The 72,089-nt window shown below is 35.4% G+C and overlaps 1 protein-coding gene across 1 annotated transcript; it reads right to left on the bottom strand.

Moving 5' to 3' along the window:
* Nucleotides 1–28,790: 28,790 nt before the first annotated feature.
* On the bottom strand, nucleotides 28,791–70,038 carry SLC6A14 (solute carrier family 6 member 14). Its single transcript, XM_058535102.1, has 15 exons — nucleotides 69,736–70,038; nucleotides 63,422–63,472; nucleotides 50,784–50,946; nucleotides 47,327–47,458; nucleotides 45,908–46,069; nucleotides 44,964–45,099; nucleotides 43,668–43,800; nucleotides 41,908–42,048; nucleotides 36,686–36,914; nucleotides 34,731–34,856; nucleotides 33,389–33,507; nucleotides 32,790–32,889; nucleotides 32,456–32,565; nucleotides 30,088–30,255; nucleotides 28,791–29,053 (listed from the first exon to the last, which is right to left on the bottom strand). The coding sequence occupies exons 1-15, from the start codon at nucleotides 70,036–70,038 to the stop codon at nucleotides 28,901–28,903; spliced, it is 2,226 nt and encodes a 741-aa protein (XP_058391085.1). The 3' UTR covers nucleotides 28,791–28,900.
* Between the last annotated feature and the right edge of the window lie 2,051 nt (nucleotides 70,039–72,089).

Raw genomic sequence — 72,089 nt, 5'->3', positions numbered from 1 at the left:
CTGAGTCTTGAAAGAAGTAATGGAAACGTAAGAGGCGATGGTGAAAAAAGAAATGGGTATCTATGTGAGTTAAGCTTATCCGGCACTGCTTGTAAAACTTATACTACAGTGAACACTTTGGGGGAGTTTATAAACAAGGGGGACTTCCACTTCTAGGAAGATGGAGATGTATTTTCCCTATTCTTTCTCTAAGTACAACTGAAAGTGCTGGACATTATATGTAAAAAGACTCTGCAAGAGAAGAAAGCAAATCAACTATGGACTTTTGGAACCAAGGAATGATACATTGGTGAGTTCCCTGATATATATATATATCCATCTCATGAACACCAATGGGAGAAGACAAAAAGAGTTTCAACAAAACTAGTTCTCTCTAGCCAAAGGACCAGGAAAGGGAGAGCTTAATAAGACAAAAAGCTTTCAGACAAAACCAGTCTACTTCACTCAAACACCACAAAAAAAACTGTGGCCTGACCCCACCCCTAATAGCAAAGGCCAAGTGGAGAACCTAGACATCCACTCTTGCAAAACTGTAACAAGGCTCTCCAACACCCCTGATTAGGGGGTCCAGAGGAAGCCAGACTGAAAGCAGGGACTTTCATCCCCACTCCCTGGTAACAAATTTCACCCCCATGGTGTCAATGGATACCACATGGGGAGCCTGAGCTTATTCCCCACCCACCATTAATGAGGTGTTGCACTCCCTCCCTGCTGGGGTTGTGTCAGAAAAGGCCTAGTGGAGAGTCAGGACTTTTACCATTACATAGAGGTAATGAAGTAACTCCCACCATGGTGTCAGTGGAGACCACATAGGAAGCTGGAAGTCTATTCCTAACCAGCATAAATGAGTGCACTCTCTTCCAACACTCAGGTGTCAATGAAAGTTGGGAACCTTTACATCTACTCCATCTGACAGTAATAAGGCAGCTCCTCCTTTTCCTCTGCCAGAGCAGTGTCAGACAAAAGAGAAAGTCAGCAAAAAACTGAAGGTTACAATAAGATCCAGAAGATCATAACAGAATATGAAAATGTCCAGCTTTCAAAGGAAAATCACTCATCACACTAAAAGCCAGGATGATTTCAAACGGAATGAGAAAAGCCAATCAGAAGATGCCAAGGCCAAGATCATAGACATGTTAGAATTATCTAAAAGAAAAAAAAGTGGCAACCCCATAAATGTGTACCCAGCAAAAATACCCTTTAGGAATAAAGGGATAATCAAGACATTCTCAGATGAAAGAAAAACTAAGAGAATTTCTTGCCAACAAACATACTCTAAAAGAATAGCTTAAAGAACTTCTTTAAACAGAAAGAAAATGATAAAAGAAAGAACCTTGGAACATCAGGAAGAAAGAAAGAACATGGCAAGCAAAAATATGGGTAATTACAATAGGCTTTTCTTCTGAGTGTTCTAAATTACCTTTGATGGTTGAAAAAAATTATAACACTGTCTGACGTGGTTTTAAATGTATGTAGAAGAAATATTTAAGATAACTACGCTATATGAGGCAGAGGGAAAAAGGACATAAAGGGGTGTAAGATTTCTACACTTCACTCAGAATGGTAAAATAAGGACACCAGTAGAAACTCCAACTGAGGGACATTCTACAAAATACCTGACAACCTAGAAGAGCCTAAGGAGACATGATGGCTAAATGGATTGTGATTTCCTGGATGGGATCCTGGAATAGAAAAGGGCATTAGATTTAAAAAAAAAAAAAAAAAAACTGAGGCAATCTGAATAAAGTATAGACTTTAGTTCAAAATAATATACTAATATTAGCTCATGAGTTGTGGCAGATTAACCATACATATTACATAACCATAATGTAAGATGTTAATAATAGGGGTATGGATATATGGGAACTCTCTGTACTACCTATGCAACTTTTTTGTAAATGGATAGCTATTCTAAAATTAAAAGTTTCCTTTAAAAATTGCTAGGCCATAAAGAAAATTTATGCTAAATGACTGATTTCATTCAGACCACATTCTCTGAACACAATGGAGTGATAGAACAATAGGAAAAAGACTATAAATATCTAAAATGATTATAGAGATTATAAAAAATAAATGAAAACCATGATGAAAGCACAAAATATCATTAAAAAGCAGATTTGTAAAAATAACAAAATAAATGGATTTAATTGCTTTTCTTAACCGATGGTTCAAAGAAGAAATCATAAAGGAAATGGCTATATATTTGTAATTGAATAATCAGGAAAATACTAGAGATAGGAATTTACTATACAGCTATAGTAATTAAAACAATGTGATATTAGCAAAGTGGAGCGATTAGACTAATTAAACTGAATGGAGCCCAATGTATATACACACATTTGTACAGAGAGGAAAATTTAGCGTATAACAGAGATGACATTAAAATTAGTGAGAAGAGTACTGTACAAGCTTTCCAATAAATGATGTTGGATCAATTGAGTACATATGAAGAAAAATAAAATTAGATCCCTACATCACATAATAATAAAAATCAATTCTGGATGGATTTAAAAACCTAAATATGAAAAAAACCTTTTAGAAAAAACATAGGGGAATATCTTTATGATTTGGTCGTGTCAATGGCTTTCTAATACAAGATCCCAAAGCTAAAACTATAAAGTAAAAGATCAAAATTTGAGTATGTCATGATTTAAATTTTTCCGTATGACAAAAGACAAGGTTAAATTAGAAGATACAACTGAAAAAAGACATTTCCAACATGTATAACCAAAAGCAAGTTAGGGATCAAGAATCCATAAATAACTTTTATACATTTGTTTTTCAAAAAACTTGTTAAAAGATAATCAAAGACTAGGGACAAACAATTCACAGACGAAGAATATGAACAGTCAATAAGTATATGAAGGGATGTTCAATCTCAATAATATTCACAGAAATACAAATTTAAACAAATATCCTTCACGCTCAACAGATTGCCAAAACTTTAAATCTGATAACATAAGTTCAGGCCAGCATGTAGAGAAATAGATTCTCTCAAATATTCCTTGGGGTGTAGTTGTTAAAAAAATTTTGGAAAGAACTTTGCACAATGGAATTCTCTTTAACAGTAAAATAAACGAACAAGGTCAATATGGATACATCTCAAAACAAAATGAATGATAAAACAAGTTACAAAAGAATTTATATATATGGTAAAATGTAAATTTTGAAAAGCACACAACACAGTAATACACTGTAAATGGTTTATGGAAATATGTTGCTGTATTAATATAAAATGGGACATGGAGGAAACTAACTTTAGTGGTTATTCCAGGAAGAGAAGAGCATATTGGGATACGTTCAGGGTAAAAAGTCAATTTCAACTGTATCTATAAGTATTATTCTCTAAAAAATGCTCAAGCAAATATGGCAAAATCTTAGTATCTGTTAAAGTGGATGGTGGATTCTTAGGGTCCAGATTATTAGAAAGAACATAAAATCTCTCCTAATCCCATCATCCAGAGTTTACCATTGTCAAACTTGTGATGCATGTCTTTCAGTGTCTCTGTGCTTCTTCCTTGTGTTCTATCGTGTGTGTGTGTGTGTGTGTGTGTGTGTGTAGTAAATTGGGATCATGAAGTTTTATATACTAATTTCTTCATGTAACATCGTATAGTAAGCATTTGAGTATTTGATATATAGCCATTTCAATACATTCCAGTTTTTCACTATTTAAATAAACAAGAAATCGCCATTTTCTGATGTACATCTTTGGCCCCATTTCTGAATAGTTTCTTAGGATAGATTTCTGGTATGGAATTAGGATATGAATATTTTAAGGCTTTTGATATATATTTTGCTGTATTGCTTTTGAGAACATTTGGGCTAATTTGCATTCTTATTAGTAGAATGAGTATCCACACTCATCATCACTGAGGATTAGTGTCTTAAAAATATTAGTCAAATATGTATACCTCATTTCAATTTTCATTTCTTTGATTGCTAATTAGGTTGGGCAATATTATTATTATAATATTTTTTCTCAGTTGTTTTACTTCTTTTTATGTCCTTACTAATTTCCTGTTAGAATATTCATCTTTGTTTTGAGTTTTCCAGTCTCTTTCCTTGTATACATATTCCTGCTCTAACACCACATTGTTTGAAAAAGTGTTTCTTTAATACATTTTTTGTAAGCAAGTAACCTCTCTTTATATTTGTTGTTCAAAAATTCCTTGGCTGTCTCATTTTTTAAAACTTCCAGATGAATGTTAAAATCATTTTCTCAAGTTTCAAAAATCCTCTTGGGATTTTGATCTGAATTACAGCAAACTTACATCTGAATTTTAGAAAACTTGGCATGTTTATATTGTTTAGTCTTCCTATCCAGGAACACGTTATTCTTCTACATTTATGTAAATCCTGTATCTCTCCCAGTAAAGTTTTGTAATTTTCTTCAGCCAGTTTTTTATTGTTTGTTTCTGGATATTTTGTATATCACATTGCTGTTGTAAGTGGTCTTGTTTTCCTACTATATTTTCTAACTACTTATTATCTATTATTATTATTTAGACTGTTCATTGACTTTGTATCCAGGCACTTTACTAAACTATCTCATTAGTTCTGAGATTCTTTATGTAGTATCTTTTAGATTTTCTATGTGGATATTTTTTATTGCGTTCACTGGAATTTCTATACCATTATTATATAATTGTAGTGATGGAGCATGCTTATCTTGTTCTTGATTTTGATTATAATGTCTCTAGTGTGTCACTGCTGCAGATGATGTTGTGATGTTGGTTATTGTTTTCATCTGAATATTATAATATTAAGGACCTATTCTTTAATGCAGCCAGCCCTGGTGGTCTAGTGGTTAAGCTTCAGTGTTCTCATCACCGCGACCTGGGTTCGTCTCCAGGTCAGGGAATCACCCCACTCCTCTGTCGGTTGGTTGTCATACTGTGTGGCTGCATGTTGCTGTGATGCTGAAAGCTATGCCACCGGTATTTCAATACCAGCAGGGTCACCCATGGTCACCATGTTGGACAAATTTCAGCAGAGCTTCCAGGCTAAGAAGAAGGACCTGGGCACCCACTTCTGGAAAAAATGGTCATGAAAACCCTATAAATAGCAGTGGAGCATTGCCTGATGAAGTGCTGGAGGGTGAGAGGATGGCACAAAAAGACCGGGCAGGGTTCGGCTGTACTGTACACAGAGTCACTAGGAGTCAGAATCAACTCCACAGCACTAACAACAACAAATTCTTTAATGCCTAGGCTTTTAAAAAATTAATGCTTAGTTTTGTTAATTCAGAAATGGGTGTTGAAATTTAGCAAATGCTCTTTTGGACATCTATTGAGATAGTCTTATAACTTAGTTTTCTTTTGACCTATGGATAGATATGGTATACTAAGAGATTTCCTACTGTCGTCCTGACATTCAGAAATAAATTATATTTGATGATATTATTTTCTTTTTAATATTGTCCATATTTTATTTCCTTAGTGCTTTATGTTAGATTTTTGTTTTCATTTTGAGTGATCAGTCTTTAAATTTTTTTGTGCTATAGTTGGCAAGATTTTATATTAGGGTTATGTTAGCTTCAAAAAATGCATTAGAGTGCCTTCCCTCTTTTCCCATAATCTGATTTTTTAAATTACTGGCTAATTACATATTCCAATAAATCTAGAAAAAACCCATAAATAAGTAGTCTGGGAATTTGAATATAGCTTCCCAATAGAAGATAAGCTGCAAGGAGGATTTTTGTCTGTTTTGTTCACTACGGTATCCCTACTGTCTAGAACAGTGCCTGGCACAGAGTAGGTAGTATTCAGTAAATATTTGTTGAATGAATGTAAAGTAATGAATAGTTTCCCCAGACCTTTTGTAGAGTTGTTTGGCAAGTTTCTTTTTTTCTGATTTATCCCATGTTTTGCTCTATAAAGCTTTTTTAGGGTATCACACATGCACACACACACACATCTAAAAAAACTAGTTTATTTTATACAACTCTAGTATAGATGTTACTAGAAAAACCATGTATTGTACTTAAATTTTCCACCAATATTAAGAACAATTATTAAAGTTTTCCAGTATTTTTCATTATTACAAGTTATAAAAAGGCTTGAAATTATATTTTAAGAAAATTTTCAAGTTGGCATTTTAAAGTTTCAGTGATAGACATAACTGCTAAAGTCTCAGTGTGAGATGGACATGTAGCTCATTCTATTAGTAAAAAAGCTAGAAGTAATTTCTCTTCCAAGTCCGTTAATACTTTCCGGACCATGTTATAGATCTAAAGGTTTCTCAAAATAAGCTTTAAATGTCACTTAAAGTAAAACAATGTCACTGAAAATAAAATACCAGATTTAAGCATCATCACTCAGATTATATAATTTTTTTATTTTGCCTATATTACAACATTAGGGGTGAAATGGGGGTAGAGGAGCAAAACATGTCTCAGGTTAAGGTTGATCATAGTATATATAGTCTTTATCCCTTTTAAAACAAAGAAAAAAAATACGGTCTAGTAGTTTTAACTCAATATGATTAATTTTAAAGAGCATGTCCTCAGTAAAATACTATGGTAATTTATATGTAGTGACTTCTGCATTGTGGTGTCATAGATCAATGATCTGTGGTATATTTCACAAATGTAACATACTACTTATTTATTTGACCCTGGATAATATGGTGCAATTCCAAGTGAAAGGAAGCTATAGCTTGAAAGTACAGCACAACCAAAACATGAAATAAACCTACAATGCCCCCTGTTGATGAAATGTGTGACTAGAGAATGTGTGATCAGAAAGACAAAAATTCAACATACGTTTCTTAGTTAATTTTTGTTTGTTTAAATTAGTTTCTCTAAAATATGTCCTAACTATTTAAGTTCATAAAAATTAATATTATTCTGTTTTTATAGCAGTCAGCTCAAAATTATGTAATTTTAAAGGAAAAAATAGCAAAATATAAATGGTTAATGCAGTAGTTCCAGACACACGGCCTTAAATAGGTATGATCTAGTCTGGCCTTGTCTAGGAAAATAGCAGTAGTGAGGGAAGAACCATTTTTAGACAAATTCAATTAAGGCCAGGTGGAAGAGGTAGATGGGTGGTATTCTGAACAAGCCAGACCGCTGTCCTCCCCTTCATTTTCCCTAATCTTCAAATATGAACCAAGTCCTCACAAATAATGGAGTTCGTTTGTGGCGTATAGGCACAAGGATGGGCTGGTATCCTGAGACAAAATCTAAATCCCTTCCTCTAGAAGGTTTTACAGCGATTGAGAGACATTCTTCACTAACTCTTTTTCCTCTCCTTCTTTTTTTTTTTTTTTAAAGATTTTATTTATTTATTTATTTTTCCCCCGCAAAGCCCCAGTAGATAGTTGTATGTCATAGCTGCACATCCTTCTAGTTGCTGTATGTGGGACACGGCCTCAGCACGGCTGGAGAAGCGGTGCGTCGGTGCGCGCCCGGGGTTCTGAACCCGGGCCGCCAGCAGCGGAGCACACGCACTTAACCGCTAAGCCATGGGGCCGGCCCATTCCTCTCCTTCTTAGTAGCATAACCATAAATTTTGGTTGAGCACATGGGTACCCAGAATTAATACTATATTTCTCAGCCTCCTCTGCAGCTAGGTTTGGCCATGTATCTACATTCTGGCCAGTAAAATGAAAGTGGTAGTATGTATGACTTTTGGGAAATGTCCTTAAAAGAGAGGAGGCACATCCTTCTTCAGCTTTTCCACCACCCTGGTAACTGAGAGCAGCCTGGAAACGGGTCAACATCTTGGACCGTGAGGTGAAAGATGTATGTTGAAGATTAGAAAGCAACAGAGTATAACAAACTTGCATTCCCAATACATTTATGATCTCCCCTATCCATGCTGGACTGCCTGTCTCCTAATCAACTTTTGTTTTGTTTTGTTTAAGTAATTTTTGTTTTGGATCTCAGCTACAGCTGAATCTAAGCCTAAATGAAACAGAAGGAATATTAGGGTAAAAATTTTCAAAGAGACTATGACTTGTGTGCTATCAAACAGCATATGAGTAGGCAATAAAACAACCACCCAAGCTTCCTATCTATTTCCTGTACCTGTAGAACCGAAAAGTACAAAAGAGGAAAACAATGACAATATCAAGCATTAAGACATTGTAAGTTACTTGCATTTACACAACCCTTACTGCATTAATCAAATACACTTGAATTGAATTTTTATTGAGTGTGTTAAAGATATGTTCTATAAACATTAGGGTAAATTTTATTATTATAGAATGAAAAATTTGGTAGACCTTTCCCATTGTAATACTTTCTGGATACCAATTACTTCTGTGGTTATGTTGACTGGTTTGTTAAGGAGAGTTTTCTTGATGATTCAGGTTGAAGATAGGGTGTCCTTTTATGTGCAAATGATTATTTTCAGGACACTAAGGTTTTCACTCTACACTTATACTTTTTTCCTTCAAAATCAAATGGAAATGGGTCCACATCTTCCAGACACCAGCAGCTATTGCACTTTAAGCTTAAGATGTATGACATGGTTACAGATGTGGTTAAATATGATAGCATATCCAAGAGAAATTCCTGATCAATGGCAGAATCTCCAACTAAAAAAGGGCAAACACTTCAGCCACACAAAAATATCTTAATGTCATTTGATATTCCTTCTGTCAGTTTTACAACTAGAGAGATGATGAGTTATCTGTCTATAAACCTGATGGAAAACACACTGAAAGATTTAATATGTATGTAAAATACTGCCAAGATATCTCCATTTATTCACTTTTTCAACACAGGAACAGAAAATTAATACCATAGAATATCTAACTTGTGATTCTTCTCTATTCGAGGATAAACATATGGAGGCAGTATGATGCGAGGACCCAGAATCAGGAAATCAAGTTCCTAGTTAACTAATTCTGAGACCTTAAGCAAAGCAATTTAAATTACACCAATTTCCTCCACTGTAAAATGGGAATTATACCTGTCCCACCTACCACAGAGGGTTGTTGGGAAGATTGAATGAAATCATGTAAATAAAGATGCTTTGAAAACCATGGAAATGATAAACAAATGTAAGGGCATTAACCTGCTATCCAGATTACTAAAGACAGCAAACTGTTACCATAAATAAATTTACCACGTAACAAAATACATTTATCTAACTCCTATCACCATAAAAAGCACTGTCAATAATCTAACTATAAAGTGAAAATCACATATATTCAAACACCAGTCTTGGAAACATTCACCAAGTTGTCCACAAATATTTGATAATGCTATCCAAATGACTGAGGAATCTGTATTGTAAATTCAGTATCGCATGATGTATATTTCAAGTCTTGGGAAAAACTGTGGAGTGGTGATAAAATTTATACTTGATGTCCTCAGCATCTTTTTTTTTCTTGTCTCTATCCTACTCCCTACCCTCACATCCTCCATTAAATCTGTTTTCTCATTTTACACCATCCTATGGGCAAAAACCATCAGATAACTAATGTAATCCGGGTATTAAAAAAAAAACTATTGGAAAATTGGTGTTATATACACCTTAGTATAAATTAGAATCTCAGGAGTAAGAAGTATTTTAAGTCTTATCTCTAAAACGTGGAGTAAACAAAAGCTTTTATAACCTCCCAGGAATTTCAGTTCGGCAGTAGGAGGAGGCAATCTTTTCCTGTGTAAGAATGAAGTGGCAAGGGACACACACAAGGCCTCTAAAACCACGTTCTGTAAGCATATGAGATAAGTCTGATTCTGATGGGAAATCAAAGTGAAAATAAACTTTTTCCTTAATCCCCCAACAATAAGATAGTCCTTTGTAATTGCTGTCTGGACTACGTAGGTTAACAAAATAAAGAGAGCCTCTAAGACTGTACCAGTTTAGCTTGTTAATGGCAATTCAATAAGAAGCAGCTATTGGGGTTTGTTTCCCATCTTTCCTTTCTTCTGGACGATTTGAGTGCTCTCTCTCATTCTCTCTCTCTCTCTCTCTCTCTCTCCCCCCCACACACACACACACATAACTTAAACTCTCACCTCTCAAACATCCTTCTAAGCCACTATTATTTGACTTGTTCCCTCCTACTGCTTTTAATCTTTCCTCCTGCTCCAAGAGGCAGTTATCCTATTACGGAAATTGTATATGTATACTGGATCTCTATCAATGCCAACAACTTGCCTGTGTCTAATGCCTACCATCACAGTCTATAATATCAAACATATCCTCTCTGAGATATCTTTAAAATTAATATTTCAAAAATTTCAATAATCTTTCAAATTTCATAAGATTCAACAAATCAATAATATTTCACATTCACAAACTTGCTAATAGTCACAGTACTTAAACAATAACCAAAAGGATGAGATCTTCATTGACTACACTGAGTTATAAAGGAGTGGGTACTTGTGAAAACATATGTTCCACACAGTATCTTTAAGTTGAACTCATATTGTTAGAGACCCAGAGAAGAAATAGTCATTAGAAGAGGGAAAGACCTGGAAAGCACATTTCCTTTCTGTTTGTTATACGACGGAATACCTTCTCTGTACATGTAAACAAGAAAAGGTACTACCAGGCAAATGCAAATTTTTCTTTGCATCCACAGTTGTTCACAAAGATAACACATTTGTCAGAAACATCCTTTCATAGCACAAACCAAGATTTCTTGGAAAAAAGAGTGGATATTTTTTTTTAATTTTTTATTTATTGCAGTAACATTGGTTTATAACATTGTATAAATTTCAGGTGTACTTTATTTTATGCTAATACCATAAATAAAATCCTTAAGAGGGGAAGGAAGTAGTAAAGAAATATAAAAAAAAAATGGTCATTAAATTAAATAAATTTGCAGCAGAGACAATTGAAACAGTATTTTATAATTCAATAAACGCGTTCCTGCCAAGGACCAAGATGTACAAATTTTGAAATACTTACAGCTAATATTTTGAAAACATATCAATAAGCAACAATGATTGTTAGGAACTTAACTTTTTTCCAAAAATAAGAAACATTTTTAAAGGTGATTTAAATATATGCCAGAAGTACAGATTCAATACTTCAATAATAAAAAGTAACCTGTTTTCTGTGTACAGAATAAGTTGGTCTTTGAACAGAAAGAAAACTCAAATTCTGATTTTATTTTCTGTACACAATTCATGTAATAATTTCCAATAAAGAATTAATAAGACACCTTTATTTTTAACCTTAACATAGCTTTATATTTATGTGTTTGGACACATATCAATGTACAATTATGTGATAATGTGAAGCTTTCCATCTTATTTTTAAAATATAATTAACTTTATAAGCATATTAAATAAAACAACGTATATGTTATGTTGAATTTATCATCTTAATAAAAGTGTAATCATTCCTCCAATAAACAAAAATATAAATTATATTCTTTATCTTATATATGTTCATTTCGCTCTAAAACTATCGTACCTAGTCTAAACTCAACCACTTATCTTTACCAGAAACAACCAAACAATTAAAATGTGTTTCCTTACAGAGCAAACTAGAAGCCAGGAAATCACGAACTGTCTAGCTTATTTTCTCCACCACCACACATTTCATACTACTTATAAAATTTTAAAGTAACAATAAACATGTATATTAATACTATCCAAAGGCTTTATTCATCCTATTAATTTATAGTTATTATATAAATAAGGAACAAAGGTAAATGAAAACTATGTGTAGTTACCAATGCTTTGAACAAGTTTCTTGCTTAGAAATTGTCCAAGAATATTCACTAATTAACTCAATTTAATGACATAGTTAACTAAGGATGTGGAACTTACAATTTAAGTAAACACAGTAAGTCTTTATGATTTGTAACATTATAAAAATTCACAAGACAAAACTCTTTAAAATATATCAATTATTGCAGATTTATTTAGTTCAACAAAACTTTATATTTTAGTAATTTAAAACTATTTGTGGAAACAATAATGACAATTTACTTGACCTATAAAACAAAGTAGGAAATTTAAATATTTTAAACTTTTATAAATTAAACTCAAGTCTTGTGCTAACTAGAATATTGTATCTTTATTATTTTCACAGAGAGAAGACAAAAAATTGTTATTATACTAAAATTAAATCACTCTGATCTGTCCCAAGTACCATCTATTTATTTGGAATATTACATGAACTATTTTCTAATACAATTCATAAAACTCGTTACTCTTGAAATCATCCGCAAAACTCTGAGTCTCTCATTTTTCTGCTTAGTTTGTTACCTACTAACTTAGGCCATTGCTTGAAGTCACAGTTAAATTTTTTCATCTGAGTTACAGTTTTAGTGATAAAAAAACTTTGCAAGCCAACATATTTAATACCACAAAGCACATATAGTTAAATTTCTTTTTTATTTAGAAGTTCTTGACTGTTTATCTGGAATAAACAAATTCCTAGAGTTTTCACATAATGACAAAATAATTTTTGATCAATTAAACATTAACATTTCCCAAAAGAGACAAAGAGGAAGAAAAAAAAGGGAGAAGAGAGCAAAAGCCAACCCCAGATATGTGTAAAATTATCACAGTAAAAAGCTAACTATATTTCCTCTGCAATTTTGGGAGATGGTATAGAGCCAGAAAACCTCATTTTGACACATACATACCAAAAGGGACTATAGCTGGTTTAAACAGTAAGTCAGATGAGTGACAGTTCTAAGGCCATATCTTAGAAAGATACTTATTATTCCCTGAAGTGTGGAAACAAAGGAGGAAGTTTTCAAGTTACAAATAACAAATGGAAAAGAAAAGAAAAGAAAAGAAAAGAAAAATTGGCATCTAATTAACAGGAGGTAACAAAATTGAAAGTTAATCATATGTGTGACATCCATTCCATTATTTATTCATTTATTTTAGTTTCTTACAGATTGGAAGATGCTATACTTTCAATTATTTCTACCAGTTGTTATATTTTAAAAATCAATGGTTAGTCATTGATGTCAACAAGATGGTAGACCAGGAAATGCCAGACCCCATGGAAATATCAAATAAACAACTACAGATTGACTGAAAACATTATAAGAGTTCTATAAACCAGTCAAAGATCTACAGCAACCCAGTGATCACCCAATAAAGAAAAAGCCACATTAAAAGCAGTAGGGGTGCTGGCCCCATGGCTTATCGATTAAGTGCGTGTGCTCCACTACTGGCAGCCCAGGTTCAGATCCCGGGCATGTACCAATGCACTGCTTGTCAGGCCATGCTGAGGCAGCGTCACACATACAGCAACTAGAAGGATGTGCAACTATGACATACAACTGTGTACTGGGGCTTTGGGGAGAAAAAGGGAAAAAAAGGAGGAGGATTGGCAATAGATGTTAGCTCAGGGCTGGTCTTCCTCAGCAAATAAAAAAGAGAGGAGGATTGGCATGGATGTTAGCTCAGGGCTGATCTTCCTCACACACACACAAAAAAAAACAGTAGGAAATTTTGTGGCCTTTTCGCTCATCCTTGCCTCACCTCCTCCCTGGTGGGGCCACAGTTGGAAAGTAGCAGCCCAATTCCAGGTTTGATCCATTGGGAAGAAGCATCAGAGTGAAATTGCGTACAAGGATTTGATCTGCCCATGGGCTGCTTGAGTGACTGGTTTCTGTCTTGCATGACTCACAGCTCAGTTTAGGAACAGCAGAAAACTTTGGATCTCAATCTGGAAGTCATGGAAGGCAATGGAGAGTGTCATGGCATGTAAAAACTGCAAGGGGATTGCAGACCTGTGGATGCCTGGGGCCAAGAGATTACAAGTGGAGGAATACAGTAGAATTTCTATGGCCCCAAGAAGAAGTTAGGGTAAGACTTTTTGGGAAATTAAGACATTTAAAAGCAACTGTGGAGATAAAAAGGAAAAAATAAAAAAAGCACAACCACAGACCCAAAGAGGACACATGCCCAGAAAAGACCTGAGAAGACCTCAAGCTTTCACCCTGGGCTGATCCCAAGGCTCAGGGGCCCTCTAACTAGCAAAGATCTTCCGTGTCAGTCTGCAAAGACAGGGAAAGGTGGTTGTTTTTTCAAATGCCCAATTTTCAATAAAGTATTAAAAAGCATAGAAAGAAACAAGGATACGTGGCCCATTCAAAGGAACAAAATAAATCTCCAGTAATCATTCCTGAAGGAACACATGCATCAAATGCACTGGACAAAGACTTTAAAAGAACTGTCTTAAATATGCTCAAAGAGTTAAAGGGAAACATGGACAAAGAACTAAAGGAATTAAGGAAAATGATATACGAACAAAATGAGAATATCAACAAAGAGATAGAAATAATAAGAATCAAAGAAATTCTAGATCTGAAAAATACAATAACTGAATTGAAAAATTCACTAAAGGTGTTCAAAAGAAGACTCAAACAAGGATGAGAAAGAATTAGTAAAGTTGAAGACATTGGAAATTATAGAATCTGAGCAGTAATAAGAAAAAAGACTGAAGAAAAGTAAACAGGGCCTAAAGGACTTGTGGGACACCATCAAGTGGACCAATATATGTATTATGCAAGTCCCAAAAGAAGAGAGAGAGAAAGAGGGAGAAAGATTGTGTGAAGAAATAATGACAGAGGGGCTGGCCCCGTGGCTTAGCGGTTAAGTGCGCCCGCTCTGCTACCGGTGGCCCGGGTTCGGATCCCGGGCGCACACTGATGCACCGCTTGTCCGGTCATGCTGAGGTGGTGTCCCACATACAGCAACTAGCAGGATGTGCAACTACAACATACAACTATCTACTTGGGCTTTGGGGAGAAAAAAGGAGGAGGATTGGCAATAGATGTTAGCTCAGGGCCAGTCTTCCTCAGCAAAAAGAGGAGGATTGGCATGGATGTTAGCTCAGCACTGATCTTCCTCACAAAACAAACAAACAAACAAACAAACAACAAAAAAGAAAGAATGACAGAAAACTTCTCAAATTTAAGGTAATACATGAATATACAAATCTAAGAAGCTCAATGACTCCACTTAGGCTAAACTCTAAAAGACCTACAGCAAGACACATTATAAGCAAACTGTTGAAAGCCATAGACAAAGAAGGAATAATAATAACATTAAGAGAAAAGTTACTCATGATGTACAAAGAATCCCCAATAAGATTATGGGTGGATTTCCCAGCATAAACCTTGCAGGCCAGTAGGCAGTGGGATGATATATTTAAAGTGCTGAAAGAAATAAACCATCAACTGAGAATTCTATATCCAGCAAATATGTAAGTCAATAATAAATGAGAAATTAAGACATTTCCAGACAAACACATCTGAAGGAGTTCATTACCAATAGACCTTGAAAAAAGGAAATGCTAAAGGGAATCCTTCAAGTTGGTAATAACTCAAAGTAGGAAACAGTAACTCAAAGCCATAGAAAAATATAAAGATTTCTGGTAAAAGTAAATACACGGGCAAATGTAAAAAATATGGTATTGTAGTAATTTTGGTTTGTAACTTCACTTGCTAGTTTCTATAGAATTTAAATGACAAAACCATAAAAAATTATAAATCTATGTAATTGGGTACACAATATGTAAAGATGTAATTTATGACATCAATAAAATGAGGGAGAGCAGAGTTGTAAAGGAATAGAGTTTATGCATGCAATTGAACTTAATTTAGTATCAACTTAAGGTAGATGATCAGAACTTTAGGATGTATATGTAATCCCCATGGTAATCACAAAATAGCTATAGAATATACACAAAAGGAAATAAAAAATAATCAAAATGTATCACTGTGAAAAATCAACTGAAGACAAAGGAAGTCATTAATGGAGAAAATGAGATACAAAAAAGCTATAAGAAGTGCAGAAAACAACAAGTGAAGTGGCAAAAGTAAGTGCTTCCCTACCAATAATTACTTCAAATGTAAGTGGATTAAACACCCCAATCAAAAGGCATAGATTGGCAGAATGGATTAAAAAACAGAATCCAAGTATATGTTGTCTAAAAAAGAGTAATTTTAGATAGAAGGACACACAGAGGTTGGCAGTAAAAGGATGCAATAAGATATTCCATGCAAATAATAATCAAAAGGGATCAGCTTTGGCTATATTAATATCAGATAAAAGAGATTTTAAGTCAAAAATTGTTAGAAGAGACAAAGAAGGACATTACATAATGATAAAGGGTCAATACACCAAGAAGATATATACAGCAAACACTAGAGTTCCTAAATATATGAAGCAATCATTGACGGAATTAAAAGTGGAAAGAGATAGCTCTGCAAATAGTAGGAGACTTCAATAACTCCCTTTCAAAAATCGAACAACCAGACAGGAAATCAATAAGGAAATAGAGAACTTGAACAACACTGTAGACTAATTGGACCTAACAAACACATACAGAACACTCTGCTCAACCACAGCTGAATGCACATTGTTCTCAAGTGCACATGAAATATTCTCCAGGATAGACAATAGGTTAGGCCACAAAATAAGTCTTAATAAATATAAAAAGACTGAATCATACAAAGTATCTTTTCCAATCACAATGTATAAAACTAGAAATCAACAGCAGAAGGAAAAATTGGTGCATTCACAAACATGTGGCAATGAAACAACATACTCTTAATCAGCCAACCAATGGGTCAAAGATTTAAAAATCTTTGGATTTTTCACAAAAGAAATTAGAAAATATCATGAGGCAAATAAAAATGAGACTACCACCTACCAAAATTTATGGGATGCAGCAAAATCAGGGCTGAGTGGGAAATTTATAGGTTTAAATGCTTTCTTTATCTAAAAAAAAAAAAAAAGAAGGAAGGTCTGAAATCAACAACCTAACTTTATACCTTAAGGAGCTAGAAAAAGAACAAATTAAACCCAATGTTAGCTAGAGAAAGACAGAAATAACAAATATTAGGACAGAAATAAAGGAAATAGAGAATACCAAAACAAAGGAAAAAACCAAGAGCTGGTAATTCAAAGAGGTCAACAAAATTGACAAATATTTAGCTAGAACTGACTAAGAAAAATGAGATAAGATACAAATAACAAATATCAGAAAGGAAATAGTGGCTGTTACTCCTGATTTTACAGAAAAAAAGGATTATAAGAAGGTACTATGAACAACTGTACACCAATAAATTGGATAACCTAGATGAAACGGAAAATTTTCTAGAAACACTCAACCTACAAAGGCTGAATCATGAATAAATATAAAATATGAATATAACTATAACTAGCAAGGAGGTTGAATCAGTATTCAAAAACCTCCCAACAAAGAAATGTCCAGGACCAAATGGCTACACTGGTTAATTCTACCAAATATTTAAAGAAGAATTAACATCAATCTTTCTCAAACTCTTTCAAAATTTGAAGAGGATGAAAGACTTCCTAATGTCTTCTATGAAGCCAGCATGACCCTGATACTAAAGCCAGACAAAGGGACTATAAAAAAAGAAAACTACTTTGTGAATATTGATGCAAAAATCTTTGACAAAATGCTAGCAAACTGAAACTTTTTGAGACCTCTGGTGTCCAGTCTATCATGTAAGAAGCTTGGAAGTTGCCACTCCATCCTTACAACAAGTAAAGGCTGAACAAACTTAAAAATCAACAACTCTTCTTAAATCCATAAGAGAAGTGAGGTTACAGGGCAAACATTGCCCCCCAAATTAGAGAGACTGAAAGGAGAATATAAAGAATCACAACTTGCCAGAGCAGAAACCAACAAATAGCCACATCAGAGGGAAACAGAGCTGGGGTAAGGAAACCTAAACTGTAATTGACAAATTGCTGGAGGCTCAGTGTAGACAAGCCTGAGAGATAAAAACTTCAGGGAGACCCAGGCATTGGCAGCCCCCCAACTTTTGAGAGTTTTACCATCTAGAGCTCTACAGGGTTATCATAGTGAATATTGGAGAAAAAATCTTCTTATGCTTCTGGCAAGGGAATGAGAAAAGGAATCAACATGAAATATGCCAGGGAATTCTGTTATTGTTAACAAGGTCTGCCCACAGTAGAAATTACTTAGCTGGAGCCTAACCTGCTGGGTTTTATCAGAGGCTAAATGACATGGGGGAATGGAAATACCCAATTCTAGCTGGCTCTAGCCTTCCATGTGGAAAAAGTAAATACTCAACTCCAGCCCCACTTAGCCTTCCACATGAGAGAAGGGAAATACTGAACTCCAGCCCACTCTAGCCATTCTGTCCCACCTAAGGTGGGAGCAGTACTAAGAAGCATGTGTAAAGTTCACAATCTATAGGTACAGGCTCACTAAAACACTGAAACCTAAACATAGGACTATAAAATACCCCCCCTCCCCCACACTTGACCACCACATTACTAAAGGCCTATTTTCAGCAGTTCCTTTTACCAAGTACATCACATCTGGCTATCAAAAAAAGCTTACTGGACATGCTAAAAGGGAAAAACAGTTTGAAGAGACAAAGCAAGCATCAAAACCAGACTCAGATATGACAAGGATGTTGGAATTATCAGACTGGGAATTTAAACAATATGCTAAGGGCTCTAACGTAAAAAGTAGACAGTATGCAAAAACAGAGGGGCAGTGTAAGCAGAGAGATGGAAATTCTAAGAAAAAAAAAAGAAGTACTAGAAATCAAAAGCACTATAATAGAAATGAAGAATGCCTTTGATGGGTTTATGAGTAGACTGGTCATGGCTGAGGAAAGAATCTCTGAACTTGAGGATATGTCAATATAAATCCCCAAAACTGAAATGCAAAGAGAAAAAGACTGAAAAGAAACCAGAATAGAATATCCAATGACTGTGGGACAACTACAAGAGGTGTAACACATGCATAGCAGGAATACTAGAAGAAGAAAAAGAGAAAGGGACCAAAGAAATATTTGAAGCAATAAGGACTGAGAATTTCCCTCAAATTAATGTCAGACACAAAACCACAGATCCAGGAAGCTCAGAGAACAATAAGCATGATAAATACCAGAAAAAATACATGTAGGAATATCATTTTCAAACTATAGAAAATCAAAGATAAAGAAAAATCCTGAAAAAAACCCAAGGAAAAAAACACCTTATCTATAGAGGAGCAAAGATAAGAATTACATCTGACTCCCCTTCAGAATACATGCAAGCAAAAAGAGAGTGAAGTGAAATATTCAAAGTGTTGAGAGAGAAAAACATAAAAACACCAACAAGAATTCTGTATGCTGTGAAATTACTCTTCAAAAGTGAAGGAGAGATAAAGACTTTCTCAGACAAACAGAAATTGAGGGAATTTGCTAATAGGCCTGCCATGAAAGAAATGTTAAAAGAAATTCTTCAGAGAAAGGAAAATATATAGGTCAGAAACTCAGATCTATTTACAGAAAAGAAAAGCATTAGAGAGGGAATAAATGACACAAATAAAAACTTTTATTTTTCTTAGTCTTAACTGATCTAACAGACAATAATATGTTCAAAATACTAATAGCGGGGCCGGCCCGGTGGCGCAAGCGGTTAAGTGCGCGCGCTCCGCCGCGGCGGCCCGGGGTTCGCTGGTTCGGATCCTGGGCGTGCACCGACGCACTGCTTGGTAAGCCATGCTGTGGCGGCGTCCCATATAAAGTGGAGGAAGATGGGCACCGATGTTAGCCCAGGGCCGTCTTCCTCAGCGAAAAAAGAGGAGGATTGGCGGATGTTAGCTCAGGGCTGATCTCCTCACAAAAAAAAAAAAAAAAAAAAAAAAAAAAAATACTAATAGCAGCAATTTATTCCATTATGCACTCTTGTGTGTGTGTGTCTGTGTGTATATATATACATACATATACACACATATATATATGCTTCTGTATAAGTAAAATGTATATATATATGTGAAATGTAAGTATATATGTATGCTTCTGTATAAGTGAAATGAATGATAGCAATGATACAAGGGATGGAAGGGAGGAATTATGATTATTTTGTTATTATAAGGTGCCAGCACTACATGTGAAGTATTATAGTGTTATTTGAAAATGCACTTGAATTAGTCATAAATGAATATTGAAAACTCTGTGGCAACCACTAAAAGAAGTAAAAAAAGAAGTACAACTGATATATTAAGAAAGGAGAGGAAAAGAAATCATATAAAATGTTCAATAAAAGCCACAAAAGGAAGAAAAAGAGTGGAAGACAAAAATAGGAACAAAAACAAGGGCAACAAATAGAAAACAGTAACAAATATAGTAGATATTAATCCAACTATATCAGTTATCACTTTAAATGTCAATGGTCTAAATGTATCAATTAAAAGACAAATTCTCAGGGTGGATCAATAAACAAGATGTGTATACAAGACCATATGTTGTCTACAAGAAACCACTTTAAATATGAAGACACACACTTAAGACTACGTGAAAACACAGATTAAAAGTAAATGGATGGAGAAAGATATACCATCCTAACACTAATCAAAAGAAAGTGGGATAGCTATATTAATTTTAGACTGAGTAGACTTCAGAGCCAGGAAAATTATCAGGGATAAAGAGGGATGTTACTTAATGATAAAGGGGTGAATTCTCCAAAAAGACCTAACGATCCTTAATGGGTATGCACATAATAACAAAGCATAAAAATACATGAGGCAAAAACTGATAGAAGTGCAAGGAGAAATAGATAAATTCACTATCATAGTTGGATACTTCAACACTCCTCTCGGAATGGACAGATCTGACAGGCAGAAAACCAGTAAGGACATAGTTGAACTCAACAACACCATGCATCAATTAAATATAATGGACATCTATAGACTACTTCCTCCAACAACAGCAGAATATACATTCTTCTCAAGCTAACATGGAACATTCACCAAGATGGATCACATTCTGGGCCATAAAACACACTTTAACCCATTTAAAAGAATAGAAATCATACAATGTCTGCTCTCAGACCACAATGGAATTAAACTAGACATCAGTAACAGAAAGATAACTAGAAAATCCCAAAATACATGGAGATTAAAGAGCACGCTTCTAAATAAAACACGGGTCAAAGAAGAAATCTTGAGAGAAAGGAAAAAATATTTTGAATTAAATGACAATGAAAACAGCTTATCAAAATGTGTGAGATGCAGCAAAAATAATGTTTAGAGGAAATTTATAGCATTGAATGCGTATATTAGAAAAGAAGAAAGGTCTAAAATCAATAATGTAAGCTTCCACCTTAGGAAACTAAAAAAGAAGTACAAATTAAGTACAAAGTAAGCAAAGGAAAAGAGATAAAAATTAGAGCAGAAATCAATGAAATTGAAAGCAGGAAACAAATTTTAAAAATCAACAAAATCAAAGCTGGTTCTTTGAAAAGATCAATAACATTGATAAGTCTCTATCCAGGTTAACCAAGAAAAAGAGAGTTAGGACACAAATTACTAATGTCAAAAATGTAGATAAAGAGGAAACATCATTACAGATCTCATGGACATTAAAAGGATAATCAAGAAACACTATGGACAACTCTATGCCCACAAATTTGATAGCCTGGACAAAATGGACCAATTCCTTGAAAGACATAATCTACAAAAACTCACACAAGAAGAGACAATCTGAATAGGTCTATAATCTACTAAAGAAATTGAATCAGTAATTGATAAGCTTCCAAAACAGAAAGCACCAGGCCATGATGAGTTCACTGGTGAATTCTACTAAATATTAAAGTAAGAAATTATCCCAATTCTCTACAATCTCTTAGAAGCAGAGGAAATATTTCCTAACTTATTTTATGAGGCCAGCATTACCCTGATACCAAAATCAGACAAAGACATTACAAGAACATCTCTCATGAATGTAGATACACAAATCCCCAGAAAAATTTTAGCAAATCAAATACAACAATATATAAAAAGGATTATACACCACACCACAACCAAGTGTGATTTATCCCAAGTATGAAAGGTTGGTTCAGCATTAATATATTGATAAAGAATATCTACAAAATACTTCAGCTAACATCATACTTAATGATGAGATACTAGCAGCTTTCCCATGAAGATCAGGAACAAGGTAAGGATGTCCACTCTCACCACTGCTTTTTGACAGCATACTGGAAGTTCTAGTTAATGCAATAAGAGAAAAAAGTAAATAAAATTTATACTGATTGGGAAGGAAGAAACAAAACTATTTTGTAGAAAATTTGAAAGAATTGACCCAAAAAACCCTTTTGGAACTAAGACATGATTATAGCAAAGTTGCAGGATACAAAGTTTTTATGCAAAAGTCAATCACCTTTCTATATGCCAGCAACAATCAAGTGGAATTTTAAATAAAAGCACAATACCATTTACGTTAAAATCCCCCAAAGTGAAATATTTAGGTATAAATCTAGCAAAATACGTACACAATCTATATGAGGTAAATTATAAAACTCTGATGAAAGAAATCAAAGAAAAACTAAATAAATGTAGAGATATTCCATGTTCATGGATAGAAAGACTCAGTATAGTCAAGATGTCTATTCTTATCAGCTTGACCTATAGATTTAATGCAATCTCAATCAAAATCCCAGCAAATTATTTTGTTGATGTCGACAAACTGACTCTTGAGTTCATACAGAGAGGCAAAATACCTAAAAGAGCCAACACAATATTGAAAGAGATGAACAAAGTTGGAGAACTGACAGTACCCAACTTTAAGACTTACTCTAAAGCTACAGTAATCAAGACAGTGTGGTACTGGCAAAAGAATAGACAAATAGATCAATGGAACAGAATAGAGAGCTCATAATTAGACCCACATAAATATAGGCAATAAATCTTTGACAAAGGAACAAAGGCAATTCAACGGAGAAAATGGTGCTAGAAACGGCTGGACATCCATATGCAAAAAAAATGAATCCAGATACAGACCTTCCACACTTCATAAAAATTAAATCAAAATGGATCACAGACTTAAAATAAAATTCAAATCTATAAAACTCCTAGATGATAACATAGGAGAAAATCTAGATGACCCTGGGTTTGGCGATGATTTTTTAGATATAACACCAAAAGCCCTACTCATGAAAGAATGAATTGATAAGCTGGACCTCCTTAAAATTAAAAAAATTCTTCTCTGTGAAAGACATTGTCAAGAAAATAAAAAGACAAGCCACAGACTGGGGGGAAGTATTTGCAGAAGACATATCCGATAAAGGATTGTTATCTAAAATGTACAAAGAACCCATGTTCATAGCAGCATTATTTGCAATAACCAAAAGGTGGAAGCAACACAGTGTCCATCAATGGATGAGTCGGTAAACAAAATGTGATCTATACATACAATGGAATATTATTCAGCCTTTAAAAGGAAAGAAATTCTTATACGTGCCACAACATGGATGAACCTTGAAGACGTTCTGCTAAGTGAAATAAGCCAGTCACAACATGACAAATATTGTGTAACTCCACTTATATGAGGTACTTAGTGTTGTCAAATTTGTAGAATGGTGGTTTCCAGGGGCTGGGTGGAGGAGAAAATAGGAAGTTAGTGTTGAATGAAATTTTAAGATGGGGAAGATGAAAAAGTTTTGGAGATGGGTGGTGGTGATGGTTGCATAACAATATGAATATACCTACTGCCACAGAAGTGTACAGTTAAAATTGGTTAAAATGTTAAATTCTATGTTTTGTATATTTTACCACAATAAAAAATAAATGAAAAAAAATCAATGGTTAGCAACAGTACTCTGACATGGTTGATGAGGATGTGCTTGATGAGAATATTTTCCAAGATCTTTGAAGTGTTCCTTTGGATACCAGTAGGATAAAAATTCAAAATTCTATTGTTAAAGACAATTTTACTGGGTTTCACTCAGTTTTATTTGATGAAACAGGAAATTCAGATGTCAAGATAACCACAATAAAATACCAAAGGAAGTGTTATTACCAAGCTATTAAATATTGAAATCTTTCAATGCTCTGTTCTAACTTGTATTTCTGTTTGCACACCCTACACTGACATGAGGGGATTTCTTCCATGTCTAGAGCTTCAATTATTTATATGCAGATGCCTCACAAATTTATGTCTTCAATTGTCTCCCTGAGGTCAATTATTTCATGTCCCAAAGTCAGCTCAAACTCAACATATCCACCACCAAATTCATGATCTGCAACTCCATACTTGGTTATTTCCCATCCACCCAACTGAGTAAGCCATAAAGCCAGGAGCTTCACTCTCCTTTACATCCCACGTCCTATTATAATCTCCTGTGCCACCATGTACTTCTTGCTATCACGTATCTCATCAGCACTTGTACATTCATTTCTGTGGGTATTTGATCAATGTCTGTCTCCCACACTAACGTGCACATTTCAGGTGAGCAGAGACTTTATTTTTTCCCATAATCATATTCCCAGAATACACCACAGAGCCCATCCTTTACACGGGTGTTTAATAAATACTTGTTGAATAAGCAAATCTTTAAGCTTTGAACTCATAATTGGGAAATAAGTTTGATATGAAAGATTTATAAATGTGATTCCTCTCCTTCCTATCTCTATGAAGATAAGAGTTATTCCCCAAGCAGATTCAGTGAGTTGCAGTTTTGACACTCATCTTGAGATTACCCTGGCTATTGTTTTTAGTTCAGCGTCATCTTGTACATTTACCTAAATTCGTTGAACATTTCTAAATTGTCTAGTACAATGACTCCTGTGTTTGTTAGCTTTCATTAATACTATCCCAACTATAGTGTTCAATTCCTTGGTTGGAAAATATTAAGTACTTGATGCTCACAAGTCAGCTAGTGGAGGCAGAGATCCCCGGGATGGGGATGAAGGTGAGAGAATGGGGGAGTTGATCTCAGGACTCAAACTCTGTGGGTTGAAGTCCCTGCTTTTGCTGCTGGTTTCAAAGGAGTTTACTCAACACCTGAATCTGTTTCTGCATTTCCAAAAGTAGACACAGTATTAAAAATACCTATAGCACAAAATTATTGTGAGAATTATATGGGAAAATGTCCCTGGAATTACTTTTTAAACTGTACAGTGACGCAAATGTACATAATTATCCCAATGCAAATAGGGTCGGAGTGAATCCTAAAATAGGAATGTGAGCATGGAGGAGGCTTCTGGCCAAGTCGTGAGATTTGTGGGTAACTGCTTTTCACAGTGCATTTCTGTCTTGTTTTTGAACTTGTTTTTGAAATGAATAATGGAGTAGCTGCAGCAAATATAAACATATCTTTTTAAAAACAAAAAAAGGAGGGAGGAGCACTTTTAAAAACTTGTATTTAACCAGTAAATTTAGAGTCTATACTTCTACCGTATTCTAGCTTCCTGGAAATCCCAAACTCCCCCATTGTCTCTCACTCTCCTCTCTAACTACCTGACACAGTAACCAAGTGGGCGGTGACTTAAGTGCCTCCAGGTTTCCTGCAGGCCTGTTTTACGTCATCAGATTGTGACGTAGCGCCCCCACGTGCGTGATCAATTGTGAGGTCACGCGCCCTCTCCAGTATATAAAGGTGGATGCTGAAGCGCTTCCCAGTTGTACCGGGCAGTGCGGGACGCTTAGGGTCTTGGCCCACGGCTTCCCAGGTCCCGGCAGCTAGCGGCCCTGTGCTTCCCGACTGCCAGCTGAGTGCCTCAGTGCCCGAGAAGAAGCCAAGGAGGGACCATGAGCAGCATCCTGTTGCTCCTAGTGAGCGGCGTTTTGTTCGTCTTTATGATTGTCTGCTGGAAAAATCAGCTTCGGGTAAAGTGTGTAAGAGAAATTGGAATTAGACGAAGCTAGATGAATACATGGATTGGAGCGTGTGTGTCTGCAGAAAGACAGTAAAATAATAAAATAAGAGTAAGGGGAGGTTCTCTTTTTCTCTTGAAAGATCCTCAGATGTTGACTCTACCTCCACACTTCCTTCATATTGACCAGTGATTTGACGGCTGTGGTCTGTTGTAAAAGGCCCCAAGTCACTAAGTGAATATGGTCAGTTTTTCACCAGATTGAAAAGTACAGCTGAAAGTGCCCATTTCCCACCACTATTTTAAAAGTCTGTACCTTCTCTGTTCTCTGGCTCCTACTGCCCGCTCTGTTTCTGTTTGCCTCTTTCTCCCCTGTGTTTTCCTTTTAAGCCACCTTTGTGAGAGTTTTTGGGCATTCACAAATAATTCAGGTCAAAATGTGGGTTTCCTGGTGATATTTAAAATTGCAAGTAATGTGCTTTTAGATAAGGGCCAGACTGCATCCAGATATAGACTTACTAGACTGCCTAAGAACTGTAAGCCAAGGATATGACATTTTGGCATTAAAAGGCTACTTTCATAGATTTTTTTCTGTGTTTGGGAAGAGCATGTTTCCAAATCAATGTAGTCATTCAACATTTAATCTCTAATTCTTAGGGGAGGACAGTCAGTTCATTTTGGTAACCAAGACTAAGCATGTTATTTGGTAGTCTTTGGAAATTGCTGAACTCAATAAACTACATATGTATAATTTCCTTCCCTTACAGAGAAACACTGGTGAAATGTCATCAAATTCGACTTCTCTTGCACTAGTAAGACCATACTCTTCTACTGGGTCAACCAAGAGGATGATGGAATACAAACTGGCTAAATTGGAATGTTTGCTAGTTACTAAGGGTTCAAATGGTGTATTAGTTAACCGGAAATCTACTGACAGGCTTACAGAATGTAATGACCCTAGAAGCAATCATTAAAGACATTTTGAGTGGATTCATTTGATTATACATGTTTATACCAAATGAATTATTGTTTAAAAGAGGAGGGAATGCCAAATCAGATACAAAATCCAAAATATCAATTTATTTACTCATTTAAGGAATTGATTACATGTAATATATATTTTACTGGGGAAGGAATAAAAGTACAATACAGAAAGAAAAACAGTTCAAAAGTTTTTTTTAAAAAAATAAGCTACAGTAAAAATAATATAGTTGAGATACAGTGTTTTAATTTCACTCCTGTGAAAAACAGTTTTCTCTAATGGTTGACAATACAATACTGCAAATGTCTCCAAGTTTGTATTAAAGTAAATGGGATTTAATGAGACTTTTTCCATTATGCAGAATTCTCTTTCTTACCATTGTTGAATCTGTGTAATAATAATGAGTTATCATTGAGCACCCTAAAATATACCAGGCACTCTGTTAAGATCTGTGCTTTAAAAACACTTGTGAAGATAGTCACCCAAACTCTTAACTACTCTTTGTAGTCAGCTCTTGAAGGAGATTTCTTCCCATCACACCACCACCACCAATTAGATATTATTATATATTAGAAATGTGCCTAAATCTTTCCTGAGTTGCAAGAGTCACCTATAGAAAATTGCATGAATTTTTCTATTTGGTGAAAAATCCACACCTCAAATAGCACCAAAATATAATGGTAGAGTGTGTTTAATGTAATATGGATTAAAATTAATAAAAAGTATTTCTAAGCTCTAAGCAGCCATCTATTTCAAATAATATTTTATAAAATCCATTATAACTGAGGAATCAACAATCTGTTGAAGTTCACTAACAGCATTTGACCCACCCTCAAAGAAAACTCTCAAAATATCTAACACGAGTTAATCTTCTATATATGTACATAACTCACTGAGATTGTTCAATTACAGGCCTACCTATTGATCTACTTTCATGTCCCCTCCCCCCAAAATAAATTACCAGTATAAATTAAAGAAATACCTTAATCTCTTACTTCTTTAATCTTCAATCAAAAGGAAGAGGAAAAGGAATTTAAAATGTATAAGAAATTAAGGCTTAAAATGACTCCTTTTATTCCTCACTTGCCAAGAACTAAAAGCCAGCGGTAGTGTATGTCGTTCTTAATTTTTTTTGTCACAGATCCCTTTGATATTCTGATGAAAACTATGGACTCTCTCCTTAGAAAAATACGTGTACACACACACATAGAAAAATATTACTTATAAGCCCAGGTTAAGAATAGCTGAAAAGTTTCTTACATATACAGGCAATGTTTATCTTCCTAGGCTGTGACGTTTAAACGAATTGTCAATAATATATAATCAATGTATAAAACTATTAGTGATATGTTTTCATTATCTTTTTTAAGGAAAATTGGGACATAGGATCTTCTAATTTGGCTACCCTTATTCTTGACAAGTTTGACAAGTTTATCTCCTATAAGTATGTAAATGTTATCACCTGTAGATAGTAACGTATTCAAATAAGACAAAATCTTCTTACATTTCCTTAGTATTTTGTTCTATGTTCTATTTGAAATTAAAACTAGATTTCAGAGGGTATAATGAACTACTCTTAATTTTTTGAAACATAGTATAATTATATGGGTCATATCTTTCTTCCAAATATAACCCCAGGAAGACATTATATGGGGAAAGAAGTACTCAAACCTTCTGAATTCTATTTTCTAGATTTATCACTTACTGGCCATAGAATCCTTATTAATTACTGGCCATAGGATTCTTATTTTTCTGTCTTATTTCATTATTTGTAAATTAAGAACATAACCACTAAGTTCACATAGAAAAAGTGCGTCATAAATACATGAAGTTTTTAGACATATTTGGATCAAAATATTAAACTATAATTCTTGTATTATATACACAGTCCATTTTTTCCATATATATATGGCATTTCTAACTAAATGAGGCCTTCAGTTTTAATGCTTTCTTTTAAATACACTGATTCATTTTCCCAAGCTTTATGAAAAATAAGGATTGTGTACTAAGAAAATATAAGCAAATAATATTTTAAAACTTGTATGATAGAAAACATAACTATTTTCTAAATAACCAGCTCAAAATAAAGTCTTCAATATATTAGAAAAATATTATGGTAGTATTTACAAAAATGGAGTGAAATAGAGACAGCTATGTGTGTGTTATACAGATAGGTAATTGAAAAAGAAATATAGTAATCACATTGCTAAACATTAGTTAATTCACATTTTTATATTACATTCCTGCTTAAATGGGAAAAAAGCTCATCATACTATTATGAACATAGTGTATACATTTTTCTACTCAATCAACATACAAATAAATAAAATTTTCCTCTATTCTAAAATAATCACATTATACAACCACATATTTTTAAAAATTAGATCTCATCTGGTTTTCTACTGCCACTAACAGTAGGTATTTCATGGTCCATCTCCTTGTTAGGATCTGCCATTTCTTTATATCTCTCCCCACGGTGTCGTTCCAGGTAGGGACCCCAGTTAGAAGCTGGTCTGCAGCAGCTTACAATGCGCTGAAAAGCAAAAAAAAAAAGAAAAAGCTTATCTTAGAACTGAAAGTGCTACAATCTGTAAACAGGCAAACGTCAAGCTATATTTTCATTTTAGAATGTTGAGTTTCTTTACTAACTGAAATGAAATAAAAACCATAAAAAAGTAAAGAGCGACTATCGAAATTCTTAATACACAGTCATGATACTCAAATTTAACTCAAATTTGTTAATAGAATTGTATTAACTACAAAGCCACAATAACTGAGTATGTAAATGATTTCAAAAGAAAGTATGTGAGCCCATTTGGGCAACAGCATCACTCTATGTACTTTCACTGAATTTTCAGACATTTCCATCCTGGCTTTAGGGTGAGAGTTAGGTGAAGATCTAAACCAGTGTATACCGGGGATGTTTCAAGAACCAACGAAAGGGAGCCCCAGGTTCAAACCATTGATCTGGATCCATTCTTGAATGGGCTTGGGAATTTGTTTAAAATCTGACTCCTGAGCCTCCCTTGTCATTTTCTTAGTGAAGTGTCATAATCAATTCCATATCCCTAGACGTCTATGGAAGAGTGATTACTCACGGTCTAGATTGGGTTCAAGATAATTTACCAGGCTTTTTCCAGTCTAAACACACTATTAGGACATGTATTATAACTAGACGAAGTTGTAAAAGTGAAGATTATATATATAAGGCAAAAGGTCATTTGCTTTGTGTCATCTTCAGGGACAACTCAGGACAAGTATAGATATCATAACTTTTATGTGCTAAGCACTCTAATAAGGCCTGAGGATACAGCAACAAGCAAGACAAGACTCTTCCTTAAAGGAGCTTATAGTCTAGTACAGGGAGACACACAAATATATATACAGTATAATAACAATGTCATGCACATAGTAACAGATGATCGTATCAGGTATAGAAGTAACCTGAAAAAAAGAGAGATTAATTTGATCTCATGTTCATGATCTTATATTACCATCATATGAGTAAATTAAGCTTCATTTTGATAAGCACTTTATATAAAGTATAAATAATATTAGTGAGCTTACTTGAAAGATGTTTCCTTTAGCTTGAATTATTTTTACAGTAGCCATAATTGGAATCCAAATAATGCAGAAAATAATCATACACCAGCCTAGAGCAACTCCCCAGTCAGGGTATGGAATACTAGCATAATCAGGTCTATGAAATTGCACCAGGGACCAGACCAAAATTGTCTGTGAAAGTAAAGTATGAAAAGACAATACTCAAGTTCAGACTTAATTGCACTAATGATTTCAATTGCACTAATTATTAGCAATTTGATTCCATTCCTTAAAAATAATTTATCAAAAGCAGTTAAAATGAAAATACATTCAAACAACTAAGATAATCAGGTAACTAGCCAGAAGATAACAGTACTAAATGAACCAATCTAAATAACTTATATTTGGCTTTGAATAGATTCTTCCAAAAGTAGCACCTCCATGTATTTAGAAAAGATACAAATACTTGTCCAACATGTATTTCAATAAAATACCATGAAATATATCAGATTGAAAGTAAAATAATATCTGAAATGTTTTGTTATTGAACTTTTAACTTTCATTTATAATAGCATGGTTTTAATCTATGCCATAAGCTAGCCAGCAGATCAATTAATTCAATGAGAATGTAAAGTACACTAAAGTGTACATGCTTTGTTCCTTGCTTAGCAATTGTTTCTTTCATTTCTCACTGCACAGAGCACCCCTTACTCCACACCGAAAACACTCATGCATTCACACTCACTACTGGTACATATTTACCAAAGCACACTTCACTTCCCGCCTCTTATTGAGAAAAAAAACAAGCTCAATGTATGTTTGGGTAAAACAGTGAAATCCGAATCTTAAAGATGAAAACACGTTAAGGCCAAGTTTTAAAAAAATGTTTTTAAAAAGCGGACTAGACACATTGCAGCGTAAAAATTAATTATTTAGAAATCTGTAAAGCAAACAAATAAAAGCCAAAAATCACCTAGTAGTTTCTCTAGATTTAGCTGTCTTTGTTTTACTAAAATCAATGAGAATATAGAATGTAAGAGTCTTTATGAAATAGGTACTTAAGCTTAACTTTAGTTATGTAGATTAATTCCATTAATTTAATTTAATTACAGTAATTTCAATGTATTTCACAATTACTATAATTTTACATATCTACAGAGAATGGATGAGGGATAGTGGAGTCTAATATACATGACTTTATACAAAATAGATGATAATATATATTATTTAATATTTAATATCTTTGCATTTTAACGTAAATCCAGTTGTCAAACCTGTGTATTTAATGAAAATTATCTGGCTAAAAAATCTAGTTACATCTTATAAGTTGATAAGGGGCTTATTTTATTATGGAGACTTGTCAAATGAGGAAAACAATATTTAGTAGCACTGTCAAAGTCATTTAGCAAGAATATGGAGCATCCAAATATTTTAATTCAGCACATCCAGTCCCAAACTGCACACTACTTGAAACTGACCTTATAATGCTAAAAAAAATGAAACTTAACACGCTCTAAAAACAAACAAACATGATACCTCAGATATGAAGCAAATTCTAGATCAAACTACTTAATGGCCTTTTCAAGGAAAACCTTTGAAGCATGGAGGCAATGAGAACCAAAACGCATCCTCTGTGAAGCTTTGCCACTGCCCCGACCCCACCATTATCTCTAGTTGATAGCAATTCTCCATCCCATTAAGTGTTCATTTGGGCATTCGGTCATTTACTGTCCTGAACTGTTATTTAAAAATATCATGTCTATATTGTCACATCTCTCCAGTAAGACATCTTTTGTTTTCCCTTAGCTCCTAAATAGCACTAATTGTTGAATTTATTAACATTCAGTGTTTCCTCTATTGACACAGGTGAGTTTCTTTTAGTAATTTCAAATACTAAATACCTCCCATAAAGAGAAACAATAGGCATTAAAATCTGAGTGTTGTTTCTTAGCAATTAGTATATTTAGATTGAATTCCTTGAAGGCAGAGTCTGAGTCTTACGCATCTTTGTATTTTCTGTACCTAGTAGGGAGGTTAACAGTATTGTAAAAGGCTCAGCATATTTTTTTAGGGAATGAGCAAATGAAGAATTTATTTTTATTTATCCTATTGATAATTTCTAAGTCTGCAAGACTTTTAAGTCTACAGGAGTCTGTTTATTTTCTCAAATGATAAATGTTTAAACCTATGGCCTCAAAAATAATACTGCAAAAGCATTTTAATTTAGGCAACTTGGAGGCACCAGTCATAAAGCGAAAGTTGAAAATCATTCATTTATGACATTAGTTTGCCTTATTGTCTCCGATGTGACTTATTCTTCAAGTTTATCTTAGAAATGTTTAAATATATATATATATTATTGATACCAAACTCATGGCATATTAATACTTACAATCAAAAGGATAGGTGTAATGACAAACCAGCAAGCTCTCCACCATAGCCAGAATGTCCACCTTTTTGCTCCAATCATCATTTCTGTATCTTCAATGAATCTGTTCCCTCCTAAAAAAAAAAAAAACAACAACAAAGAGTGAATTCAGCCCTTGCTCATATTTTCCTCCATTAATCATTGTGGCCGCAGATTATCTTTCTATGTCTAAACGTTTTCTTATACTACAGCAATGAAGCATATACCTTTAACTACATTTTATTCATAATATATTTTGCCCAGTTATAAATAAATTATTTTAATAAAACGTGTTGATAATTCTATAGTCACTATTTACCATAAATCCAGATGATTCCTATTATTTCCAGTATAGCTGCAATCAATATGCCCCATCCAGCACAGAAGTGGTCAATCAGATGAACCCAGTAAATTCCAGCCTACCAAAAAAAGTCAATTGAATCTATTAATTTGATTTTAACATATGCTTTTCACCTCTGCCAAAATGTGAAAAGGAATGTTTTCAAGTGTAAACACAAATGTGGCTTTAAATATCTCAGAAAGGATGCACAGTTACCTTTCATTCTATACTATGTTACTGGAAAAAAAATAAGCATTTAGAATAGCTGATTATCAAAATTATATGCAGTGTTTGTGTGCTCTCTCATAGCTGCCAAGAAACATATAGTGTGTGTTTAAAGTCTATAAGTTTATTCTAACTGTGGACATTGTCCATTATATTTGGCCTTCTTCCCCTCTGCAAAATATACTATCGAAATTGTGCTATAATGGGAAAACCTAGGCTAAAACTCAGAAAACCTTGATCCAAGTCAGACTTTGACTTGTCTCTAAACATATTCTTAAACCTTGGTTTCCTCATTTAGATTATAAAGTATGTTTCAACTAATATTTTGTCTATGAAAATATGCGATAGTATACCTGAGTCACACAGACGAGACCAAGGAGGAAAAAAACCAAGCAGCAACCCAAAGTTATGGGAACCCTCATTTTCTTCATCACTTTGGGAAATAAATCTTGAATCGTTGTTGTAATCGTCTCTTCAGAAGGGAAAAAAATGACATGTTATATGTCAACTCATTTGCCAATCAGTTTAAATACAGAATTCATTCAACTCTGATTAATCAATTTACAAATATATGTTGAGAATATACTCTGGGCCCTATTCTTTGCTTTTAAAAATCCATAAGTTCCTTTCTCTTGGCAGTAACCACTTGTAGGTTCTGATAAAAATCAATTTCTTCTCTATTTGTTGCCTTTAGTCTGTTTTATATGGTTTTTCATTGGTAGCAACTATAAGGTAACAGATCCCTGAAGGCTGAAATACTTTCAAAGAGGGTTATAGGGAGGGAAGAATTCTAGTAGAACTTTTAAATAAGGTGAATATCTGAATAAATGACATGGAGACAAGCCTTCTAGGTTTAAGAAATAAATGTGTTCATGAAACAGGGTACTGGCTAAAAGCAGAAGGATGTATGAATGAAAGAATTCAGAAACACGTTTGAAATTTTTGAGAGCTTTGAAAGTCAACTAGAGGAGGCTGGACTTTATCCTGTAAACAGTAAACTATTAAAATGTTTTATGTAGGACAGACATATGAGAAAAACTGTTTCAGAATTTCTAGGTGTGTACCCTAGGGAAAATCCCTATGAGTACATAGAGCCATGTGCAAGAATAGTCATTACAGCAGTGTGTGTAATAAAAACAAGTTGGAAATAATCCAAATGCCCATCATTATGGCAGCAGATTGTGAATTAACTAGATCTATATGTCCATGTGTCAACATAGATTCATAATACATGTAAAAAACAACTGTCAGAATGATATGTATGCTATGAAACTTCACATTTATTTGAAATTTAAAATTTTTATGTTATTTATGGATACATATAAAACGTATACAAATATGGACTGAATAACATGCATAATCCATGGTGACGGTTGCTTCTAGGAAGGAAGAAATGTGAATTGTATTAGGAGGAGAAACATAGGAGACTTCAAATTCATCTGTAACAGTTTATTTTTCTAAAAAGTGTCTGAAACAAATATGATAAAATTTCAATGTTCGTTCCTTTTGGGTGTCTGGTACCTGAGTACTTTGTATTTTTCTGTATTTAAAACTTAAGTTAAAAAGAATTTTCAGAAAGATCCTTCTGAGAGTAAAAGCTAGAGGGGGCAAAAAGAGTACGAAGCAATGTTTTTAAATAGAGGAAACATGAGTAAAATATAAAAGGGGCACGTTAACACCGGGAGTATTACTTACCAATGGAAGCAAACTGAGAGTCGAGACCCAAAGTCAAAAGCATGAAGAAAAATAATATGGACCAAAATGGTCCACCTGGGAGCTGGGATAGAGCTTCTGGATAAGCAATGAATGCCAAATCAAAACCTAAGAAAAATATATGGTATTTTAATTTAAATTGATTGCCAAGAAGATTCACATATTTGGACATTTTCAAAATAAGATACTAGAAAAATCTCAGTTTAATTTGGCAACACAAGTCTATACATTCTTGAGCAACTATTTCACTTTCACCTTTAAAGAAATTTAACTTGGTTGTTCGACAATGTGATAATGTGAATATATGACATGAATTAAGCTCGTGAGGTAAATTTTGTAAATGATACATTTCTCACATAAGAAATCTTAACTATTTCAATGATTTTGTTTAACTGATTTCATTTTTTAAAAAATTCATGAAAAATAACAACTGTCTTAAACTCCAGAAACCTAAATTAGGTCACCTTATCTTAGCCTAGAATTCTAAAAGAATTACACTATCAAGAAAGATATGTTTATGGAACTAACTTTTTAGTCTTCAACCATCTCTCCAAATGTTTACCCAGAATCACTATATGTAGTGCCATTTTAATTAGTATATGGATACCTACAAAATTGTGTGTAATGAAACTATAAATTGAATCTTATTTTCTATTTGATATATGTTACCTTTAGAGATGCATTTTAAAAAATTTTTCAATTATATTATGTGATACTTAGTTTTAAGTATTTTAAGTTTCTCCAACCTCCCAGAGGACTGACCTAAGGTTCAGGAGAATTCGCTTCTAGCCTAGACTCTATCACTTCCTAATTATTTGATCTTCTGCAAGACATAACATTTCTGTGCATCCACCCACTCCTCTGTAAATGAGGAGCTGGACACTAGATGATCTCCAAGATCCCTTCTAGTCCTAACATTCTATTCTCATTCATCAGTCTCTCCATCAAATGATACTAACCATAAATAAAAATTTAATAAGGAATTCCTACTTAAAAGAACCCTAAAACTCTTTTCCTAAGAATCTTTAGCCAGATAATTAAGCATTCCTAGCTAATGTCTTTAAAGTTAGGAAGTTCATTAATCAGATTCCTTTAAAACTAGACACAGCTGTACACTCGGTCATTTGAGTTTCTGTTTATATGTATATATATATAATCTCTCATATATTTATATATATATGAATACACACATGTGTGTATGTGTGTGTGTGTGTGTGTGTGTGTGTGTTTTGTTATTGTTCTTGTTAGTGCCGTCTAGTCAATTCCAACTCCTCGCGACCCTGTGTACAGCAGAGAGGAACCCTGCCTGGTCTTTTGGCGCCATCCTCTCATCTTTCGGTGCTGTATCAGACAATGCTCCACTGCTGTTCATAGGGTGTTCATGGCCAATTTTTTTGTAAATGGGTGGCCAGGTCCTCCTCCCTAGTCTGTCTTTGTCTGGAAACTCTGCTGAAACCTGCCCACCACGGCTGACCCTGCTGGTATTTGAAATGCTGGTGGCATAGCTTTCAGCATCACAGCAACACGCAGCCAGCACAGTGTGACCAGTATGACTGCTGTGGTTCCCTGACCAGAAAAAGAAGTTGGGCTGAGGTGGTGAGAAGTATCAAATCTTAGCCACTAGACCACCAGGGCTGGCTATATATGTGTGTGTGCATATATATATGTGTGTGTATATATATGTGTGTGTGTGTGTGTGAGACACATGCAAATTAAATGAAGATAATGCACATAAAGTGCTTAGCATGATGCCTGATACTTGTAATTGTGTGGTAAATACATCATTAAAACAACCAAATTATATAAGATGAAATGAGAAAGAAAATGCAATCCCCTAAATCTTGTGTGCTTTAAGTAAATTACTATAAAATATATTAGTGTTTCTTAAATGAGCTACATTGAATTAATCAAAATTAATAATATGTAGCATTACATACCTGATTTTACAACTTGAGAGACTTCTTTTCCAGATATATGAGCCATGTGTCCCAATATAGAAAAAATAGCGAATCCAGCGAACACACTAGTGAGGCAGTTTGTCAAACAAACTACAATGGCATCTGAGAAGCAGTTGTTATTGAACTTATTGTAAGATGATAGAGCAACTAAACCACCCCAAGCCACTGAAAGGGAGTAAAATATCTGAGTGGCAGCATCTTTCCAAACCTAAAAGAGAAAATAATTTAATATTTAAAAACTTATACTGTTAATTTTGCATTTGTATAAAATATTTCACATATATAAATGAATAAATAATATAAATAACAATGAAATAAACACCCAAGTACCCACTACTCAGCTTAAGAAATAAAATGTTACCAGTCTTTTAAAGCCTCCATGTACCCCTTCCCGATCATATCACCTTTCCAACCCAGTGCTAACTACTATATTGACTTTTGTGTTTATTTCCTGTTTTTCTTTGTATTTTTACTACATAAATATGTAAACCTAAACAATATGGCATTTAGCTTTGCATGTTTTTGAGCTTATAGAAAAGCTTTCTTAATGCATGTAAACTTATATAACATGCCTTTTTTCATTCAGTATTATATGAGATTTATCCATTATCAATTCGAACCATATGAAATTTCAATTTTGTAAGTCATAAATGAAAGAACATAGGAAAATTCATATGGTTCAATTAAATATATGCAGTTTTGAACATTTTTTTCACTGCTGTATTGCCCCACTATGTATTCCACAGTTTATCTTATTGATGGAAATTTAGTTTGTCTAGTATTTTGCTATTAGAAAAATAGCAAATAATATTCTTGTACATGTCTCCTCATACCTAGTTGTGGAACTGTGATGTCAAAGAATATATGCATCTTCTCTTTTACTAAATACTATCAAGTTATTCTCCAAAATGGTTGTACCACTGAACTCCCACCAGCTGAGTAAGAGAGTCCCCATTCCTCCACATCCTTGCCAACATTGGTCAAAATGTTTAAGGTGGTCCAATCTAGTGGCTGTGAAATGAGAGTTTTGATTAGCCTAATTATAAGGTTTAGCATGTTTTTATGTGTTTGTATTCCATATTTTTTTCTGTGAAATTCCTGTTCATGTTTTTTGCCAATTTTTTGTTTGGGTTATTTGTCTTATTTGATCTCTAGGAATTCTTTATGTAATTTGGTTTCTAATCCTTTGTTTATTATATATGTTAAATTTTTCCTCCCAATTTGTGGCTTATTTTTTTCACCTCTTAACATTGTGTCCTTTGATGAACCAAAGATTTTGTTGTTGTTTTAATGTAACTGAAGATGTCACCTTTGCTTTTACGTATTGTCCTTGATTTCTCTGACTTAAAAAAATATCCTTAGCCCAAGGTCATAAAAGATAATATCCTGTACTTTTTCCTAAAAGATTTAAAGTTTTTCTTGTATTGTTAAGTTTTCAATTCACCTGAAACTGATGTTGTGCATATTAAATTGGAAATCTCAATTCATTTTTTTCTAAATGGAATATCAATTGGATATCAATTATATTGATTGGATGGTCCATCCTTTCCCCGTTGATCTGCATTGCCACCTCCGCCACATATCAAGTTCCATATGTTCATGAATCTATTTCTGAGATTTCTATTCTGTTCCTCTGGTCTATATGTCTATACCTATGCTTACACCACATTAATTTAATTACTATAGCATTATAATATTGTTTCATATCTGGTAGGATAAATCTTTCTCACTTTTTCAGAAACACCTTGTTTTTTCACCTTTTTCTCTTTCAAATAAATTTTAGAATCAATTTTCAAGTTCCATGGAAAACTGTGCTGAGAATTTGATTGGAATTCTGTTGACTCTATATGTCAATTTGGGGACAATAGGAACATATTAATTCTTAACAAGGATAGTACCAGGCAATTTTGGAAAAATGATGATACACTTAGGCATCACTTAGATTACCCAGTTCCCTCATTCCATGTTTTCATTAGAGCCTCATTTAGCTGGCCTCATCTCTTTAAACAGCCCCCGACACACTTCATCTAATCCTACCATTTTACTGTTCCCCCTTTCACAATTTACCCTTCCTACGTCTTTGCTAAAGGACAATAATTAATCTTAGAAACGAATCGAGATAAATCCATTTAACAGTGAAATTCTGTAGATATAAGATTATCCCAAAGAAAACATCTAATTGTGCAGATTTCAAATAACAGGGTTGGCATATGTTTGGGCAAAAGTGTTTTTTGGTCCATCTGAAAACTGGACTGGTCAGTGGAAGGTAGGCAGTATAACATGGTGACTAAGTTCTAGCTCTGGAGTCAAAAAGAATGAAGTTTACGTCCAATACCTCTCACTCTCTTGACTTTGATTTATTTAACATCTTTAAGCCTGTTTCTTCATCTATAAAATGAAGATGATGATGATGATAATAATAATAAATGTTCTAGGAATTATGTGAGAATTAAATGAGATAATATATGTAAAGCAATTAACAGGATGCTCAATGGTGGCTATTATTATTATGCAAAATAATCATAAATTTATACTCGGTTTCTTCTATGGAATTTAAAAACAATAATTTTCCCCCTGAAAGGTATGTAATCTATTTCCAATTTCAACAGAAATAAAGTTGTTAGGGAGTAAAATAAATATGACTAGGTCTTCAGAATACAGTTTGATGTTAGATTATTATTACACTCTAATTGCTTTATAATGGCAGGAAGCCAGTAGGAAGAAAAATGGATGGATGGATAGATAGACAGATTAGATAGATATAGAGATAGATGTATGGATGTATGGATGGATAGATAGATAGATAGATAGATAGATAGATAGATAGATAGATAGATAGATAGATAGATCGATCGATCGATCATGGTTATTTGACTTATGTGTAACACAATCATGTTAGAAATAAAATGCTCTCTTATTTCTTAGGCAGTTGTACTTATTAAGAGACGAACAACATGCTTATGTTGGTCTCTCAGCTGCTTTTACTTGATACTCTATGTATGTATATGTGAGTTAGGGAGAGCTGGAAGTGGATGTGGCACGTCTGGGTTGTATAAGAATGCTACTGCATACCAAAATGTGTACCTAGGTTGCAAATAAAAGTAAAGTGGAATTCTAAACATAGTTATAATCTCCATATCTGCCAATCTTATAGCTATATGCAAGATTATTAGTTTAGGCATTAGGAAATCTTGATTCAAGATGCACAAACTGGTTGTATAAACTTAACTAAATATAAACCTGTCTGGGTCTCACTATAAAATGAGAGAGTTAGTAAAATAATCACTGAAGACCCCTCTAGCTATAAATTTGTATGATTCTCTACTCTCCTAGAGATCTCAATAGAGTTCAGAAATTCAAAGAAAAGGAAAATATATATACTTATGATCCCATGCTTAGAAAATATGGATTGAGAGGAATAAAAAAATCTAAGGAAAAACTCTCATTGCCAGCATACCCAAAGAAGAAGGAGTAGGGGTAGTGTTTGTGTTGGGGTGGGGAAGTGGCAGGATTAAATTGTATGTTTCACAAGGAGCTTTAGATGTAACTCTGATGTTTTAAAGATAATAGAGACATCAAAACACAGACCAATATAAAATAGTCATATAAAGTTTTCAGGATAGTTTCAAGGAACTATAAAGTCCAGATGATCTGAGGCTTATAAAAGCCACTTAAAGAATATCAAAGGGGCTTTTCAACTGTGCTCAAAGTTATGAGGTTTAAAGAAAATGGAGGGTCCACTTCTTAGAAAAAATATTACATCTACAATAATATAATATAATATAACAACAATAATTGAAATAATTGTGTGCTCATATTTATAAAACAGTTTACCATTTCAAAAGTGCATTAACTTGTTTTATCTTGTTTAATAACCTAACAGAGAGAAGATGATGAATCCCAACTTCCATTTTATCTGTTTCTTATTCATCATCGAAAATGGTCTTCTAGTTGGGAAGAGATTAACAAACAAGGTTAAAAGATGTGAGGCCCTAGATGAATGAAGAAATAAACAGATGGCTTGTGGACACATCAAAGTATGTTAATCTCCAAGACTAAAATAATAAAAGTTCATAGTTCTAAAATGACTTAGGGCTGTTGTGGTTAATTATTGAGTGAAAATTATTTGGGCACAAGAAAGTTAACCAAAGGCCAGAGATTGAGATCTCAATTTTCAAAAAGGTAAAGGATGGATTTCCACTACTAAAAACTGATAAATTTGACTTGCTTACCAGTAAAGTTCTACAACAAATACTTAAATATCCGGATTGTTAAGTATTTAGAAAATAGCAATTGCTGGAAATTAGCCTGAGTTCCACAAAGAATAACATAGCAAACTAAAAGTAATATCCATTTTGGATAGCACTACTAGTGTGGTAGATAATATTAACATAGTGTTTCTTGATTTCAACATAAGGTTGTGGGGTTTTAGCTGACCAGAAGCTTAATGTGTGCCAAGTATGTGATGCGACTACTAAAAACATGAAAGCATTCTTAGGCTGTTTCAATAGAAGCATAGGCTGTAGAGTACATTTACTGTTAATGCTCTCTGTGGTCAAAATGTAAAGGATTTTATGTATCCATGATACACACAGCCATTTTCTGGAGATGGTCTAAAGTTACAAGAGGGTTACCCAATTCATATTCATGACATATGTTTATGTTTCTGGTACAAGTAACAGTTTTGTTTATGGAATGCTTCATCCATTTCAAATTCGTGTTTTAAATTCATAATCCATTAGGCAAAATTTGATCTTACTTTTGGGATGTTAACTTTTGAAGACAATTAAAATATATATGAGACCATTAAAGTTTCAGCTGTAATCTTTAAATCAACTATGAGTTTATCCAATAAGTCACATAGTCCTAGTCATCAATTTGCAGGTATTCATGCATGAAATATTCTTTTTCAGATTAATAAGCCCCAAATCCTTTTGGTCAAATAGAATCAGTTATATGAGTAAAATGACTTTTAACATCCTATTGCTAAAAATGATGATCTCACTTCTAATAAGGGAGCATTAGTGTCACGTTAAATAGCTAAGTCAGACATCCTAGTGGACAGAACTACACTAATAAATTTAGCTGCATATTCTTTTGCCAGGTACTGCATTATGACATTCTTACATGCAACCAAAAATTGTCAGTACTTGCTTTTAAGGTTTACCTCCTCAGACAATTTGAAATCTAAATTGTCTTACCTCAGCTTCCCTAAGTTTTGTAAAATTTGACTGTGCTCCAATATAGTATGAAATGCCGTTTGATGCACCCTCCAGAGTTGCGCCTCGTATTAACAGGATGAGTAGGACAACATAGGGGAAAAGAGCTGTAAAATATACCACCTACCAAGAAAAACAACCGAAAGTTAATGTTATTTTTTAAAATCATGGTATATAATTGTATACAAAGTTATTAGCCAGATGAGATTAGTAAAATAAAGTACTAAAGATTTCATAAGGTTATTAGTAAGTCTGATAATACCAATACCAAAGTTGGTATAATTTCTACTTGCTGTTCTCACCACTCTCAAAGAATCCATTTTCAAAACACGCTGAGGTATGAAGCCATATTTCCCAGGTTCGTGTTGTAAATACACAATACATCAGCAGTGCTAACTTGGAATCTAGATGGAGTGCTTTCCTAAACATATCCTTATAAATATCTGAGGGGACTGAAGAGTACCTCTTGGCAAATTACTGCATTGAAATGGAAAGGGAAATGATTTTAAACCCTGCAATGGTTAGTACATGCTCAGTCCCCAAAGAAAAGGAAAATAATCTCCTAGTAGATGTCCAAATCCTATGAAAGTTGAATAAAGTGAATACTGAACACTTGCTATTATTACCCTTAAAGCAAATATTAAAAGAGTTTGATAGCACATATACAAGTTCACTGCTTGTGTCCTAGATAAGCCCTGGTTCCAGATGAGTGGATTGCCTCTGAGGCTGGCTTTTCATTAATGTGGATGATTTCTTTGATCTATAGATGTCCTATGTTTGATAATATGCCCAAGGAGACAATTTAAACAAGTCATCCAGAGACCAATAAAAATTAATTGCCTGGGTAAATGGCCTTTAATGGATTCTTTCAATATTAACATCAAAAAGGAACCAAGGGTTTCAAAAATGTGCAAGTGAAACGTTATTTTGGAAAGTTTCCACTCACTTTGTGACGTTCACAGTCACAAAGTGATCTAACAGCACGTTTGTGATCTAACAGCACGTCTCATTACAATTTAACATTGACTGAATGTGCTAGATATTGCACCAGGAATACAAAGGTAGTATCCACGGTTATTCCTATTCTCCATCTTTAAGAAAATTTCAGTCTAGTAGTTACAAACACATGAACATTCACTTTTCTGGGTACTGTACAACCGCTAGCAGAGAAAATTTCATGTTCTCTGAAATTGCCAAAGATGCTCTCTGAAAGTTTGAAAAATAAAAACAATGAGGTGGGAAAACATAATTTTTTCAGGAGAGGACTTTTAGCTAAGAGAGAAGGTTCTGAGTCAATTTTGGCAAGCTCTAAGAGAATGATTGCATCGTTTATTTTTTTATATCTTTCTCCAAGTAGGGGAATCCTGACACTGTTACGCTATACAATAAAGATCCAGACTTTCCAAACCAAACACTGCAATATATAATTCCATTCAAGGTGCTTATTTATATAGTAGGACACATTTAAAAATATACTCTCAAGTCTCAGAATGCTGTATCACCTAGAAGGGTCTAAGTTTTGAGTAATTGTACAACTCTAGAACTACTTTTTGCTTGTTTTGTTTTATTTTTAACAGAGTGCTCTTATGTATTTTCTTAGAGCTAGGCTGCCTGCTTAGAAAGGTTTTCACACATTTGAATGTTCCCATTATAGAAAAACATGCATTTGATAATGCTTGACATTGAACTACAATGAAATTGGAAAACAGCTACATCACTATCTAATGTGGTTTTCAAATTACCTTGCCAGAAGACTTGATTCCTTTAAATAGTGCTGCTCCAACTATGAGCCAAGCCAGAAGAAGACAAAGCGCTAAATACCACACAATTACTCCAGTCTCATCCATTCCACTTGACCGTTGGAGTGTCACTTTACTGAAAACACATGAGCCCTTTTGTGAACACGGAATCATTTATCTTAATACATTGAATTTTGTAATATCTTTCATGCAGGGGAAGCTTCATGAGTATTTTATCTTATTAATACATCAATGTCGTGTGAGCCTTTTATTCATACTGTTTTATGGAGGGACAAAAATAGTTCAATGAAAAGCCCGGCTCTGAATTTTAGGGTTAACTGCAGCCCATCCAAAGTTCCACACCCTAGAATAAAAGATCTACTGATTCCTTTAGCTATGACTTTTTCCTAATATTTCAAAGCTCCTTTATGTAAAGAAATTAACCTTGCATCAGATTACTTCATTTTACTCATTACGGTATTTTTTCTCAAATTACAATGATGGAGAAAATATTTAAAATTGTATTGAATATTTTCTTATTCATCATACTAGTAGTTATCATCAAACTTAAATGGTCCCATTATTTATACCTTTTTCAAAGACTTTCTGTAAAATTCTATGATTTCCACTAGGGACATCCATGGATCTAGGATTTAGTTCTTAGCTTGATGTTTGGGAACATTTCAAGATCAAAATTTTAAAAGGGTCACACAGAACATGAATATGTAAATGAGCAAGAGCTCATTACAGCAATAGTCAAGGAAGTTAGGTAAGGATAAAGGATAGGTATACAGTAAGGAGAATAAAGAGAGATCACTTAAAATTAATAAAAGTAAATATAATCCAAAGTGTCTATTTTTAACACTTAATGACAATCATAAGCAAATTGAATAATGAAGAATTGCAGCCTTAAATAGCAATTTTGCCCCAAATATTACTCATTACCCAACTGTTTATTATTAGAACTTACTCATTATAGTCTAAAATTTAAATATGTTTTCTTTAAAGCAATACCTTGACTTATAGTTAATAAGCACTAAATATTTCATTACTGACAGTGTTGTGACCACTCAATAACTAATTTATAAATGATGATGTGTTGACTATGAGCTAATTTTACAGGTTACTACTACTCCCACAGGATCAGTAAACATTTGAGTCCAATGAAATATAATTTGTTCTGATTCCCCTTATTTTCTACTTATATTAGTTAAGAAAACAGCTGATCAATATTTTATTGTATTTATAAAAACTTATAAATAATATCTGCATAAGAAGTAGATCATCTAGTATACTTACTTCCAATATTGTTCACTGGGAAGCTGCCCTGGCTGGTAAACTTCACTTCCATTGATGCAGGTATAATTGTTGGCATCTACCCAGCTTTTGTTGACTTGGATGATCTCTGGTCCTGTACTTACATTACAGTGAGTTACTAAAAATTATAAAAAGAATACACAGAGACATGTACTTAGTTTTAGAAAAGTACTTTCCTGGAAAAAAGTCTTAATGATAAAATAAAGTACTGTCTATAGTGTCACTTGGTAAAGGTGAAGTAGAAATCTTACAAATGGGTTAAGCCATGCACATTCAGCATCTTAAATCTTCTCTACTGCTAAGCTGGGGGTGAGTATGAAAATATATGCCCTTTTAAACCATGATTATATTTATAGTAATAACAGCTAGAGAGTAAAAATCATTTCAGTTGCGATTTAGTGCTCCGAGGGACTTTTAGTATGTGGACTTATTTAACCTATATAGATAAATGACACCTTTATATTTCTAAGAAGCATTAAATCTCTGTCACTTTATCTTCTGATATACATAGGCAATCTCAGTGGTAGTAGTCCACAATATTGATGCTACATTATCCCAAAGATTAGCAACATATGGCATGGACAACACTCACTGTCTCCTGAAACACACTACTACTATCATGGATAGTGCTTTTCTGTCTTTATCACTTTCCTGTTTTCTTCGTTCTCTCCTGCCCATGACTTAGACCTGCAAGAAGGACTCCTAGTCCTGGTTTTGCCTTACTGGCTGCCATCAGAAATTAACGTAGTGCGTTAATCAATTTTCAGTTTACACATGCTTTATTCTGCTTTCATCAATAACCTATGGCTGACTTAAAAGTGACCCTAAATTGGTTAGAAAATGATTTAACCCTTTAAGCTTATTAGAAAATATAAAAGAATGGTGTAGAGTTAATAATATTTTAAAAATAAGTAAATGAACTTTACCTATAGGCGATCTGCTACAGTTTTCATCTGCCCAATAAGCACAATATTTCCATGGTAGTTCACTTCGAAAAGAAGCAAACATGTAGTAAAGACTGTAGGCAATTATGACATTGTAATAGATTGACACAAAAATGGATATCATGACCATTGTAATTCCCACACCTGGAAAAGAGAAAATTAACATAAAAAACAAGTGAAATTTATTTTGTTAATGCATAAAAAAAGCTGCATCTCAATTTCCACAAAATCTATTTTAAAATGAGAAGGCTGTTTCAAACAACTTTTTCTTTTTTGTGGTGGGGGGGAGGGAGTACTACTCTCTGAGCACCTTTCTTCTCAAATTTAAAATTATTTTGAAGATTGGCTTTCTGAGACAGTTGTTTAGTTAGAAAAAGGTACTAAAATCAAGAACAGAAGATCTATATTAATCCATAAAATTCACATAAGGAAAAACCCATGTCCATTACTCTTTCTTATTGTCTGTAAATTCTTGTCAGAGTGGGCACTATTCTAAAAAAAAAAAAAAAAGCTATTCAAAGCTCATATCCTATTGACTCACTGACCAATACTTACATCTTCATCTATAAAGCAACGTTTGACAAGTAGAAGATAAAGCCTCTGAATTAATGTCCTGAAAGTATGGTGTACAGCACTTCTACGAGTACATGTAAAGAAAATTCAATAATTCAGCAACAATCTGAATTTAAACTTCTTAAGTTTCCTTAAGTCAGTAGTTTCAAAGTGCAGTTTAGCATACTAAATATAACTCCTATGCTTAAGACTAGCTTTTGAGGTAGCTTCCTTAATAGTCCAGCACAATATTCTATTTACCTTACTATAAATTTATTTTTGATGTTGCATTGAGGCTTTTACAAATAGTTTGCAGCAGCTAACACATACAAAAATGATATTTAATCTTCAGACAGAAAGCCTGTTTGATGTTTAATAACAATCAAGGCATTTTTTAAAACTTTACCCGTGTCCTATTCTATTAGGAGCATCCAAGAAAAAATAACGACCTGCCCTTCAACTTTTCTGAATGAGGCATTGTAAAAGATATGCAAAAACAAGAAGACAAAGACTGCATATGAAGTGGAAAAAAGCCAGAGCCATGAAGTTAATGCACAACAGGACTATGTGTCAAGAGAATTTAAAAGATGAAAATGGGAAAATAATGACACCCTTACAACTCTCTCTAGTATCCTTCCTAACCCCTTCCATATCTGCAGCCCAAGATAAACAGAAATAAAAATTAACATTGGTTTTTAAATTCTACAGTGGCAAATATTCAGAAAAACAATATATGCTTCTTTGCCTTTAACATATCCAAATTTTAAACATTTTTCTTTCACATAGTGAGGACAGCTATATGCACAGATAGACCAATAAGCACAATAAGGAAAACATTTTAATACCAACCTTGAAACAATGGAAGAATCCTCCAAACTGAAACTGGACCTAAGCTAGCAAATTGTCCCAGTGAACACTCTAGGAAGAACAAAGGTAAACCAGCCAATGCTAGCATAAGCGCATAAGGTATCAAGAAGGCACCTAGAAAATGCAAAAAAGAACCAAAGCACTATTATATCCCAAAATCTTGACGGCGCTTTGACAATCAGCATAATATTTTGAAAGAATTCTAATATCGTATAGTGGAGTCAGAAAGTACTGGGTTTAGTCCCCAAATTTACTACTTTCTGTGGGGAAGTAGTTGATTCTCTAAACCTTGGATTCCTCATCTATGAAATTAGGATGCTAGTATTACCTAATGAGGTTATTGTGATTATTAAAAACAATAGCCTATATTTATTTATTTTTGTGTGTGTGTGTGAGGAAGATCAGCCCTGAGCTAACATCCATGCTAATTCTCCTCTTTTTGCTGAGGAAGACCGGCTCTGAGCTAACATAAAACAATAGCCTATGAAAAGCAATCCAGAGTTGAATGATCATAGGCTTCGGAGCCAGGTAGACCTAGGTTTATATTCTGGCTCCACGATTTACTAGTTATGTGACCAAGGGCAATTTACCCAACCTCTGAACCTTGGGTTCCTCATAAATGGGGAGAATAATACCAACTCTTCAATTTGTGATAAGGGTTCAATTATAGAGCCTATGTGAAGGCACTTGGAAAAATGGCAGGCACATAGTACATGCTCGAAGTGAGTTTCCCTCCTTTCTCCTTTAAAATTAAATGGTCTATTTTTAAGATTTAGGGTGCAAATACTAAATGCGGTTTAGAGTCAAAGTTATTACAGTTAAGTTTATTATTCTCCAAACAGTCATAAGGGTCTTCACTCAATGTTAATAAGAAATCTATTGTTTTTGTTAGAAGAATTTGAACTTTTGAGATACATTCAGAGTTAACTTTCAATTTCATAGGAACTAATTCTCCTACATTTAGATTATCCAGGCTGCTTTTTGTTCATTTTTTTCTTGAGCTCTTTATTATTTTACTTTTTTTTCTGCCCACTTTTGGGGCATAATATTGCTCATTAGAACCTTTACCAGATTGTAGGTAGAAGGAGGGACAGAATACTGAACTTATTGATCAAGTATTCTAGAAGTCTTAACAAAGTTTAGTAAGAAAACATGGGGATCAGTGGGTAAAAATGGGCACGTGGAGGGCCGGCCCGGTGGCATAGCGGTTAAGTTTGCGTGCTCCGCTTTGGAGGCCCAAGGTTTGCAGGTTGGAATCCCTGGCGCAGACAAATGAACCACTCATCAAGCCATGTGTGGCAGCATCCCACATACACAATGGAGGAAGATGGGCACAGATGTTAGCTCAGAGCCAATCTTCTTCTTCAAAAAAAAAAAATATGGGCATTTGGATTATGTACATTTCATTTACCCATATTACATTTTTTCCTCATGTATTTTTCATATTATAATACTGTAAGATCATATCTGGGAATTACATTTTTTACAACCCTCAATATATATTCTACTAAAAATAGTGAGACAAAGTACTTGTTATGTACAAGTCTCTAGTCACTAGAATATAGGGACAAATATGTTTTTATAGATGTTGCAATGTACATACCATCATTACTATGACTAATAGAAGTTTAAGTTCTACCAGTGAAGAAAAGAGTATACAAAATATCCCTATTTAAGTACAACAATAAGCAAAGTTTTACTAGCCCAATGTGAATAGATTTTTTGAAAAAAAAAAGAACTATTTTCCTCATTGTTATATATGGCTTTTCACCCATTATATAATTTCATTATTAATAACAACCATAACTGGTTAAGTTGTTAATACAATACAGTGGTCCCAAATTGTTACTGTGTCTACACAGTACCTCAGTACAACACTTCTCTTTCACAAACTGTTAGAAAGAGTCTGTAGATAAAAATGGTTCCAGATTTTAGCAATAATTTTTCAAACCTGACCATATTTGAAAATCTATCTGTTAACGTTTGAAAAATTTGAATTTAATGTTCTTCTTCTACCATTGAGTAAAAGAGAAAGAAGCAATTGAAAGAGCCTAGATCATCCATTACCCAAATGATGTGATCTTTAAAAACTGAGAGCTGATATAATATGTTAATTTTTAGAGGAAATGGTGAAAGAGATAATAGTATACAATAAATAATACTATTTTGTTTTGGCTATATTTAAAAATTCTCTATTAAACCTAGTTTAATATAGTTCCTGGATACCTATGGCAACTACTGGGCCTATGTATAATGTCAAGTCACGGGAAATTTCTCACTCTAAACTTGAACATAAGAGGCTGAAAAGGAGCCTGGATGCTTCTCTTCACTGCACTGGACCTTAGGACATAGACGCCAAAAAGATTGTGATTCCTGACTCATTTTCCAGCTCAAACTTATACCAAACCTATGACTAAACAACGTAGGCTTTAGATAGGGAAATTTATGCCACGAACACTTAAAGTATTTGATAAACAGAGCTCCTTTCTTAAGTCTCTGAAGGCCGGTATGAATGTTGTAAGGCAACCAATTAACAAGGAATACAAGATTGAAATATCACCACACAAGATCCTATTGTACCAAGAAAAATAATTATAGTGGCACAGTTTCACTGGTACCTAATTATGAAATACAAGGGCATGTCATCTCTACACTTCTAATAGAACCTATAATTTGAAGTAAATAAAATATGGTGTAAGTGAAATGTTGTTTCAACATTACTAGAGAATTGTGCAATTCATTTTGTTTCCCTTTGTGTGTCATCTCAGAGTTATTTTTTTCTCCTTGGTCTAATTGAGTCTTCCTTAACGATCTATGAGGTATAAACAGTTTTATTTTGCAGAAATTAAACATTTAGCCTTGAGCTAAATTCTATTGCATTTTAGAAGGATCTAAATGTTGACATTGTCAATCTAATTTGAAATACATGTAACTGAATATTGCAGCTCAAAATACTAAACCTTTAATTACTCTTTAATCAACTCCTTCCACACTTAAATTTCAAAAATGTAATGCCTTATTCTATTTAGGCAAACAATTTATTTGTGCTTCTTATTAGAACTAGAATTTCCTGCCTTTTGCTTAGATTCAGCTATCAATTAAGCAAAACATAACTTGAGTCTGAACAGATTATCCTAGGAAGATGTATAAATTAAGAAGAGTATGAGACGGTGGAAGATTACATGGGATCTCAAATCAGAAGCTCACAGGTGCTAAATATACAACTTTTATCAAGTTTATATCTGAGGATTTTTGAAGCCAGCTTCCTAACTTGAGCTAGCAACTTATAATCTAATAATAAATGCAGTAAGCTTATTTCCCATCCTCCCACTAACCCAAACTATCATATACTTTTCCTCAGCTCTTAAAATATCCTCAGAGGCCATGTAGCACCCCACTTAAAACTGGAGGAGGAAGAAGTACATATGTGGAGAAATACCTCCGCCATTGCTGTAGGTCAAATATGGGAATCTCCACACGTTCCCCAATCCCACTGCATATCCAACCATAGATAGAAGATAATCCGATTTTTTGGACCAGTTACCACGGTCCTGATTCTCATCATTTTCACCAACATGGAAATTCTCAGATGAAGCCAGTTTCTGCAGAAGGAAAAAATATCGACAGCTTGTCTTTCTACTATTAAAAATTCCACAGAAGCATAATTTCACAAATCCATAGAGTGACAGTGAGAGAGACAGAGAGAGAGACAGACAGACAGAGAAATAGAGAATGAACCCTGAAAACTGTAGCCAAGGGGAACGTTTTCCAAAGTTGGGAAGATTTCTGCTAATGGCTGCGTTTACTTTACAACATTTACTCCTTGAAATGGAAAAAGCTCTGTAGGTGGATATTTTTACTGCTTCTTCAATGAGATTATCCAAATTTTGGTGGAAAGGTTACATGTGGCACCCAGCATGAAGGGCAAATGAAAGTGGACAAATAAGGTTTCAAATAGAAAAGTCTTAAAGATGAATTAGGTAAAATCAACACTCTTGAGATTGTAGGAGATCTTTGAGAAGAGAATCAAATATAGCTTCTACTAAAAAAAAATAAGAATTCATAGACTCCTTTTCCTATAGGCTTGGATGTTTGGAGTTAATGGAAGTTTATCTTCTTTCCCTATTTTGGAGAGTAAAATCAGTGCTTTTCTAAAAGCCACAGAATAATATTCAGAGACAAATTTTCCTGTCCCACCAGATGGAGCAGCTCTATCCACTTCAGAGGGGAGAGTTCTCTCCCAACCTGCTAGCTGCTCTGGGTATAGAGGGTTCCTCAGGTCAGATGAGGACAGTGCATTTTCCCACTTCCCTCCAGCATATGGACACAGTCTGGAAAGGGACAGAAAACAAAATTTTGTGGGCACACTCAAGGCAGAGGATGAGGTGACCCTAAGTCTTTCAGCTACAAAGTAAGAGCTGTTCTATTTTTCCTCTACTCTATGGGGACATCTCAGGCACACTTGAAGGCATTCCAACAGAAATGTGAAGAACAAGGAACAGCCACAGAAAATAAAAATTGAGACTTGACTCCCCTTAAGTTTTCCCTTTCCAGGCCCTCCACAGCACCCACAGCTCCCAGACCCCTACCTCCTTCCTTCTGCGATTGAAGAAGCTCGGGCACTTCAACCTGTCCATGCTTCGTTCACTGCCTCTGCTCGCTCCGCCTTGTCTTGCAGTCTGGCTGAGCTTGACTGGTGGCAGGTGCACACTCCCCTGTTGCTACCTGCCAGAGTGAGCCACCTTGCCCAGGGGTGGGACTATTTATGGAGGGAAGCTCTTCCCTCCCCCTGACGGGCGCCCTGTTGTGTCAATTACCGGAAGAGACCAAAGTGAGCCTCTGGTTTTTCCCCAGGTAAGCTGGCATGTAGCAATCCCCTGCCCCGGGAAAGGGCTGGGCTGTGAGAGAGCGGAGCAGCCTGAGCCGAGAATGAGTGACAGCCTTTGACTCAGAGCCGTGCAGGTGCCCTCGCAATCTCGCCTCCTTTCCCGGGTTCCCTGCTTCCTCCTAACCTCCTCTCTGAGTCTGGTCTCTGTCCTGGGGCCAAGTGCTGATCTCCAGTGGTGCTGGAGGGAGGAAGGGCACGGTCTGTGGGGCCCATTCTGTTCCCCAAGATTCCCCTGAACAGATCATACCGTCCTGGGCCCTGGGATTCCCGGAAGTTTTGCCCCTCACTAGAAAGCACTGGATCCCCTGGGGCAAACGCTGCTCCCAGAGGCAAAGCTCCTGAACTGGGCACCTTGAAAAGCAGCCAGCTGAGATACGATTACTCAGCTGGCTGTGCCTGAAAAGAGCAACTTTGAGCCTATGTCTCAGGCAGCTTTCTCAGCCTTCGGGACAGCATTGCCCTTTACAGGGATTGCTTTGTGTAGTATTTCAAAGCAGCCAAACAAAAACAAATTATTGAGCAGGTTTGTGGGAAATTCTAACCCTCACAAAAGACTCCACTTTGCAAGAAAGGTGAGGCCTAGAAAGTAAACTATGAGGAAGCATCCGAGCTTGGCCGGAGAGGAAAGAATTCTTATAATGCTGTTTACCAATGTAGCACATTTTCATCGGGAAACTCAAAGGACTTAAATTCAATCGGACCAGGTAGAAGATGGTGGCAGTTCTGTGAAACACAGTACAAATCGGTGCACACAGGGGAGCCAGCAGAGAGCCAAATTCTGTGCCCTGTGTGCTGCTCTTTTGTTCTCCATTGACCGACATAAATTTCCCATTTGCAATAGCAATACGTCCTGGGGAATCTGGGCAGGTAAGGCAGAGGAAAGTCCGTGAGGGTAGTGGGAAGGTAGAAAGGAGAAAGCATCAATAAGTTTCATCTAACTTTGTTTTGAACATAGCACAGGCTGGTGGTGGTGATGGGGTGTGTGTGTGTGTGTGTGTGTATGTGTGTGTGCCTATTAGTATTACAGATCTTTCTCAACTTAGGATGGTGTTAGGTCTCGATAAACCCATTGTAAGTTGAAAATATCCCCCAAACATCCCAAAAATGCGTTTAATATACCTAGCCTACCGAACACCATAGCTTAGCCTAGCCTACCTTAAACGTGCTCAGCACACTTACATTAGCCTACAGTTGGGCAAAATCATCCAACACAAAGCCTATTTTATAATAAAGTGTTGAATATTTCATGTAATTTGTTGAATACTGTACTGAAAGTGAACAACAGAATGGTTGTGTGGATACAGAACGATTGCTAGTGTATCTATCAGTTATTCACCCTCATGATCGCGAGACTGACTGGGAGCTGTGCTCACTGCCACTGCCTAGCATCACGAGAGAGGATTGTATACATATCACCAGCCTGGGAAAAGAGCAAAATTCAAAGTACAGTTTCCACTGAATGCGTCTCACTTTCACACCATCGTAAAGTGGAAAAGTCTTAAGTCGAACCATCATAAGTCAAGGACCATCCGTATATACTACTGGTATGACCTAAAGGCTAAAATGAAGGAATTATTAGTGTGTCTCAGACATAGAAGAGAGGAGAGGAAGAGGGACTTATAAACCTCTTTATTAAAAGATAAGCTGAAAGCAAATCTAATAGTATTCACCAAACTATCAAAGCCCAGTTCACAAGGGGCACTGCAAACAGATGGTAACTCTTGGAATAGAAAGAGAATTGGAATCTTAGGGAGAGATAGACAATGGGGATAGCAAGGCAGGGGTAAGTGGTACACAAAGGAAACAACGAGCAATTTTCCCTGCCCGTTATACAGCAGAGAATCTTTCAACAACTTTGAAAGTTTAGAGCATCAGAGGCATAAAATTTAAGATAGAAGGTATTTTAGAGAATGTGTTGTTTGTTTGGGGGATATTATTCTTATTGCCATGCATGGCTTTTTATGACGTGGCTCCTGCCTACTCTTTTAGTATCATCTCTTACTATTCTCTGCGTCAAACTCTTAAGCTCGTGTGTTCTTCCCTGTGCATGCTCATACACGTTGTTTCTCACCTCTGTGCCTTTGCTCATGCTATTTCTTCTTCTGGAAATTCCCGCCCTCCTCATTTGGCTGACTGCTACTCATCCCTTGAGACTCACCTCCTCCAGCTCTTTCCACAGTGGTTGTGCCTCTGTTACTGCAGACTGGGTTTAGATGTGTCTCCTCTGTAGTCCTATGCTACCCTATACTCATTCTACATTGTGTGAAATTATTTGCTTACAGTCCTCTAGACTGCGAGTTCTCTGAGGGCAGGGAAACTGTCTTAAGTATTCCCAACACCTAGCACAAAACCTGACACAGAGCAGGCACTCAGTAAATGCTTACTAAAAAATTTGACTTAGAAAGGCCATTTAATCACTTTGTGGTCAAAAAAGACAAGTACTCTAGAATCCATCCCCAAGAAATTATAAAATACCAGGAGTGCATTTTCTCTTCCTTAGGGTCTGACTTATTAACTGATGAACAAATTGTGTTTGTGAGTTTTTTATTGATTTGGGACCTGAAGTATAGAAACTGAGTGAGCACGAGAGAGGGAACTACATAAACTCAGTCACAGAGGTATGAATGAGCATGGTGTGGGAGAACATGAGAAGACTCTGTTAATTGTTGGAGTAATAAGAAATAAGTTTAGAAAGAGAAAGTGGCCATTCATGTGCCTTGAAATCCAGGCCTAAACCATGGTCTGATGGGCAATAGTAAACTAATTGTTAACTTGGGAATTATACACAGTACACTCTACTTTAGTTGTGCAAAAATGCCTCAAAATTATAATTGATGACCTCCCTGCGCCAAGTTGTGCAATGCTGGCCTTTTAACTGTGGACCATCTCTTCCAGGATACAAACACACCATAGCCATGAATCTGCTTAGCTTAAAAAAAAGGCATTGACAGCAATTTAAAGATTTATTTAGTAATAAGTCACCAGCAACTAAAAATCAGCTCATAACTGTGATTTTGTCCAGGAAAAATGTTAAAATAAAAACTGATCCAATAGTTATATCCCACATTCTTTTCCCTTCCTCTTAAGATTAAATTTATGTCATTATCCATGGAAGTCCTTTCAATCTCGTTTTTAGTCACTAAAAATAAAGGAGACTCATTACCTAAAGCTTTCTTCTAGCTTCTAGATGCTTCTAGATGTGAAGAATTTGCACAAATGAGAGGGTATTTAACTAATCTCACAAAACCAATGCCTTATTGAGCAACACTGTTTCCTAGTCCTCTCCTGGAGGAACCCTATTAAACTCCACCAGCTGAAAGTCTAAGAGAAGGAATCCCACTAGTCTATCTACAGGAAAATGAAATATATTTTTAAAAAATCCTATCAGTAAATGTGTGCATATTAATTTTCCCCATAAAGTTTATAGTTTCAGACATTAACCACTTTATTAAAAAGTCAGACGCCATCCGTAGTCAAAACATTAATAAATTATTTCTTTAAATTTCCTTCAATCCTAGGAAGAAATACTTATTTAGGAAAGACAATCACATAGATTTCCTTGCTGCTAGCCAAGGAGGTAATGACTCTCTCGCTACATCAACTAGTAAATGGACAGAGAAAAAACACACAGTACTTTCCTACAGAATCCTAAAGGATAACATGCCAGAAAACCTTGAAAGAAAATGATAACTCCTGATGCATAATTTCATACTGGTACTTCCTAAACAAGAAAAGAGAATCTTTTAAATTTCATGACTTTTTTTTACATTGACTGTAGCATACCCTAGAGCTTTTCTTAAGTATTGAATGTATAAATCATAGGTGTACTGCTTGATGAATTTTCACAAATATAACCCTCCCATGCATCTAGTGCCAAGTTCAAGAAACAACAGTACCAGAACCCCAGAAGACCACTCCTTACTCTCCTTAAGGTTAACCACTCTCTTGAATTGTAACATCATAAATTAGTTTTGCCAGTTTTTGAACTTTTTTTGTGTGTGTGTGAGGAAGATCAGCCATGAGCTAACATCTGTTGATAATTCTATTTTTGCTGAGGAAGATTGGCCCTGGGCTAACATCCGTGCCCATCCTCCTCCACTTTATATGGGACGCCGCCACAGCATGGCTTGACAAGCAGTGCGTCAGTGCACGCCCGTGATCGAACCTGCGAAACCTCGGGCCGCTGAATCGGAGCGAGCGCACTTAACCGCTGTGCCACCGGGCTGGCTCTGAACTTTTTATAAATGGAATATTATGGCATGTACACTTTTATATCTGACTTCTTTTGGCTCAGCATTATGTTTTGGAGATCCAACCGTATTGTAACATAGATCTGTAGTTCATCTAATATGATTCTATATAGTATTCCAATGTATGAATATACCACAATTTATTTATCTGTTTTACTGATGGACATTTGGACTGTTTCCAGATTGGGGCTATTTTGAACAGTGCAGCTATGAACTTTCCTGTAACATGTTTTCTCTGTGTATTTCTGTTAGATAGAGACCTAGAGCAGACTTTCTGGATCACAGAGTATACCCTGTTTAGCTTAGTAGATGTTGTCAGTTTTCCAAAGAGATATTCCAATTTACACTCCCACCAGCACTACCACATCGATTTTTAAAGGCCACATGGAATGGAATGGGCTGTAGAAGGAAAAGAAAAAAGATGGAAAGAAGGAGATGCTTGACAGGGAAAGAGAAGAAATAGTTATTACTAAGCCAGGTACTGTGTCAAGTTATCCACATTTATGATCTCATTTAATTTTCATAGAACTTCTTTGAGATAGGAACTATTATAATCCCCATTTTATAAATGAAAAAACAGAGGCTCAGAGAAGTTAAATGACCTGCTCAAAGTTATACAACTAGTAAGTGACAAGTCTGATATTTGAACCCAGACTATCTATCTCTAAAGTCTATGCTCTCAAACCACTTTACTATAAGAACATGAGGACAACATGTTAGAAAATGCTTTGTGGCATTCCTGCTGCACAGGGCTTGATACTCCATCAACATTAATGATGATATGATAATGATAATTAGGCATCATTTGACCCTCCATATCCAGTGGAACAGCACACATAGATGAAACTATTTTGTCTCATCTTCAGTAAGATTAAGTAAGTTTATCTGTATTCCGTCCTTGAAGGAGAAGTCACAACTTAGACAACATTGGTGCTTCCTTCCCAGCTGAGTCTCACATTGCCAATTTGCAAGAGTCACCATCGAGAGATTTGGATTCAACTGATTCATAGTGAGATCAATCAGTACTGGATGTTCAGGGTGTCGGCTGGATTTCGGTAGCTAGAGCTTGGAAACAAAGAGAGACACCTATTGTTCTTTGAGGTGTAACAAACACATAGGGTTTGGAGCCTATGGAACACTTGGATGCATCATTAACCATCCCATGCAATGCCGCTTTTTTTTTTTTCCAAATATCTTTAGCCAAACCAATTCTTAATATAAGAGATATCTGAATCACACTAGGCAATGGAGCTAATGTGGATTTCTTTTAACAAAGAAATCGAGAATTTTCTCTCCCAAGACAGAGAGAGTCTTTCTTCAGTATATCAATATTCATTCTTACTATCACCCTGAAACTTTGATTATGTAGCCACTAGAGGTACTCTTTAAGTTGTTAGTAACAATGAGTCAACATTTTAATTTGACCTAGTTATCTGATACTATTGTAATGATGCATTAAAGGGGAGAAATAGTTAGTCTTCACCCTAGATACACTGATATTTCTCCTTTTAAAAGCATTGCTGTGTGGCATGCTTGCTGCTAGTTTGCATTTACAATAATAAACTGTATCAGAACTATGTGCTATAGCTCTCTAACATCAGGCCCTTCAGAGATCCTGGCGCCTAATCTTTTGCTTTCCCACCTAAGGAAATCATTCACTTCATACAATCCACAGAATAATTGCTCTCATTAGCTTCTTAAATAAAACAAGCATAAAAAAATTATTTCTTGATGGGACTTAACTGAAATCCACCAACTAGAGTCCTTTGAGAAGGTAAAGTCAATTAAAGAATAGCTATGTTAATACTATCTATGTTCAAGTGCAGGAATTTTCAATATCTTATTCGAATTAATAAAGACCAAATTGGGAGTTGCCGTTGCTACATATTCTAAAGAACTGGAAAAGGCAGCGCCATGAAAAAAATCAATCATGTGCATAAAGTATAGCATTTATTTTTTCTTCCTTGGCTGAAGTCCTTTAATGTAAAAGTGATGTGCACTAGAATGTCTAATATGTGGATAATACAATGCAATTCTTTCCTCCTTCACCATACACAATGATGTTTTAGCTTCTTTTGCTAAAATTGACATCTGAAGGGCTATGTGAGGCCTCCCTCATCACTTTCTTTCTTCTTTTTTTTTTTTTTTTTGGTGAGGCAGATTGGCCCTGAGCTAACATCTGTTGCCAGTCCTCCTCTTTTTGCTTGAGGAAGATTGACTCTGAGCTAACATCTGTGCCAATCTTCCTCTATTTTGTATATGGGATGCCACCACAGCATGGCTTGAGGAGCGGTGTGTCAGTCCATGCCTGGGATCCAAACCCGCGAACCCCAGGCCGCTGAAGCAGAGCACACGAACTTAACCACCCACACCACCAGGCTGGCCCCCTTCATCACCTTCTTTTATTGCTGAATGTTGTGGCAACTGATTTCTTTGTGTTTTATTAGCATCAAACAATACTGTCACTAACAACAACAATGTTACAGCCTCTAACAATAACAGTAACCACTACAACAGTAATAATATCAGCTACCCTTTGAGTAGCTGCCATATGCCATGCACTTTATGTGTGTTATTTTCAATCTTTACAACTTTACCAAATTGGTACTATTATTATCCCCTATTTTACAAATTAATAAGCAGGCACAGAGTGGTAAAATAACTTATCCAAGATCAGAGGGCTGGAAAATGCAGGGGCTGATATTCAAACTCAGATTTGACAAAATCTGAGCATTTCTCAGTAATCATACTATGGGGCTTCTCCTTCCCACCTCAGCCTTTCTTGATTATTCTACAACTTCTCTCCCTCCTCTCAGCATTCTTCCCTTTTGTTGCTTACTTCTATTTCTCCTTCCTTTATCCCATATCATGACTAACCCAGGCCTTCTTACAAATTGTTTTCCCTTTCTTGACAGTCTCCCCTTCTTCCAGCCCTCCCCTCTCAATCAGTCTCTCCTTGAAACACAAACAAAGGGTAATTAGTATTCCTCACCAGCCTGAACACCTGCCAGATATCTCACTTCTCCAACCTGGGGATCCCTTTTGAGAGACTGTTGAAAAGAGCAGGGGTGATTCAGTGTATAAACCAACTGGATCGATTCCATGGGCTTCCTACAATCAGAGATCAGTTTATGAAACCAGTGCCAAGACCTCTGCCAATACCCATGGGAGAGAGGGCTTATAAATAAAATGGAGTACGGCTCTATAGTCAGTATCTTCAAAGTTATTAACATCACTGGGGTGCAACAATCAGTCACTGGTGGTCAGGATTTCAGGCTGCCCGCGACCCTGTTATTGGGAATCTGTTGTTTTGAGGCTTGGGAGTGGTGATACACCTGTCTTGTAATTATGCAACACCAGCTAATGCCTCAGTGTGGGTTACAGACTGACTCATTTGTTTAGATCTTTTGTGTCTAGAAATGAAGGGAGCTATATGATTAAGACTTTCTGGGAAATATTATTGAAAACTGCAGAAAAAAAGAAAACACAACCTCTTACATAATACTTGTCCATTAAATCATTTTACCAGTTTGAGTTGCTCATTCCAATGAGGTGTGCCAAGTGAAATAGATGTAACGTGTATTAGCCTACTTTTTTAAACAGTTAAGAGAAAAACACTCACATGGCTGTCTTACAACTTCTTGATGCAAAAAAAAAAAAAATCTGTGGAGCTAGAAAAATAACAACATTTTCTGATACAGGTACTAAATCCTATTACCTCTTCTAACTAGGATGTTCTTTAGGAAATAAAAAATATATCTATATTGATATCCAGTTTATTGAACAGTGGTAGGTACACATGTACTATTTTTCTAGTGCTTTTAACCATGATATGTTGAATCTCCATTTCCTGACCCTTAAAAATGCCTCAGGAGAAAAATTGTCATTATTTGCAGATGACATGATATTATATATAATAAAACCCTAAATACTTCACCAAAAAATTGTTAGAACTAATAAACGAATTCAGTAAAGTTGCAGGATACAAAATCAATATACAAAAATTTGTTGTGTTTCTATACACTAAGAATGATCTATCAGAAAGAGAAGTTAAGAAAACAATCCCATTTCCAATTGCATCAAAAAGCATAAAATACCTAGGAATAAATTTATTCAAGGAGGTGAAAGATTTTTACACTGAAAGCTATAAGACATTAATGAAAGAAATTGAAGAAGATGCAAATAAATGGAAAAATATTCTGTGCTCATGGATTGGAAGAATCAATATTGTTAAAATGTCCATACTACCTAAAGCAATCTACAGATTCAATGCAATCCCTATCAAAATTCCAACTGCATTTTTCACAGAAATAGAACAAACAATCCTAAAATTTGTGTGGAACCACAAAAGACCCTGAATAGCCAAAGCAATCTTGAGAAAGAAGAAAAAAGCTGGAAGCATCACATGTCCTGATTTCAAACTGTACTACAAAGCTGTAGTAATCAAAACAGTATGGTACTGGTACAAAAAGAGACACACATATCAATGGAACAGAATAGAGCCCAGAAATAAGCCCATGCATATTTGGTCAGTTAATTTATGACAAAGGAGGCAAGAATATACAATGGGGAAAGGACAGTCTCTTCAATAACTGGTGCTGGGAAAACTGGACAGCCACATGCAAAAGAAAGAAATTGGACCACTATTTTACACTATACACAAAAATTAACTCAAAATGGATTAAAGAATATAAGATCTGAAACCATGAAACTCCTAGAAGAAAATCTAAGTGGTAAGCTCCTTGACGTTGGTCTTGGCAATGACTTTTTAGCTCCATCACCAAGAGCAAAGTCAACAAAAGCAAAAATAAACACGTGGGACTCCATCAAACTAAAAAACTTCTGCACAGCAAAAGAAATCATCAACAAAATGAAAAGGAAACCAACTGAATGGGAGAAAATATTTACAAATCATAAATCTGAGAAGGGGATAATATCCAAAATATATAGAGAACTCATATAACTCAATAGCAAAAAAAACACAATCTGATTAAAAAATGGGCAAAAGGGGCCGGCCTGGGGGTGTAGTGGTTAAGTTCGTGTGCTCTGTGTCAAACCACTCTGCTGCAGGCATCCCACATAAAGTGGAGGAGGATGGGCATGGATGTTAGCCCAGAACCAATCTTCCTCAGCAAAAAAGAGGAGGATTGGCAACAGGTGTTAGCTCAGGGCTAATCTTCCTCACACACACACACAAAAAAATGGGCAGAAGATATGAATAGACGTTTTTCCAAAGAAGATATACAGATGGCGAGCAGGTACATGAAAAGATGCTCAACATCACTAATCATCAGGGAAATACAAATCAAAACCACCATGAGATATCACCCCACACCTGTTAGAATGGCTACTATCAAAAAGACAACAAATAACAAGTGTTGATGAGGAAGTGTATAAAAGGGAACCCTTGTGCACTGTTGGTGGAATGTAAATCAGTGCAGCCACTATGGAAAGCAGTATAGAGGTCCCTCAAAAAATTGAAAATAGAACTACAATATGATTCAGCAATTCTGCTTCTGGGTATTCATTCAAAGAAAACAAAAACACTAACTTGAAAAGATATATGCACCCCCATGTTCATTGCAGCATTATTTACAATAGCCAAGATATGGACACAACCTAAATGTCCATCGATGGATGAATGCATAAAGAAAATGTGGTATATATACAGAATGGAATATTATTCAGCCATAAAAAAGAATTAAATCTTACCATTTATGATAACATGGATGGACCTTGAAGGCACTATGCTAAGTGAAATAAGTCAGACACAAAAAGACAAATACCATATGATGTCACTTATATGTGGAATCTAAAACAAAACAAACCCAAGTTCATAGACCTAGAGAACAGATTGGTGGTTGCCAGAGGCAGGGTCTGGGGAGGGTGGGCAAAATGGGTGAAGGTGGCCAAAAGGTACAAACATTCAGTTATAAAATGAATGTCATGGGGATGTAATGTACAGCATGGCGACTACAGTTAATAATACAGTATTGCATATTTGAAAGTTGCTATGAGAGTAAATCTTAAAAGTTCTCATCACAAGAAAAAAAATTTTCTAGCTATTTAAAGTGATGTATATTAACTAGACTTATTGTGGTGATCATTTCACAATATATACCAATATAAGACGATTATGTTGTACACCTGAAACTAATATAATGTTATATGTCAATTATATCTCAAAAAAAGTGAAGGACACATGAGAAAAACAAAACACCTCAGGCATATCCTGTAGATTTTTGGTCACTTTTAGGTATTAAAATTCCAACCTACTACAAAAAAAAAGCTTCAGTTCATTGCCAATTTACTGTTCATCTTCTCTACCCCGAGTGACAGCCAGACTTTAGCTCAAGAGACTTGGAACGGTGAGAAAATACAACTGTCTTTTTCATTCCTCCCCTCTTTTCAGAGTCCCTTTCTCCTCTGCAGGGTTGGAGATAGGAAGAGCTACTGGTATACTCTGCATTCAGCTGTCACTGCTTCCCTGGCTATGAATGACTGGTCATCAATGTCCTCTGCAAGGCAAGTATCCAAATCATGGGTGCAGGCGAGGTTGTCTGGAGCTGTATGGACATGTGGCCCCTCCTTGCACTATTCTCTGACATTCAGTTATGACCTCTTCCAAGCTGGCCTCTGGTAGTATACCTCGGAGCCTCTAGCTCCTGGGAACACCTTCATCAACTGGCAGCCCTCTTGAGGCATCCGTTTGACCAACGAGAAACACATACATACTTTCTATGCCAAACTGGGGGTTCAGGCTGTTCCACTGACATCTCCTCTCTTTGCCTTGCCATCTCTCTTCTATTATTTTCTCCTGCTGCTCAAAGAGTCATAAAAGACAGATCAGACGGTCCACTAGATGAGCAGAGGTTAAAACAAAAAATGACACGCCAGTGTCCTTTTTGCCAAGCCCTGCAATTTCTGGCAAATCGTTACCTTGTCGTCATCTCCATCCTTACTTGGTTTTAGAGCAGTCCCCCTCTTCTCCTTTAAGAAGAGGAAAACTATAACACTTCACACATATAACTTTTTATGTATAACTTCTCATATGATCCTCCTAACAATACTATGAAATACATAGCAAATGTATCATTGTTCCCATTTTACAAAGGAATCTAAAACACAAGGAGTATAACATTCTCTCAAGATATTTTGTTTTCAAAGGCCCCATCTGTGAGTGGCAGAGCCAGGAACCAGCTCTGCTTCCCTGATTGCCAGGCCCATGCTCTTTGCTGGAGCCTTATTCTAACACTGACTTCAGGGGCTCTGCCTTATACTTGCAACTAGACTGACATGAAGACTTTTGGGACCTCTGTATTGAAATCTCCTTGGGTTGGGTTGGTCCAAGACAGAGAAGCCTTATTCAAAATCTCATCCAACTGTATTAAAGCAAGGTTCTGGTAAAGAAAAGGCTCCTTGGTGCATACAATACACCAGGTGCTATGGGGAAGCTATGCATAAGGAGCTTGCAGTCTTTCTCAGGAGAGTATTAGAGAGTTGAATAAGACAATGAATAATCAAGTGCTAAATTGTGAGTACAGACGTAAGTGCTCAGATGATTGGAATAGCCAGAGTTTCACAGGGGACTTAGGATAAGCCTTGGCTGAAAGGATTAGGGCTTATGGGACAAGATAACTGTAACTAGGCAAGAAGGAGCATAAAGTGGCATAATACAGGTTGACTAGAGTAAAAGATTTTGTGTTGGGGCGGGGGAGTAGAAGGAAAGGTTGGCTCACTGCAGTGGGGTTACCAGACTGCAAGATTTGTGAAGGAGGGACCTTGTCTTGTTCACCACTGTATCCCCAGTGCCTTGAAGGAGGCCTGGAGCATAGCAGGCTCAATAAATATCCGTTGCCTGCTGAGTCTGAGAATAGAGATGCTTGAATCTGGATTCCACCCCACAGGTCAGAGGGAGCCTTCAGAGTTGTCATCAAGAACAGAATCACTTGAGCATTTTCCAAAGTGCCTTTAGAGTTATTTCAAATTTTATTTTGTACCCAGTCTTCATCCTCCACCCTTATTCTACCTAAGGATAGCTCTAAGCAGATAAGGGCAAAACAGTAGTCCCAGCCCATGAAATGAGGCTGAGGAATGACCAAAGTAACATTCATTTTTATTTTTTGGCTGTCATCAGAATTGAATTTATTATAATATTTGTGTTATTTCTTGTGGTTTGAAAAGCCAGATTAACATTCATTTGCGTAGTTGATAGGACTGTAAATTGGTGTAAATTTCTGGAGGGCAATTTGGCAACATGTATGAAAAATCTGAAGAATGTTCATATCCTTTGACCCGGAACTTTTTTTTTTTTTTTTTTTTGTGAGGAGATCAGCCCTGAGCTAACATCCGCCAATCCTCCTCTTTTTTTGCTGAGGAAGACGGCCCTGGGCTAACATCGGTGCCTATCTTCCTCCACTTTATATGGGACGCCGCCACAGCATGGCTTACCAAGCAGTGCGTCGGTGCGCGCCCGGGATCCGAACCAGCGAACCCCGGGCCGCCGCAGCGGAGCGCGCGCACTTAACTGCTTGCGCCACCGGGCCGGCCCCGACCTGGAACTTTTTAATTTTAGGAATGTAGCCTGAGAAAACAAAGATGTGAACAAAAATTTAACATAATTAAGGAAAACTAGTAACGCATTGAATGATTAAACATTTTGTGAATTTTTAAGTAAATTTTATATTATTCAACCAAAAAAATTTCTATTGTAGAAGAATGACATACAGAAATGTAAACATATGGGGCTGGACCAGTGGCATAGTGGTTAAGTTAGCGCATTCCGCTTCTGTGGCCCGGGATTCGCTGGTTCGAATCCTGGGCATGGAGCTACTCACCGCTCATCAAGCCATGCTGAGGCGGCATCCCACATAGAAGAGCTACAGCTATGACACACAACTATGTACTGGGGCTTTGGGGAGAAAAATAAACAAAGATTGACAACAGATGTTAGCACAGGGCCAATCTTCCTGAAAACAAAACAAAACAAAAATGTAAACATATACACAAATAGATTGGAAAAAGTCTGGAAGAAATTATGCTGAAATATTAGGGGGAGGTTTTTCTCCAGATGGTGAGATTATTAACAATTTATATTTCCAATTATCATGTATATTTTTATAATCAGAGAATACCTACACTTTCTGAGTTTATTTTTTTAATCTATCTTTGATCTTATCTTTTCATCCCTTCTGCAGAGGCAAAAAAATGAAAGGGGACAGAGAAATGGAAGTGACAATAAATTCAATGCAATTGAAGAACATACCAGTAGGTATGTATGGACTATGCCTAGGTATTCTAAGCCCATTCCCGGAGTAATCCTACAGATTCCTCCCTCATCTTAATGTTCTTGCCCCAATATGGCTGTCCATGCAAATAGCAACAGAAAAAAAAGCAAAAAAGGAAAAGTTGAGTTCAGATGGTTTGCTGCTTTCTGATGTCGCAAGGAAGAAAGAGAGTGGTATATGGAGCTTAAGCCTGGGAATCTTCTTGAATTCTAATCTAAACTTCTGTCCTTCTGCTTCCTGCTCTTAGAGTTGGTCTGAAATTTAAAACAAAAAATGAAGGACATGGAATCCAGAAACTTTGACAGTGTTTACTATACTTCCTCCCAACTTCGAAGTAATTGAGTGTATTAGGAAATAGGACTACTAACCTCAAACAGGCAGTTGCCTGCTGGCTAACTTTCTGCTGACATCATCCAAGGTAATGCCTGGGTACAGAGGGGAGAGTGGTTCTTTTCTGAACTCCATGCCCTATGGCCCACAGTCTTTCGTCTTTCCTTCTCCCTTGCCTCCCTCCTCTGCACAATGTCTACTGCTCACACGTGCTCAGTCAGCCAGCTGGAGTGAAAAACTACTTACAGAGCGTGGCAACTTCAAGGTATAAACTATACAGAGATTAGGTAAATTGCAGGTACGCAGGCTTATTATTTAAATTAGCTAGATACAGCTTACTTGTTAATTAGGCCCTTAAAGAGGCTGTTGCTCTAGATTTTTCTCCAAGGCTGGACAGCTCACTCATTTAGCCCTCTTCTTTCCTGACAGACCAGCAGGCCCACCCCTCAGGGCCAAGGTAAAACTGCATCTTCTTTAAGCACTCTAAAACCATAGAGCATATAGTATTTATTTTACCTACTAACTATAAAAGTAATTTTTTGTGTTAAAAATTTCACAAAATAAGAAAAGTATAAAGTAAAACCAAAAATCATTCATAATACCTCCACCCAGAGACAACCACTGTTGTTTGGATATATGCTTTATGTATATGTAAATATATACATGTGTAAACAAAATAAAATCAGTTTTATGTTGTAAGAAATTTTTAGATCCCATATTTTTACACCTAGCATTATATTGTGAGCATTTTTTATGTCAACATCTTTTAAAATGGCTTCCTAGCATCCTATTGCATGGCTATTACAATTTATTTTACCTAGTCTTGGTGATGTATCATTTTTCAACTTTTCATTACTATAAATGATGTTTAAATAAGCATCTTTGTCTATAAATTGTTAAAGATTTTTTCCTCAGGGTAAATTCCTAGAAATGTGATTAGAGATCAAAAGGAATGATTGTTTTAAGGTTTAAAACATATTTCTAAATTACCATCTAAAATTGTACCAATTCATATTACCCCCAGAAGTACATCAGAGAACTCTAGCAATTCTTGGTACCTGACAGCCATGGGCCAATATTTTCAGTATGGCCCTGAGCCAGTCCCAGATATACAGGGGTCTTACCTATTTATTTGCATCCCACATTTACTTCAATTTACGACCTATAATCAGAAATATTCTCTACGGATTGTTATGGAAAAGGACTTTTTGATATGGCCATGAAGTCAAATTAGTGGGATTTTTAAAATTTTATATCTCTTAGTTACCTTTCTCTGTAAATTTCACTTACATCCTAAATCTCACCAGAATATGATAAAAATTATAGAACAAAGATCCATGGGAAAATCTTTACCAGCTGCTAGTGTGATTTCAGATGGCCAAATTGGCCGACAAATAAATGTAAAGTGTAATTCCCTAATGTTTTATGTGTTGTTTCACTACCTTCAGTCAATTCCTGTGAAAGTTATATGGGAGAAGACTAACATTTCTTGAGTAGTAGCGTGTCCGGGAGTGTGTGCTTCTCATCGTACACGCATAATCTCATTTAACTTTCACAAGGTGAAGTTCTCAGTGTGCTGTTTTACTGATGAGGAAACTGAGGCTTAGAGAGGCTAAGTAACGCTGCTCCAACCACTAGACAATGGCAGAGCCACAGGTGAGACCTAGGTCTATCTGACACTACAGCTAGAGCTCTTTCCACTTCACCACATGAAATTCTGAAAGGTTAAGTTGAAATAGAGATATCACCTCTTATGATCAATAATTTTCATTTTTACCCTAATATCTCATACTATGTTTGATTCTATTTCTGGCCAAAAACCATGAATCATTAGTACCCCAGGAATACTCTGAAGATGAACCAATAAGTGATTGCAGAGCACATTAGAAGTCTAAATACAGCCACCTAGTAACACAACACACCTATAAAGTATAGGACATTAAAGCTGCTGTAAGACAGAATGAATTACACCCAGTGGCTCCAATTTTAGTGTTATCTATTAGTCTATCTGTAGATGTGCACTTTCTTATTTTATAATATTGGAAGAGAATATTTATCCTCAGATAACCCTCGTTGTAACTCTTGCTGACGTCTAAGAGTTCTACACAAATATCTGGGGGCAGAATTTGACTATCTGTATGTCAAGGTACAAGTTATTAAATATAGGGTCAGAACTAATCTAATGTAGGAATCAACTTCTTTCAGAGCACCTCCTTCCCTCCTTTTCCCTTAAGTGGTTTGCTTTCAATGGTTTGTTTCTTTGAATAAATTATTAACCACTTGCAAGAGAATCCTATAAACATTTGGGAAACAATATTTAAGACAATTCTTTTTGTCCACAGGAGCCATCTTGAGTACAATAAAGCTGTTGGAATTTATAAGATAGCAGCCTAGTTACAGAACTGCTATTGTCCTAGATAAGCTCATGCAACGAGCCTTACATGGCAATTGATGATTATCCCTCTAAGTCAAAGTTTCTCAACCTCAACACTATTGATATTTTGGGCCAAATGATTCTCTTTTATTGGGAGGGATTCCCGTGCATCATAGGATGTTCAGCAGCATCTCTGGCTTCTACCTAGTAGATGCCAGAAGCAACCTCCACCCCAAATCTATTACAGAATAGAAAAATGGAATAACAGAATGATAGAAAAGTGCCCATCAGGGCGAAAAAGAAAGCACCCCAAAAATGTAGCTCCCTGTATGTAAACAACAAAGAAAACTCTTGGAAAGTTGTTTAACTGGTTTTTCTTTTTTTTCCTCACCTTAATGTTTTGATTTTGGAAATACAAAGAAAAAGTGGTGCTAAATCCATTTTTATGAGTTAAACCAAAGAAACTTTCCTGAACAATCTTTCTAATAGTCTTTTTGCCTGAATGGAATTCAGCTGTCTTATTTGTAATAGAAAAATGATTTCCTGAATTTTTACCCCAGGTGTGGTTATCAAAGAATAGGCTACGACCATGGTGGAACCCGCTGAAGCTGCTCAAAGGACCTGTACTTCGTGTGCACCCATGCACCTGGAACTAGAGAGCCCCAGTCACTCTGGAGCCACTACAAAGATTAGTCAAAACTTATGAGGGAAGAGACAGTGCAGCAGAGGCTGGCTGGCTTTTGGCCAGTAAAATCATGTTAGACCTGTTGGTTCATGTGTGATTGAATTGGCTTGCCACAAAACACAATTATGAGGCCAAAACTTTGACCTTTTCTAGATCACTTAAAGAAATCCACCAAAATCAAATCCAATTGAACTGAAACATTGAAGTCCAAGCTCATGTACGTCCCCATTAAATCACAGGAAATTTAATATCTAAGGTCCAACTACAAAGTAGGCAGTTATGCATTTGAAGGGAAAAGAAAGAAGAAAGTTGGTTTCAATGTACATAGAGATTTGGCAGTCAAAAAGTTCTGTCACAAATGTCTCCTATATTTCTCAGCCCCTCCCTTTTCATTCTCTTTTGTTAAGGCACCAACTCTAAGATCCCTTAAGGGCCATGAGAATAATATGAAAAATGTTCTGTTCCTGTCTCAGCTTCCTTAAATCACCTTCAAGTTACAACGTTAATATTACCTCAACCAAGTAACTAGGTACTTCACAAAAGAGAAGTGTTGTACCAGCAGAGAGCAGATCTATACAATCGGCCCTTCGTGTCTGCGAGTTCCAAGTCTGGAGGTGCTTGAATCCGTGGATATGGAGGGCAGACTAAGGGACTTGAGCATCCGCAGATTTTGGTATCCACAGTGAGACAACTGTACTGAGCCTTCGACAATGCACTCCTGCGCAGACCTTGAAACCCAGAAGCTTCTGCTGACTGAAGTAATGATTGCAACTAAGGAGAAACTGAGATATTTCTCTAGCATTTGCCTCTCTTGCCAGCCTGATTCGAATCTGTTGAACTTCAAGGCATAGTACAGGTCTCTCTGTTTTACCGAAGTCATGTTCACGTGTTTCTACATTACTCCCACCCCCAAGAAATAAAAGTACAAAGCAGAAAATCAAATTCATCAATAACCCCACCCACCAAAATGTAGCATTTTGGTATATAAATAATTTAAAATTTTTTCTATGGAGATATGTATTTTAAACAAACAAACAAAGGATCATTGGCCCTATTATTTTAACAAGTGATAAAGTATTACTGGCTTCCCAGTGTTTTGTGCTTCCTCTCTGTCAGACTACCCATGCCAAAAGTAAAACTCTATCCTGACTTCTTTTACCGCCACTACTTTTACGTTTCTGAACTTTTTATAAATGGAATTACAGAGTATGCACTAGTTTTTGTATCTAGCTTCTTTTGTGTCTTAATATATTTATGAGATTCATCCAAGTGGGTGCATGTGACAGTAATCACTCTCCCTTATTACTGTACAGAAGTCTATTGTGTGACTATACAACAAGTTATTTATTCATTCTATACTTGATGAACATTTGGGATGTTTTCAATTCTTGGCTATTATGAATAGTGCCGCTAAGAGTATTCTTGTACGTGTCTTTAGTGCATTTACGTTCACATTTCTATTGTATATCATTAAAAGTGGAATTGCTGGATTATAGGCTATGTTAGCTTTAGTATAGAATGTCAAATCATTTTCCAAAGTGGTTGTGTGAGTTTACACTCCCACCAGCAGTTCAATGGGCATCCCAGTTGCTTTACATACTCACCAAAACTTATTATCTGTCTTTTTCTTTCTAGCCATTCAAGTGGATGCGTATTCACATCTCAAGTTGTTTTCAGTTTGCAATTCCCTGATGACTGATGATGCTGAGGAGCTTTTCATAAGTTCATCAGACATCCTCTTTTGTGACGTATCTGGTCAAGTATTTTACCTTTTGTCTATTGGGTTGTCTGTCTTTATTGATGTGCAGGAATTCTTTAGATATTCTGGCTACACCAACTTTGTTGGTTTCATGTATTGTAAACATCTTCTCCCAACCTGCAGCTTGTTTTTCATTCGCTTAATGATGCTTTTGAGTAACGCAAGTTCTTAATTTAATGTCCAATTTTATAGCATCGTCTTTTTTCAATAGTGTTTTTGTGACCTGTTTAAGAAATCTTTGCCCAAAGTCAGTAAGATATTCTCCTATGTTTTTTTTCTAGAAACTTTCTTGTTTTATCTTTCACATTTAGATCTACAGTCCATCTGGAATTGATTTGTATATGGTGTAATATGGAGGGGAGATTTCCCGTGTTTCTATTTGTAACCCAATAGACTGCGACTCCAACACCATTTATTGAAAAGGTCATCTTTCCCTGCTGCACTGTAGTGCCACTTTTGTCATAAATCAAGTAACCATATACGTGTGGATCGGTTTCTGAACTCTCTATTCTGCCCCATTGCTCTATTTATCTCATTTTGTGCCAACGTCATGCTATCTTAATTATTATAACTTTATAACGTCTTGTTATCAGGCAGTGCACTTCCTCCACCTTTATTCTTCTTGTCTTGACTATTCTTGGCACTTTCCATTTCCATAAAAACTGTAGAATAAGTACGTCAATTCCCACAAAAACACTTGCTACAGTTTTAAGACTGCTATGGAATTTATAGATCAATTTGGAAAAATTGATATCTTTACAACAATGAGTCTTCCAATCTATGTGCATGATATATATCTCCATTTATTTAGGTCTTTTTAATATCGTTAGGTGATTTTTTGTAGTTTACTGTGTATTGATCTGGCGTATATTTCATTTGATATTTCCTAGGTATTTGATATTTTTATGGTATTTTAAATGCTATCTTTTAAAATTTCATATTCTATGATTGTTTCTGGCATATAAATACAATGTATGTTTGATCTTCTAGTCAATAACCCTAATAATTCACTTATTAATTACGAGAGCTTGCTTATGGATTCTTTTGGATTTTCTACACACATAATCTCATCTGTGAATAATGACAGTTTTATTTCTTCCTTTCCAACCCTTATACCATTTTTTCCCTGTCTTGTTGCATTGGCTAGGACCTCTGCTACAATGATAAATGAG

Source organism: Diceros bicornis, chromosome X (assembly GCF_020826845.1).
Source record: "Diceros bicornis minor isolate mBicDic1 chromosome X, mDicBic1.mat.cur, whole genome shotgun sequence".
Classification (NCBI taxonomy): domain Eukaryota; kingdom Metazoa; phylum Chordata; class Mammalia; order Perissodactyla; family Rhinocerotidae; genus Diceros; species Diceros bicornis.
The sequence above is the reverse complement of the archived record's forward strand: the minus strand, read 5'-3'. Positions and strand labels throughout refer to the sequence as shown.

Excerpts from the sequence above, each read along its gene's own strand:
- SLC6A14 (XM_058535102.1), bottom strand. The coding sequence starts at position 70,038 with ATGACTTCGGTAAAACAGAGAGACCTGTACTATGCCTTGAAGTTCAAC. Across the intron at positions 43,801-44,963 it reads CCCAGTGAACAATATTGGAA|TAAAGTGACACTCCAACGGT; the intron begins GTAAGTATACTA and ends ATGTGTTTTCAG. Across the intron at positions 30,256-32,455 it reads TTACACCTATCCTTTTGATT|ACAATTTTGGTCTGGTCCCT; the intron begins GTAAGTATTAAT and ends TTACTTTCACAG.